Below are 72,089 nucleotides of genomic sequence, written 5' to 3'. Positions count from 1 at the left end.
TAAAGGTAAAAGGCTGGAGTAGAATCTATTATGCTTCAGGTAAAGTTAAAAAAAAAAAAAAAAAAAGGCAGGACTAGCCATCCTAATCTCAGATCAAGCAAAAGCAAAAATTGATCCAATTAAAAGAGATAGGGAAGGAAACTATATTTTGCTAAAGGGTACCATAGATAATGAAGCAATAGCAATACTATATATATATATATATATATATATATATATATATATATATATATATATATATATATATATATACACACCAAGTGGTATAGCATGGAAATTCCTACAGGAGAAGTTAAGAGAGTTGGAAGAAGAAATAGACAGCAAAACTATAATAGTGGGAGATCTCAACCTTGCTCTCTCAGAACTAGATAAATCAAACCATAAAATAAATAAGAAGGAAGTTAAAGAGGTAAATAGAATACTAGAAAAGTTAAGTATGATAGATCTTTGGAGAAAATTGAATGAAGACAGAAAGGAGTGGAATTTCTTCTCAACAATTAATGGAATCAATACAAAAATTGACCATATATTAGGATATAAATCAATTAGGACAAAATCACATACAGAAAGACAGAAATAGTAAACATATTTTTTTCAGACCATGATGCAATAAAAATTACATTCAATAAGAGGCCAGGAGAAAATAGACCAAAAAGTAATTGGAAACTAAACAATCTCATCCTAAAGAATGAATGGTGAAACAGCAAATCATTGATACAATTAATAATTTCATACAAGAGAATGACAATAATGAGACAACATACCAAAATTTGTGGGATGCAGCCAAAGGGGTAATAAGGAGAAATTTTATATCTCTAGATGCTTACTTGCATAAAATAGAGAAAGAGAAGATCAATGAATTGGGCTTGCAACTGAAAAAGCTAGAAAAAGAGCAAATTAAAAACTCCCAATCAATTTCAACCAAACTTGAAATTCTAAAAATGAAAGGAGAGATTTAAAAAATTGAAAGTTAAAAAACCTATTGAATTAATATATAAAACTTAGAATTGGTTTTATGAAAAAACTGACAAAATAGATATACCCTTGGTAAATTTGATTAGAAAAGGGAAGAGGAAAATCAAATTGTTAGTCTTAAAAATGAAAAGAGAGAACTTTCCTCCAATGAAGAGAAAATTAGAGTAATAATTAGAAGTTAATTTGCCCAACTTTATGCCAACAAATTTGATAACCTAAGTAAAATGGAGGAATACCTACAAAAATATAGACCGCCCAGATTAACAGAGGAGGAAATAAATTGCTTAAATAGTCCCATTTTAGAAAAAGAAATAGAACGAGCTATTAATCAACTCCCTAAGAAAAAATCCCCAGGACTAGATGGATTTACATATGAATTCTACCAAGCACTTAAAGAACAATTAACTCCAATAATATTTAAATTATTTGGAAAAAAATAGGGAATGAAGGAGTCCTACCAAATTCCTTTTATGACATAGACATGGTACTGATACCTAAACCAGGTAGGTTGAAAACAGAAAAAGAAAATTATAGACCTATCTCCCTAATGAATATTGATGCAACAATCTTAAATAAACTATTAGCAAAGAGATTACAGAAAATCATCCCCAGGATAATACACCATGACCAAGTAGGATTTATACCAGGAATGCAGGGCTGCTTCAATATTAGGGAAACTATTAGCATAATTGACTGCATCAATAACCAAATTAACAAAAACCATATGATCATCTCAATAGAGGCAGAAAAAGCATTTCATAAAATAAAATACCTATTCCTATTTAAAAAAACACTAGAGAACTTAGGAATAAAGAACTTTTCCTTTAAATGGTCAGTAGCATCTATTTGAAACCATCAGTCAGCATCATATGTAATAGGTATAAACTGGAATTATTCCCAATAAGATCAGGGGGGAACAAGGTTGCCTAGTGTCACCATTATTATTCTATATTGTATTAGAAATGATAGCCTTGGCAATAAGAGAAGAAAAAGAGATTAAAGGAATTAAAGTAGGTAATTAAAAAAACAAATATCACTCTGTAGATGATATGATGATATACTTAAAGAACCCAAGAGAATCAACTAAAAACTATTAGAAATAATCCATAACTTTAGCAAAGTTGTGGTATACAAAATAAATCCACATAAATCATTAATATTTTTATATATCACTAACAAAATCCAACAGGAAGAGATAACAAAGAGAAATTCCATCTAAAATAATTGTCAATAGTATAAAATATTTGGGAATCTATCTGCCAAAGGAAAGTCAGGAACTATATGAGCAAAACTATAAAACACTTTCCACATAAATAAAATCAGATCTAAACAATTGGAAAAATCTCAGGTGCTGTTGGTTAGGTCAAATGAATATAATAAAGATGACATTACTACTTAAACTACTCTATTTATTTAGTGCTATACCAATCAAACTCCCAAGAAACTATTTTACTGACCTAGGAAAAATAATAACAAAATTCATCTGAAAGAACAAAAGGTCAAGAATTTTAAGGGAATTAATGAAAAAAAAAAAGTAAATGAAGATGACCTAGCTATACCAGATTTAAAACTATATTATAATAAATATAGCAGTTATCAAAAACATTTGGTACTGGCTAACAAATAGCCTGGTTGATCAGTGGAATAGGTTAGGATCATAGGACAAAATAGTCAATAACTATAGCAATCTAATGTTTGACAAACACAAAGACCCCAGCTTTGGGGATAAGAATTCACTCTTTGACAAAAATTGCTGGAAAAATTGGAAACTAGTATGGAAGAAACTAGGTATTGAACCACACATAACACCATATACCAATATAAGGTCAAAATGGGTTCCTGATCTAGACATAAAAGAATGATATTATAAACAAATTAGAAAAACATAAGATAGTTTACCTCTCAGACCTGTGGAGGAGAAAGGAATCTCTGACCAAAGAAGAACTAGAGATCATTATTGACCAAAAAATAGATAATTTTGACTATATTGAGTTAAAAAGGTTTTGTACAAACAAAACTAATGCAGACAAGATTAGAAGAGAAATAATAAACTGGGAAAACATTTTTACATTCAAAGGTTCTGATAAAGGCCTCATTTCTAAAATATATGTAGAATTGACTCAAATTTATAAGAAATCAAGCCATTCTTCTATTGATAAATTGATAAATCAAAGGATATGAACAGACAATTTTCAAATGATGAAAGTAAAACTATTTCTACTCATATGAAAGGGTGTTCCAAATCATTATTGATCCGAGAAATGCAAATGAAGACAATTCTGAGATACCACTACATACCCGCCAGATTGCTAAGATGACAGGAAAAGATAATGACAAATGTTGGAGGGGATGAGGGAAAACTGAGACACTGATACATTGTTGATGGAGTTGTGAACGGATCCAACCATTTTGGAGAGCAATTTGGAACTATACTCAAAAAGTTATCAAACTGTGCATACCCTTTAATCCATAAGTGTTACAACTGGGCTTATATCCCAAAGAAATATTAAAGAAGGGAAAGGGACTTATATGTGCAAAAATGTTTGTGGCAGCCCTGTTTGTAGTGGCAAGAAACTGGAAACTGAGTGGATGCCCATCAGTTGGAGAATGGCTGAATAAATTGTGGTATATGAATGTTATGGAATATTATTGCTCTGTAAGAAATGACCAACAGGATGATTTCAGAGAGGCCTGGAGAGACTTACATGAACTAATACTTAGTGAAATGAGCATAACCATATTATACATGGCAAAAACAAGATTGTAAAGGGCTGAAACTCTGAGTCCAACTGAGGTCAGACAACCAAGCACTTAAGGCTAATTACAGATTGGATAATACTCTATTAGCATATGCTTGAAAAATGGCCCTTCCCACTATTCTGTGCTGGTTCAATCTTTTGTATACAGAGAATTTTGGGAAGGATTAGGGGGTGAAAGCCAGAGTCACTTTGGCGGTAGTCGAAGAGAAGGAAGGTCATGGACATCCTGCATCCATCCTGTTCACTTCTACTCCTAAAGACCAAGAATAAAGACCAAGGACTTTTGTTTATTCTGACTCTGGCTGAGTCATCTAAGGCATTCAGGGTGCCAACTCAGTCTTCACACAAGACTATATGATGATCAATTCTGATAGACATGACTCTCTTCAACAATGAGATGATTCAAACCAATTCCATTTGTTCAGTGATAAAGAGAGCCGTTTACAACAAAAGAGAGGAACTGAATGTGGTTCCACAACATAGCATTTTCACTCTTTCTGTTGTTATTTGCTTGCATTTTGTTTTTTTTTCTCAGGTTTTTTTTCCCTTCTTGATCCAATTTTTCTTGTGCAGCAAGATAACTGTATAAATATGTATACATATACTAGATTTAACATATATTTTAACATATTTAACATGTATTGGACTACCTGTCATCTAGAGGAGGGGGTAGGGGGAAAGTGAAGAAAATTTGGAACAGAAGGTTCTGCAAGGATCAATATTGAAAAATTATCCATGCATATGTTTTGTAAATAAAAGCTTTAATGAAAAAAAGGAAAAAATATAACTACCTCCCTTCACTGAATGGATGGGAAGATCATTAGATTGAAATATTGCATGAACTGTTAAATACGGTTAGTATATTGGTTGTTTTTGCTGAACTGCCATTTTGCTCCCTTTTTCAAACCCTTTGTTTGAAATTGATTGACTGCTGAAGAGGGAATGATGAATGGGATGACGATGATGAAAAGGGATGAATAAATTCAGAAGTTACTGTAAGGTAAAAACATAATAATAACAGTTAACCATATATTTTAACATATTTAACATGTATTGGACTACCTGTCAACTAGGGGAGGGGATGTGGGGAAAGAGGGGAAAATTTGGAACAAAAGGTTTTGGAAAGGTCATTGTTGAAAAATTACCCATGCAAATGTTTTATAAGTAAAAGCCGTTGATAAAAATAATAATAACAATAGTTAACTTTATATAGCACATTAAGATTTGCAAAGGGCTTTATTTACAATGTTATCTTTTAAAAGAAATTTCTACAATTCTCCTTCTAAGTATCATGACCAGTGTTTTTTTAGCCAATACAAATTAAAAAATAATTCCCACAAGAAAAATCGCCAAAAATTATACTATGTTGTTACATTTTGGTCTTAAAACTAAAATTAAATATGAAAGTTAAAGAAATAGATGCCTCGACATATTCAAAAATGAAATATCCTTCTGTAAAGCTTATTAGAAAATGTCAATTCCTCCCCTAAGCTACTTCTTTTGAACAGTGAGCAAGTACAAATCAGTTACCTATTCTATTGATGTTACCTATTCTATAATACATCATCTATATTGATGAAGTATTATATATTGTTCTTTAAAATCTAAAACACCTGTTTTATGTCTTACCCGATAACAAAGTTGACAGTTATGAGTTATAAAATAAGGCTTCGATTTTCTTAGCTCCTAAAAGTAATCTAAAATAAATTATTCAAAATTGTTGACTATTATGTTTTTCCTTTTTCATATTCTGATTTGTTAGACAATAGCTGTCAAATATACTAGATCAAAATATTATCAAGAAATATTTAACAAAATAAATAAAAATGCAATAAAACCTGTGATAGCATGATATTTAAATTCAAATCAATATGCAGCTGCTGACTCCTTATAGGATTAGTGGCATCCATTTTTTTGTAAGTTTATTACATCTGGGGGAAAATAAAATTTAGGTTTTGTCTCTTGTCTAGTTTCCCAAATAGGAGAGTAAAAAAGTACTAGACGTATAATATAGGTTTGATATGGAGCAGGTATTAATTTCTTACACATACACACACATTTAAAATTTTTAACTTTAATTTTTTTATTTCCTACACACAAACAATATGTTAAATACAAAATACTCACAAATGTTCATTAACAGAAGTCCTTAAAACAAAATGAATATTTTTAAAATTCAGTAACCTGATTATTGTTATACTCTCCCAGGAGGTAGAGACTTAAATCTTATAAGAACATAAAATAACTTGAAGGACTGGGGAATTAAACTTCTGCCAGGCAGAAACATTCCTTACAACCAGTCAGTTTCCCCAATTAACTCAGAAGATCATCTCCAACCATGGAACATCCAAGTTGAGGTCATTGATCAATCACCTCTATGCAGGAAAGAAGCACAAAAAAGAAGAGGCATCTGGGGCTCTAACATGTACTTTAGATTCCATGTATTCATAGAAAACAGTAGAGAGGGAGAAAAGTAAAATATGATATCATCTCTTGGAAATCTGATTGTGGTAATTGTTACATCATTTATTAATGGCTGAATATGTCATCTATTAAGTGATGTAGGATGTCCTGGGACTTTTATTCTGTATCAGTCAGCCAATAAACATTTAGTAAGTATCTACATTTATTAAGACTGACTGTGTCAATGCACTATATTAGATCCTATTGATACAAAAATATAATACACACACTGCTTTCTAGAAGAGGGAAGAAGTGAGAGATTTAATTGGATCCCTATTCTATTCCCGATCAGTATTAATCAATTTGACAGAATCATATCAAAGTTCTGTATATAAGGCCCCAGACCTGTGAGCTGCAGATTCTAAGTTCATTTGCAAAACTGTTTGTAGAAGCTGTTTTTGTAATGACAAGAAACTGAAAACTGAGAGGAAGCCCATCATTTGGAAAATGGCTGAATAAATTATGGTCTCTGCTTATAATAGAATATTATTGTTCTATAACAAACAATCAGCAGAATGATTTTACAAAGGCCTGGAGAGACTTAAATGAACTGATGCTAAGTGAAATGAACAGAACCAGGAGATCATTGTACACAGCAACAGCAAGATTATGTGATGATTAATTCTGATGGATATGGCTCTTTTCAACATTGAAGTGATTCAGCCACTTCCAATGGACTTGTGATGGAGAGAGTCATCTGCATCCAGAAAAAGAACTGAGGAGACTGAATGTGGATCGCAACATGGGGTTTTCACCATTTTGTTTTTGTTTGCTTGCTTTTTTCCCTTCTAGATCTGATTTTTTCTTGTGCAGCATGATAAATGTGGAAACATATATAGAAGAATAACTCATGTTTAATTTATATTGGATTACTTGCTATCTAGAGAAGGGGGTAGAGGGGAAGAGACAAAAAAATTTGGAATACAAGATTTTTCAATAGTGAATGTTGAAAATTAGCTTTGTATGAATTTTGAAAATAAAAAGCTATTAAGAGTATTTTCTAATGCTATAAGCCCAAGCTCTCTTTCCAGTGTGTACTCCCCATTATCAGTTTTCTATAAGTACTGCCCCAGTATCATTCAACTCATTAATAGCAATTAGCTTTTTCAAAGTTATATTTACTGAAAACACATAATAATAACCAAAGTAACACATCCTCCTAGTTGGGGGACACAATCTCCTTTACCATCCTAGTACCAAATGGACTTAACCTTAAAATTGTTAATACAAAGCATTTACCTCACCAAGTTCACTTCTAATTATAGCATAGCTAATAGGCACTTATTTCTTTTTTTTCTTTTTGACGAGGTGAAAGAAGCCCTTTTTTTTTCTTTAATTGCTACTTAACCTTAATCACTGAATGGCTGTACCTCAGTCAAACTGAAATCCATTAAATATCTAGGTCTTCCAATGCAACCAGGGCCCTCTCCAGTCTTCCTGATATATATCTGGCTACCAAACCTAGATGGCTCTAGAAGAGAAAGTGAGGCAGGTGACCTTGCATAGCTCTTCTTTACTTAAATACAAATCCACTTTACTTAAATATAATCCAAATGTCATGGATATGCCATGGGCAAAGCTAATGGGCAAGTCAAATGACTTAATTGACTTCAATCCACTGATTCAAGCAAGCAGTCCCTTGGTAGTTTGGGCTGCTGGGAGACTGTCTTACTCCATTACTGATCCTTTGGCACTTTCTTGACATTCTGAAACTCATGTCACAAACCAGTCCATTCCATTTCCAAAACTCCTTCACCTGAAAGCAAGTTCATATACCAAAGAGACAGAAGTGACTTACTTGGCTTTGCATCAACTTAGGGTCAGAAGACTAAATCACAGACACTAACTCTCCTTGTGTCTGTATCTCTGTATCTCTTTGTCTCTCTTGCTCTTCATCAAGATGTTTTCAATAGTTCTTATCTCACTCATAACCAAAAAGGAAAAAAAAAAGTGATTTTCCTCCATGGAAACCCTTTGTATGCATATTGAATTCTAACTCACCCTTTTGCTCACTATTCAATAAGTGAATAGCAATCACCCAAACCCCAAACCCCAAATCCATGTGGAATTGCATTAGGCTTAGCATGCTACTCATAATGACAGCCAATTCCTCCTTTTATAAATAAGTTAATATATGAGCATAAGTTTTCTCTGATTAACTTTCATTCTTTGTGTAGGCACTTAGCCTAATGCATAGCATAGCTGGATTGTGTAGTGGATGGACCTCCAGGTTGGGAGTCAGGAAAATGTGAATTTAAATTTGACCAGATACTTACTAGATATGTGACCATGAACAAGTCATTTAATCTCTGTTTGCTTCAGTTTCCTTCTCTGTTAAATGAAGATATAATTATAACTACCTCTTAGGTTTGTTATAAAGATCAAATGAAATAATAATTGTAAAGTGCTTAGCATGGTGCCTAGCACACAGTATACGCTATGTAAATGTTAGCTAGTATTGTTGCTAGCTGTCTTTCCCTGGGCAACTACTTAATTTACCCTTACCTCAATTTCCTATTTTGTAAAATGAAGATAGCAATAAATACCTACTTCCCAGGATTAATGAAAGGATCATATGAGATGATATTTTAAAAGTGCTTAATTAGTATAGTATCTGGAACATAATAAGTGCTATATAAATACTAGATATAATTATCATTACTATTACATAGTAGAAACTTAATAGATGCTTGCAAATGAATTGATCTGCCTCCTATAAATACCTTTAAAGATCTGTCTCCTTTTAAGAACTCTAGCAAGGCTATAAAACTGTGTATAACCTTTGATCCAGCAGTGTCTCTACTGGGTCTATAGCCCAAAGAGATCATAAAAAAGGGGAAAGGACACACGTGTACAAAAATGTTTGTAGCAGCCATTTTTGTATTGGCAAGAAACAGAAAATTGAGTGCATATTCATCATTTGGGGAATGGTTGAATAAGTTATGGCATATAAATGTAATGGAATGTTATTGTTCTATAAGAAATGATGAACAACCTAATTTCAGAAAAGCCTGGAAAGAGTTGCATAAACTGATGCTAAGTGAAGTGAGTAGAACCAAGAGAACATTATACACAGCAATAATAAGATTATGTGATGATCAGCTGTGATGGACTTGGCTCTTTTCAAACAATGTGGTGATTCAAGGCAATTCCAATAAAGTTGTGATAGAAAGATTCATCTGCATCCAGAGAAAGAACTTTGAAGACTGAATGTAAATTAAAGCATAATATTTTCACCTTTTTGGAGTGTTGTTATTGTTTGTTTGCTTGTTGCTTTTTTTCTTTCTTATTTTTTCCCTTTTGATCTGATTTTTCTTGTGCAGCATGACGAATATGGAAAAATGTTTAGAAAAATTGCTCATGTTTAACCTATAGTGGATTGCTTGCTGTCTAGGGAAGGGGAAAGGGGAGAAGGAAGGGAGAAAAAATTTGGAACATAAGATTTTGCAAAAATGAATGATAAAAACTATCTTTACATGTATTTGGAAAAATAAAAAACTCAAATAAAAAAAAGCTTCAGCAAGTTGCCACCATTTCTCTACAATTTTAGATGTGCAGGAAGAATCCAAGAAGCTATCCATACGTAGGTCATGATACTCATTTCATGACTCCAGAGTCCCAGAAAAAGGAGGTGCATGCACCATAATTGTCCTTGAGAATGAATGAAATCCTTTATAATGGATCCTTTACAATTTGCCTGTCAATTAGGTATCTGAGTTGGATGATTCTGATCTGCTGAGTCATGCTGAACTAAAAATGAAGAGACTCTTCTGCCTGAATACCACTAAATAAATTGCTAAGTAAGGCAATCTCAATGCTCCAATTCTTTGCCTGTTTCCGACAAGGAAGTAGAGCCCAAGGGCATATCCAATAGACAAGATATCATACAATTTTATGGCAGCACTTGGAAAGAATCAATCTATGTCTTGGGTGATTTTAGGGACCATTCAACGTTTGTCAGTACAAGTTCTTCATTCAGCATCTGGGAGAATCTGCTACTGTTTGTTTGTGAGATTTTTTTTTTTACTAATGATAATAAAAGCAGTGATTCATAGAAGATGGGGAGGTAGGTTATTTGGTTAGGAATAAGGAGATGACACAGGAGGAGAGAGCAGTGAACAAGAAATCTCTCTCTTTTTAAAAAAAAATGAATGGCTGGATCCAATCAAACATAAGGACCTTTATCTTTAATGCTTATATTTGTTAAGGCAAATATAAGATCTGGAAAGAGGTCAGATTTATAAGATTTTATCCAAAAGACTTTCTCATCTAGAGGCACCTGATTCATAACACACCTTGGAGATATTTCAGGTTTGGTTCTAAGTCACTATAATAAAGCAAATATTGTTTGTTTGTTTGTTTGTTTTTACACAACCATCCATGTTCTTTTATATATCAACACATAGCAGAGCAAAACTAAAAGAAAAATCCAATGTTGCCTCTTTATCATAAGTTGAACCAAGCCAAAAACAACAGAGTAGGAAAATATGAGAGTAGAAAGAGTATAAAATACTCAAGCAATGTTATACAAAGCCAGTCTAAAAATATCATTAGTGCAAATCCATTTGTCATTCATATTCTTCAGAATAAGCAATTAGTGGAATACTGCCACTTAATCTACTTAAAAGTAGATTCTTAACCTAAAGGTAGGTTCTTCATCAACCTTTAACTACCTTCAACTACCTTTCATCATTCACCTTTGCAAAATCTTATGTTCTTTTAAGTTAAAGTTAACCTTTAACTTCATCTACCATCTAACCTTTATCTGGTTATCTGGAGTTGGTTGGTAATATTGAGGTGTGATATTGTGCTGGATTTTTTGGAATGGAAGATTCAGTATCCTGTTCGTAATTGCTGATATTCTTTAGAATTATTCTCCTTCCCATGACAAACAAAAACATATATGTATGTATATAGGTAGTTGTGCCCTGTCAGCATCAAACTAGAAGTAACAGAAATGCACAAAACCAGCTCCAACTTGCTCCCACATAGGACTTTTTAGCCATTTTTCATTCAGAATCCCATCTTCAGCTGCAATGAGAGATTTAGATGAGAGGCTTATCTCTCATAAAGCAAATATTGTAAATAAACAAGTCTCAAATTTTTTTTTGGCTTCCTATTGTATAAAAGTTATTTTGTGCAATTGTATTATGTCTAAAAATGCATATACTTTAAAAATTATTTTACTGCTAAAAATGCTAAATAATATTTGAGCTTTCATAAGATTATAATATTTTTGCTGGTAGAAGGTTTTGCCTTGATGTTGATGGCTGCTAACTTATAATGGAGGCTGCTGAAAGCTTGTGTGGTTGTGATAATTTCTTAAAATAAGAGAACAGTGAAGTTAGTCAGATTGATAGACTCTTACTTGTACACTTAGAGGCTACTGTGTGGTTATTAACTGGCCTAATTTCAATATAGTTATGTATCAGGAATTAGGAAGGCTCAAGAACTGGGGGGGGGGAATGTCTGATCAGTAGGGCAGGCAGAACACATACAACATTTATTAATTAAGTTCACCCTTTTATATGAGCATAGGTTGTGGTGCCTCAAAACAATTACAATAGTAGCATCAAGGATCACTAATCACAGATCACCATAACAAATATAATAGTAATGACAAAGTTTAAGATATTGTGAGAATTATGTGACAGTGAGACACAATGTGACCAAATACTCTATTGGGGAAAATGGCACCCAGTAGACTTGCTTTATATACAGTTGCCACAAAAGTTGACTGGCTTCTTCCCTTTCTGCGACACCCTCACAACAAGATAAGAGGGAGCAGGAGAAGACAGGTCAAAGAGGGAAATAATGCCCATCTAATGGTACTACTGGAAATAGTTCATTTGACACTGATCAGCTTTTTCTTTAGTAGAGGTAGAATATCAAATAGTTCATTAGGCTTTTACGAGGAAACTATTTGCAAATGTCTGAATAGAACTGGAATATTCTCCTTTTAACTGATGGTAGTAATAGTGATAAATTATTAGATCCTATTTTAATCATTTTATGATTCTTTTTGCCTATTATTCTCTTCTCTTTGTGGTAATAACTACCTGTTTCACAACTCATATGTGTTACATATTGGGTAATTTGTTTAATTCTCACTTTGAGGGTTTGGAAAGCCATAGGCTCAAACCAAAGATGGATTTGTTTCTCAGAAATCCAAGGTAAAAGTAGAATGAATCATGAGGGAGCTAAATCTCTTTATTGAGGAGAAAGGAAAAAATAAATCTAGAGCAAAGCAAGAGTACTGGTAAAAGATAGAAGTTAATAGAGGTTATCAACCTCATAACCTTAATTGAGAGATATCTACCTAACTACGATGTTAGACTTAAAATGGCACTATTGTTTCACTTAATTCTAGTTAGCTGATCTTTACAACAGCCCAAGAAAGCAACTACACAGAGACAATTCAACTTCATATTGTTGACTAAATGGGATAAGACCAATGATTACATTAGGGTGCCAATATCATTTCTATTGTCCATTTCTTATTTTTGTTTTTCAATAGCTTATTTAAATAATTCAATGTTAAGTCCTCTTAATCATATGCCATACATTTTTGTTTTTTATATTCATTTTTCTTGCTTATTATGAATTATGATATTAGATCTAATAAAATCTTAGATCTGACTAGGAATAGATAGTTGACTCAGAAATGCTATCTACATCCAAAATATTTTTTCTATCCATTAAAATGTAATAATTCCATTGTTTCTAATGATATTTAATGCTGTCAAATCTAGCATCTTCCCTTTTTAAATTATTTTTTATTAAAGCTTTTTATTTACAAAACATATGCATGGGTAATTTTTCAACACTGATTCTTGCAAAACTTTCTGTTCTAAATTTTTCCCTCCTTCTCCCCACCCCTCCTCTAGATGGCAGATAGTCTAATATATGTTAAATATGTTAAAATCTAATATATGTATACATATTTATACAATTATCTTGCTACACAAGAAAAATCAGATCTAGAAAGAAAAAAATCTGAGAAGGAAAACAAAATGTAAGTAAACATCAACAGAAAGCATGAAAGTGCTATGTTGGTGTTCCACACTCAGTTCCAACAGTCCTCTCTCTGGGGGTAGATGGCTCTGCATCACTGAATAAGTACAACTGGTTTGAATCATCTCATTGATGAAGAGAGCCACGTCCATCAGAATTGATCATCATTTAGTCTTGTTGTTGCCGTGTATAATGATCTCTTGGTTCTGCTCATTTTACTTAGTATCAGTTCAGTTTCTCCAGGCTTCTCTGAAATAATCTGGTTGGTCTTTTCTTACAGAACAATAATATTCCATAACATTCACATACCATAACTTATTCAGCCATTCTCCAATTGATGGGGATCCACTCATTTTCCAGTTTCTTGCCACTACAAAGAGGGCTCCACAAACATTTTTGCACATGTGGGTCCCTTTTCCTCCTTTAAGATCTCTTTGGGAAATACTGCTGGGTCAAAGGTTATGCACAGTTTGATAACTTTTTGAGCATATTTCCAAATTGCTCTCCAGAATGGTTGGGTCTGTTCACAGTTCCACCAACAATGTCAGTGTCCCAGTTTTCTCACATCCCCTCCAATGTTCATCTTTTCCTATAATCTTAACCAATCTGACTTATTATGAATTATGATATTAGATCTTGTTGGAATTCTTACAAACTGCTAACTAATTAGAGTTGATCTAATCTTACAAGAAGATGTTTTGGGCAGAACCTGAAACAAGGTACTAAGTAGAACAAATTAGTACAATGCTTGTGTTTGCACCTTTACTCATTGGAGTTCACAAGTATGCCAGCTTCACAAACTTTGGGAATTCACACCTCCCTTAAAGCTCTTAGGGCCAGAGAGCACTATGGGAGAAAACCCATAATCCCTCTCTCTCATATTCCACAATTCCTCCCTCTTGTATAAAAGAAACAGACAGAGGCTCTTGATCAGATTTCACCGGAATGACATGAAGAGTGGAGCTGGCTGGAGGCTGAAAAAAGCAGAGGCAGAGGCTGAAGGACCAGACCTTTGGATTTGGCGACATTCGGAGGGAGCTCTTGGAACCAAGCAGAGAGATAGACCTCTAAGCTAACCGGGCTATATTGGAGATAATAAAAGATCTGAACTTTTATCACCTGGCTGCGTTTTGAGAACAAGATCACCACAAGATCTGATAAAAATCTTAGATCTGATTAGGGATAGATAGTTGACTCAGAGATGCTATCTACATCCAAAATAATTTTTTCTATCCATTGAAATATAATAATTACATTATTTCTAATGGTATTTAATGCTATCAAACTTAACATTTCTCTGATCAATAATAATTTGGAGTACCTTTTCATATGATTAGAAATAATTTCAATTTCTTCATCTGAAAATTGTCTGTTTATGTCCTTTGACCATTCATCAATTATCTTCCCTTTTTTTGAAGAAAATACTCATGATATGGAGGTTAATGTAAGAATTTTCTATAATCTATAAGTTTTAGGCCACTCTAATTTCTTTTTCCTGAGCCATAATCTCTCATATCTTCCTCTCTAGCCTTACCTTTTCCCACCTATTCATTAAAGTCACCAAATACCAAAGTATATGTTTATTTTATCTTATCAAGGTTTTTACAGAATTCCCCTACTGCTTTATAATCAACAACTAAAATTGGTGCATAAACTATAATTATTTACATGGGGGTCTTTTTGCAAACACTTATCATTAATGCTACAATACATGATTACCAAATTGGGCATATAATAAAACTCATTCTGTCAACTCCTTTCTTTATTTCAATTACCCAGACATCTGTTGGAACTCTCTGTCTGCCAAAAGCAGAGCAGCTAATAACTGCTTGACTTGCCTTACTGATAATTTCATCCATCAAAAAGGAGAGAAACAGACAAGGGAAAATTTTATGCTGGATTTGACTCTCACTAACAAGGAAGAACTGGTTGCCAACATGGATATATAACCACTCCCTTTTAGAATTTATGATAGAGAAAGAGAGGAAATCTGAACATTATCTGACAAGCTTTGGAAAATAGATTTCAAAAGGTTTAGAGTAAAGATGGGTGAGATCAAATGGAATAAAATGATTCAGATCAAGCCATCCCAGGAGTAATATTCAAGAATGAAATTATAAAGACACAAAGGGAAACATTCCCAACAAGGAGGAAAAATAAAAATTGTCTGAAGAGGCCGGCATAGATGTATATTGCCAACAGCATGTGATTTACCCACAAACTTAGATTCTAAACAGACACATGCAGAAGCTAAAAGTAAGCCAAGTAACAGAGGATCAATATAAGAGTATGGCACAGTTCTATGAAATAGTGTCAGGATTGCTTAAGCTCAGAATGAAAGAAGTTAGTGAGGTGAGCTAAGGACAGCAAAAATGGATATCTTTTAGCTGTTTTGGAGGAAAAGGGGAAATCAATGCAAGAACTGTAACTTTGTTGGAATAGATGATGGGATGAGGATAAATGAAAGCAGAGAAAAGTCAGAGTTAAGTTGAAATATTATTTGGCCTTTGTCTTTTCTACCAAAGAGAATGACTTTTTCACTTGAAATACAGAACAAAAATGTCTAATTGGGAATTGATAGGTGAAGATACAGAAAGAGAGCACCTAGCTCTCTTTGATGAATTCAAGTCATCTGACTCAAATGAACACCTGGGCATCCTTGGATCCTTAAAGAGCTAACTAAATATGATTGTTGTCAGGGATACTTAAAAGGTCAAAGGAAAAGGGGGAAGATAGAAAAAGCTCAGAGAAAAGAAAATGTCTTTATTTTGTTTTGTTTTTAAAAAAAAAGAGTGTAAATTATTGGTCTGAAAATCTAAAGTAGATCATTGAAGAGATTGTTAATGAACATTTAGAAAAGCACAATGATTGCAAAGAGCCAACATAATTTCATTAGGAACAAATCAAGCCAGACTAATATAATTTCTTGTTTTTGATAGAATTACTAACATAGTTGAAAGGGCACATGCTATGGACTCTAATCTAGATTTTAGCAAATATTTCAATAAAGTATCACATGCTGTCTTGAGGAAAAGATAGAAATATATGCATTGGATAAAAATGCAATTAGGATTCAGAACTGACTGGACAGCTGGACTCCTGTTGTGCTTTTCTTGACATCAGTTTTGGGGGCTACCACATCATATTGCCAACTCAAATTGATCCCAGGGTCCTCTACAATCAACTACTTCCAAAAAATAATTATTAATGAATCAATGTAGCAGGCTGAGTCCCCTATGACAGTAGCCTTGGATCTGTGTTTGGCTTTGTGCTATTTATTTAGCATTTTTATGAATGACTTAAATAAAGTCACAAATATCATTGATTAAATTTGCAGATAACACAAAACTAGAGAGCTAAGCCATTGGATAACAGCCAGGATTCAAAAAATCTAGAGAGGCAGCTAGGTGGTGCAGTGGATAGAGCACCAGCCCTAAAGTCAGGAGGACTTGAGTTCAAATCTGGTCTCAGACACTTAACACTTCCTAGCTGTGTGACCCTGGGCAAGTCACTTAACCATAATTGCCTCAGCAAAAAAAAAAAAAAAAGATCTAGAGCACTGAGTTGACTATGATGAAATGGGATCACTGTAAGTTAAATTCTTGCACTATAATGCCTAAAATCAATTTCACAAATAAAAGATGGAGGAGATATAGGTAAATAGCAAACGTTTTGAAAAAGAGCTAGAGTTCATAGTTGTCAGTTCATAGAGTCAGACTTAATAGGAGTAAGCAATATGATGGGGCAGCCCAAAAAGCCAATGTGATCTTGAACTGCCATAAGGCATGGCTTCCCAGACTGGAGAAGTGATAGTCCTATTGAATTTTGCTTTTATCAGACCTTTTATAAAGTATCTCATTTAGTTCCAAGTGCCATTATTTAAGCTAGAGAACATTCAGAGAGCTACCAACATAGTGAAAGGCCTTGAAACTATTGTATATGATACATGTTTTGTTTGGACCTGCTCTCTGGAGGATTTTGGTACCAGCCCAAATCCTGATCATAGTTGAAGAGTGAAGGTGCGGAACTCATGTAGATGGTCAAAATAGGAGTTCATTTATTCAAAATTCTCTCAGCTTTATATACCCTAATACTTTTACACAACAATAGCACACTAACTATATGCTAAGCATGCAGGACCACATTAACAACTTGCTATTATGTTCAGATGTCTCCTTGCCACTTAAGTAAATTCTGCTTTAATTATAACATAGGTTGATATGTCCCCTGATTTCTCAGGAAGGCTGAGATGCCTTTAGGGGTATAGGGAGCCAAACTAGATACCCCTTGCTGGGCTAGAGGGTCTTATACCTCTCCCAAAGTTCCCCACCTCTACAATGTTTAGCCTAGAGAAGAAGATTCTGGAGAGAGAGGGAGGAAATAACTGTCTTCAAGTATTTGAAAATTTGAAGACCTGTTATATGTTGGAGAAATTGTATTTCCTCTGTTTGGCCCCAGAGAACACAACCAGGAACAATGGGTAAAAAATTGCAAAGGAGGAAATCTAGACTAGATATTAGGAAATATTTCCTTGTATTTAGAGTTATCTAAAAGTGGAAAGAAAGGACTGCTGCAAGGACTGGTGGGCTCTCCTCCCTCGGATGTCTTCAGGTAGAGATTGGGTGACCTATTTAACAAATATGTTGTGGTGAGGACTCTTTTAGTGTGTGTATAACCTCTATGTGGTTACAAATGGTCCTTCCAACTCTCAAATGTTGTGAGTCTGCAATTTTTAGCTATAATATGAGGATATATGCTTGGGATATATACACTGATAACCAATTGAAAGAAGATAGAACAACTCAGCTATGTTTTTTCTTTTTCATGCAAAAAAATAATATATATATAATGGAATGGAAAGAACAGAGATTATCAAAAGGCAGTTCACAAAGCTAAAGTCTTCCTTAGAGGCATTTAATAGTTAAGGAAACTAAGATATAGTGAGGGTGAGAAATGGAAGAAATAAGTTTCAATGACAGGATTTGAACCCAGGTTCCTGATTCTAAAGCCAGTACTCTTCTTGAAACCCAGGATAAACACCAATAGATAGTGAGAGCATTATATTTAGTAGGTGCAAGTTACCAGATCTTTAAAAAAGTGAAATAACTAATGTTATGTAGGATAGTTGATAGATGGAAAAGACTAGAATTGGCAAGAACTGTTATGAAATTGTTGGGAGTTTTTTTAAGTTTAAGCACTGAAGATTCAAAGTTGGGGTATATGGAAAAACTAAAATGCAGCTATAATTAAATTTGGACTATTGATTGGTTATAGGGAATGAAGGAGATAAAGATCCTGGTTTGAAAATTCAATACTAGTGATACCTATGTTATCTTAAACAATTAACTCAGTTTTCTCATCTGTAAAATAAATCTAGTTTTTATTAGATGACTACTAATGTTCCTTTCAACTGCACATCTATAATCCTAGGATTTAATGTGATTATCATGCCCCTGTAAGATTATGGAAAGTGAAAAAGATGTCATAGGACTGGAAATGAACAAATGTTGTGCTGTCCTGGTTTTCAAGAAAAGAGAACCTGAAAATTACAGACAGTATAATTAAGTTCAATTTCTGACTAAATCCTAGAATATTTTTATAGGGTAGTTCTTAGGTTTGTTCTCTCTCTCTCTCTCTCTCTCTCTCTCTCTCTCTCTCTCTCTCTCTCTCTCTTCTTCTATCTCTCTCCCTCCCATCTTCCCTCTATGCCTTCCTCTTCCTCTCCCTTTCCTCTTCCTCCTCTTTCTTTTTTTCTCTTCTCCCTCTCTTCTTTCTTCCCATCTTCTCTTCTTATTCTTCTTTTTCTTTCTTCTTTCTTCTCCTTTTCCTTCTCCTCCTTCCCTTTCTTCTTTTCCTTCTCTTCCTCCTTTTCCTTCTCTCTCTCTCTCCCTGTCTCCTCAGTTTCTCTCTCTCTCTCTCTCAATGCCCTCCCCCACTTTCACTATCATCCTAGCCATTTATGTTCCCTTATGTGTGCCCTACATGTGCGATTCTTCTGCATGTCATCTGTTTCCACTGATGGTACTTGTGGGAAAATATAATCCAAGTCTATGGTGGGAAAAGGTTCTATTACTTTTCTGACTATACCATTTCACTGAATGTCCTTGCTTTGAATTAGTAGTGTCTTCCAGATGACTAATGAAAGTAAAAATATTTAGTGGAAATTGATAAATAATAGCTTTCATTGACTTTAAGCTGGAATAGCTCTTTTGTGGGACACCCACATTTGAAAGAGGATAATCATTAAGATTACATATTGTGAAAAAGTGAATTAATGAATAGGAAGACAAATAATCTCAGATTATTGAATTTTTAGAATTAAAGAATAATCATTAATAGGTAAATTGACAATGTTTGAAGTAGATATCAAGGATAATGTGCCAGATATCTTTACCTACCCTTTATTATTTACATTTTTATCAATGACTTGGGAAAGACATATGAGCCATGCTTCTTCAGACTGCAAATGACACTTACTAGTTATATGACCTTGGGCAAATCATTTAAGCTCAATTGCCTCTTAAAAAACAAAATCTTTGGTAGTTCCTATTGCCTCTTAAAAAAAAAAAAAAAAAAGGACACCATGCATTCTAGCAATACTAAAATATTGTTCCCTACATTTGAAATACTACTTCCTCCCTTTATGGATTTTTTTTTAGCCCATCCCAAATGCAAATTTCATTTCTTTTTTGCAAAAATCTTTTTCATTTATCAGGTCAACCTCTTCTGATAAGACTTCTCTTATCTTACCTTATTCCCCTAACAAGCCCCAGCTAAAAAATAAACTAAAATAAGTTCTCTCCTTCATCAAAGAGTCCTAGAGCATTGTCATTTCTTTGCCCCATCGCAACTTGCCTTATTTTTCTTGTTATATTTTATTATATTTTAATTTATGGAATAAAATAAGCATTTCCATAGCAGAGCATAATTTTTAATGCTGCATGTGAAATTGCAAATCTATTATGTACAACTTACTATTCCTTTTAAATTATATAATAATCACATAAATTTTTCCTTCCCTCCCCCATACTAGATCTGGCTACCATTAGTCACAAATATATATATTATATGTCTACATATATAATATACATACACACACACACACACACACACACACAGATATATATATATATATTATATATATATATATATATATATATATATATATCATTCTACACAGACTTCTATTTTTCAATACTTTCTGTTGCGTTCTGTATTGGATGCAGTTGGGGCTAAGGGCACCAAGTCATACAATGGATTTTTTGATAATATTATTTATTCTTTTACAAAAAGAATAAAAACTTTATAGCATCTAAGCATGTTATTTTGTTCCCTTGGAGTGTGGAGAGAGAAAGAGTAAGAAGTCCATCATGTCAAGATCACATAACAGAGAAATATTGCAAATTATTGAAGGAGTTGGGTTCTCTGAACAATAATCAATAAATATTTATTAATGTTTTATGTATTAATTTATTATTTATTAATGCTAAACATTGTAGGGAGAATCTCAAAGTTATTCTAATTAAATAAACGCATACTCACAACTCTGCTTAAATTGAGATGAATGTGACCGCTAATACAGAGATAGAGAAAGATGACAGAAAGTCACTTGTTCTCTCATCACACTAGAGAGTTTGGCCCTTGGTTAAATATTTTCCCCTCAGCAGGGTGAAATGTGTAGCCACTATAAAACTGTGCATATCCTTTAATCCAGTAATACCACTACTGGGTCATATCCCAAAAAGATCATTAAAAATGGAAAATGACTCACATGTACAAAAATATTTATAGTTGCTCTCTTTATGGTGGCAAAGAATTGGAAAAACGAGGGGATGCCTATCAATTGGGGGATAGCTGAACAAATTGTGGTATATTAATGTAATAGAATACTATTGTTTTATAAGAAATATTGAATGGGCAAATTTAAGAAAAACCTGGAAAGACTTAAATGAACTGATGCTTAGTGAAATGAGCAGAACCATCCAAACACTGTGCACAGTAACAGCAACATTATACAGATGATCAACTTTGATGGATTTTGCTCTTTTCAGCAATACAATGATCTAAAACAATTCCAAAAGACTCATAATGGAAAATATTATATACATCCAGATAAAAAACAATGGACTCTCAATGGAGAGCGAATGATACTATTTTCACTTTTTTGTTGCTTTTTTTTTTCTTTTCTGTGATTTTTCCCTTTTGATTTGATTCTTCTCTCACAACAAGATTAATGTAGGAAAATGGATATGTTGTATAGATATAACCTATGTTAAGTTGATTGCTCTCTTGGGAAGAGAGGAAAGGAAAGAGAAGAGAAAAATCGAAATATTATAAAAGTAAATGTTGAAAACTAATAAATAAATCTTAAAAGAAATGTATAGCCACAAGGTGGCGACCTAAAGCCATTTGATAACAAAGAATGGGATGAATGGTTTGTATCAAGAAATGTATCAAATGTATGTATCATGTATCAAATCTATGAATGGCTTGTATCAAGTAAATTTAAGTTCTCAGTCTGTTTGCTCATCTGTAAAATCAAGATATTGGATGAGATCGTTTCCAGCTCTGGCCCCATGATCCTTTAACTTCATTTATAACTGTTCTGGACTGTTCTGTCTCAATTGTGACTTCCTAAGGCAAGGTAGTAAGGATTTCTGATTTCCTCTAGGGCTACAACAGACAAATTAAGCTGATCAATTCTTTGGAGCTGTTGATCACTGTCAACAGCCAATTCAAATCATGAAAGGCCTCTTTGCCACTCATATTGATGTTTTGTGCCTGAATTATTCCTTATAACTCATCTGGCAAAATTGTTGTCATTGCATTTATTTAAGGAACTCCCCTTTCTCTCTATTCATCTATTTGTATGAGGCACATTCAGAACTCCAGGGGAAAATAAACATTTTTCCACTCCTACTGTTTAAAACTCACTATAAACAAAATTAGGGTGATTCTGAAAACCAGGCAGCCAGAACAAAGTCTGTGGACCAGTTAGTCCTTCTGGGACCTAAGCAATACCTATAGGTCCAGTAATAGTAAGAATTCCTTAGTGTACTCAAGTCAGATGTCAGAGACTTTTCATTGCTTCTGTCCTCAGGAGACAATGAGGTTGGATGTTGAGTTCAAGCTTTCACTTATAAGATTGCCTTCACACAATCAAATTTTGTTTTCTATTGCTTTTCAAAGTTCTCCGAGGACCCCTAGTGTTCTGTTCAAAACCAGAACTTTGGGGCCTTTAGGAAAAACCAAAGTCTCCAATGAATTTCTTCACATCCTAAAATGAGAAAACAACTGCTTACCAACCTGATAGATCATCTATTTTATTTTTTAAGGTTTTAAAAATATTTACTTTCAAGGTAAAACAAAATAGATAAATAGCTTAAAGCAGTCTAGGTTAGTTTGAGTGTCCAAGAATAATATGCACATTTCCCGGAGAAAGTAGCAACATAGTAATGCCAGATTTCTTACATTATACAGAATTCTGTAACACAGAACATCTCAGTATATTAATATTTACAAACATCCAATACAAAGATATATACATTTAATACAAAAAGTATAAACAAATAAAAATTACATCTATGTAACAAGTGTATAGTACAAAATAAGATATAAAACAAATTTAGGAACAGTTTAGCTTAGTTCTTTCTTATACTATCCTAGGTCCAAGTCCAAAATCCCTCACAACCAGATCATCTAGTTTAAAAGGATTAGTATCCATTAGTATCCATCCACCAGAATGGGTGCCAGTGATTTGATGAGAAGAGAATCTAACCTCCAAGGCTCACATGTGGAAAAGTTTGGCAAAGAAACCTTGCCAGGGACTTACTCTAGTGCTCTGTAAAAGAGAAATCTAATTAAAAATGGCAATTAATACAGGGAGCACACAAAGACTTAGATAGAAACTTGATACTGGCATCCTGAACAGTGAGTGGGCCAAAGAACAAGTCATACAAACAATAAATCTGTGAAAGAGAATATCAATGATGAAATAATAAACTAAAATTTCTGGAAAACAACTAAAGCTGTCCTCAGAGGAAAAAATTTTGCCCTGAGAACACCCGCTAACAAAATAGAAAAAGAGGATTTAATGAACTGAGGATTCAATTTTTTAAAATTAGAAAATAAACAAAAAAGAAATCTATGGAGGTAGGTTCAGAACACAGATGGAATTTCCCTTAGTCTGAGTGGGGCAAAAGGGAGTTTCAGAGTGACACAGAGTCACAACTAGGAGGCTCCATTTTTCAGGCCTATTGCTGAGTGATACAAAAAGTAGAAACCAAGAACTTGATGGGGAAGAAGAACTTGAAGAGGAAGGGAGGGAGTGGGGAGTGGTGAAAATGAGTCCTAAAAATAAGTCATACTATTTTAAAGATGAACTCATATATTCTGAATCTTTAGCACTTCAAATCCTAATGAAAATAAATAATAGAAATAATTTATAGGAAGAAATGAGAGAAGTTGGGACAACTTGTATTTATTGGACAAGTCAAGAGCCTTTCACTAGAGCATTTCACTAGAGACCTTTATCTACCTGTGGGGTTCTTAATCTGGGACACACACACACACATATACACACATACACACACACACAAACCAAGTGTCCATGAATAGATTTCAAGGGACCCATGAAACTGGATGGGGGGGAAATTACATTTTGTTTTCAGTAAACTGTACCTGAAATTTAGCATTAATTTATACAGCCAGGTGGTGCAAAGCATAGAACACTGAGTCTGGAATCAGGAAGGTATGAGCTTAAATCCAACCTCAAATTCTTATTAACTATATGACCATAAGCACATGACTTAATCTATCTGCCTCAAGTTTCCTCCATTGTAAAATGGGTGTAACAATAGTTCTTACCTCACATAATTGTGAAAATCAAACGATGTAACATTTGTAAAACACTTAAAACAGTGCCTGACACATAGTAAGAGTTTAATAAATTCAAACTTTAAATATTTTAATGTTTGTTTTAAATTTAAGTCAAAAATGTTAAACACTAAACATTTCTCTTTCCTTCCATTATAAATGTAAGCAACAAATATTATTCTGAAGAAAAATCCTGAGGTTTCATCAAACTACCAAAGAGAACTATGACAAAAATAAAGAACAAATTAAGAACCTTTGCTTTAATACAGCATTAATACATTGATGACTGTTCTTTGGACTAATTTATTCAACCATTTTAAAATCAGCTTAACTATCCTGTTACCTAGCCTCTTTCTCTCCATCTTATTCACAGTATATGCTATGAGATGTCAAATATTATGCTCAAATATAAGTATACTACATCAAACATATTCTCATTTATTCTTCTAGTTATCCCATCAAAAAGTTAAATCAGCTTAGTTGGGTGCATTCTGTCCTGATATTTCTATTTATTTCTTTTCCAAAAGTGTTTGCATCCCATCCTCTTAGTGATTTGTCTTCGAATTTTGCCAGGAATAGATGTCAGGTTAACTAGCCTGTAGTTCGTATACATTATTCTCTTTCCTTTTTTAAGATTGGGAAAACATTTGCAATTCTCCAACCTTTTGACATCTTTCTCATTCTCCAAATGAGAATTTGGAGAATTTCTCTTAAATTTTATTTAGAGTAGTATAGCAGCAAAATTTATCAGTACTTTTCAACACTTTGAAAATCCATCTAAGCCTGGCAATTTGAATTTAGCTGAAGGCAGCTAGAAGATATCTCATCCTTTTAAATTTATTTGCTCTCTCTACTAGTCACTTTTGTTCTTTTCCTGAAAGTTATTGGTGGTATTTTTATTAGAAAATGCTCTTGTAGTTTCTAAAGTATAATGAAATCTTACTGGGATAAGAATTTATGTTGGTCCATCATGAATGTCATATAGGATAAAGAAGCTCCACTAGAGAATTTAATTGATACGTCCTCATGCATATGGGGTGATTTTACAATATGTCTTCTAACCAATCTCCCAAACTCAAGTATTGATAGAGATGGTGTACTTCTGGCTAATTTGGTTTTACATTATCATGGAATTATATAATCTCCATGTGGAAAGGACCTTGAGGATGAAAATAAATTCCCAAATTTAAATTACTGTATTTCAACAACTGATAATGCTGCTAAAAATGCACTTCATTTATTCTACAAGGATATCAAATGATTTTATTTCTGGCAGAATCAGAGAGACATCTTAGTATAACCTATCTTTGTCCTACACAGAATGTCAGAAGGCAACATGTTTCCTTTTCAGGTTGCTCCTCATTAACAATTAGACAATAGCTTCAATTAGCTGTTAGAAAAAGACAATTTCTTGAATTTGCTATTTTCGACAATACAATGATCCAAATTTCTTGAATTTTCTATTTTCAACAATACAAAGATCCAACAATACAATGAAGGACTTATGATGAAAAATGCTATCCATACCCAAAGAAAGAACTGATTGTGTCTGAATACAGATTGAAGCATACTTTTTTAACTTTATTTTTCTTGAGGGTTTTTTGGGGGATGTCTTTGTTTTCTTTCACAATTTGACTTTTATGGAAGTATTTTTCATAACTTCCCATGTGCATTATCAATTGGAAAAGGGAGAAGGGAACAAGGGAGAAAATCTGAAACTCAAAGTTTTAAAAACATATTTAAAATTGTTTTATATGGAATTGAGAGAAAATAAAATATTAAATAATGAACAAAGAAAAGAAAAAGGTAATTCCTGAGCAGTAATAACAAAAACAAAATATGTCTATCTCCCAAAACCTGGGATGTAGGCCTACACATATACACAATGAACAAGAGAAGAATGATGGAGCAGAGATATTACTTTGACAACAAAAGTCCATATAAAACTTCTGGGCTCTTTTTTTTCAGTAGCAATGTATGACCATGAGAGTTGGACTATTAGGAAAACTAAATGGCACCAAATTGAAGTTTTTAAACTGTGGTGTTGAAGAAGGGTTTTGATTTTTGATTTTTGAGAGTCTTGGACTCTTGGACTTGGACAGCAAGAAAATCAAATCAGTCATTACTTAAAGAAATTAATTCAGACTATAATCTGAAAACTGGCACTAAAATACTTTGGCCACATGAGAAGACAGGACTCTTAGAAAAGACCCTGATCTTAGGAAAGATTGAAGGCAGAATGAAAAGGGGATGGCAGAAGATGAGATGGATAGATAATATCATAGAAACAACAAATATGAACTTAGACAGACTTGAAAAGATAGTGGAGAATAGAAGGACCTGCTATGCTATGAACCATGGCCTTGTGAAAAATTGCACCAGAAAAAAAACAACCAGAAGATTAATATAGTAAATATAATCAAATAACTACATTAAGACAAATATATAAATAACAAACTACATTACAATACACATATAAACCCAGGTCACACTCTCCACATTGCACTCAATAGGTGTAGTGAGGAGTGAACACACAGTAATAGAAAACCTGATATAGAAATACATGAAGGAGAAAACTCATTTGCTTATGATAATTCACAATTCTAAAAGTTTCAATAACATTGGTCCAGTTAGGAACATTCACATCATTCATTGCTTTACTCTTTATCCTCACCACTCTTTAGCTAGGGAAATATTCAATTTTCTATTCATAGACTTTATAAGTTCCTTCAATCAACACACTTCAAGTCATAAAGAAAGTATTTGCTCTTAAGGTGAATAGAGGTTCTCTTAAGCTAAAAAACTGCAAAGCTCATCAAACTGGCTACCTCTGGAATATATAGAACAATCCAGCAAGTTTTCACTCAGATACTTTAGTGCTCAATTAGAATGGAGATCACTGCACAATGACACCTTTTATTTACCAAGGTATGAGCTGTCCATTCCCTTTAGCTTTTCCTTCTTCAGCCAGAGGTGACAGAGGAGAGCAAAAAGTTCTTATAAAAAGATGAAAAGGTTTGCTTTCTTCCAGAGATGGTACAGAAGGGTCATAGCTGTCACTGGATGTCTTGGCCACTGAAATTCAATTCTCTTTGACCAATCAGGAATCACTCAGCTACAACCCTCTTAAAGTTGACAGCCTTCCAAGCATTTTCAGATGTCTTGCCATATCTTCTGCATTGGGTCTCTTCTGTTCAATGAACTATGATAGCTTCCCACCTTTCACTCAAAAAGTCACAACTTGCTGTGAACCATTCTGGAGAACAATTTGGAACTATATCCAAAGGACTATAAAACTATGCATACCCTTTGATCCCACAATACCAATATTAAGCCTGCATCTCCCCTCCCAAAAAAAAAAAAAATCAAAGAAAATGAATAGGGATGAATGTGTACAAAAATATTTATAAAGCTCTTTTTTGGGGTGACAAAGAGTTGAATATTGAGGGAATGCCCATCAATTAGAGAATGATGTGGTTGGACTAGAAGAGCATGATGACAAGCAGGACGATGTCCAAATAGGAAAGACATGTATAAGCTGATGCAAAGTGAAACAAGCAGAACCAGAAAATCATTTTACACAGTGACATTAATGTTGTAAGAATAAGCAACTATGAAAGACTTAACAACTCTGATTAAGATAATGATCTGAGACAATTCCAAAGTACTCATGATGAAAACTACTATCTATTTATATAGAGATAATTGATGAACTCTGAATGTAAAATTGAAGTTTTTTTAAATTATTGTTTTATTATGTTCATGTTTTTTTTTTGCAACATAGCTAATATGGATTTTTTGTATACTATCACCTATATAATCAATAACAAATTGCTTGCTTTCTCAAGGAAGGGGAAAAGATGGGCAGGAGGAAGAGAATGTAAAACTCCTTTTTTAAAATGAATGTTAAAAAAAATTACATGTAATTAGGAAATGTTTAACAAAATAAATAAAAAGAAATTTTAAAAGTGTCAATGCCCCCAAATTTCTCCTGTTGGATCAATAGTACTTTTAAAAATGTTTCTCATCTTCTCAGCTCTACTCTTCTTAGTCATAAAACATGTATCTGCAAATTAGGGAAGGCACCCATCATGCCTTAGTTTTGAAATCTTCAGAAAGATAATGTGGTCCTTTGGTCCCCTTAAAACTATTTCTGTACAATCATATTTCTCTACTTTTTAATAACTAAAAATATTTATTTGACATTAAACCATTTTCATACAAGTAAGGCAATGCTTCCCATTGTTGAAAAGGAGTGTTAAGTCCTCACTTCTAAGCTATAGATTATTTTCTCTCCAAGTATCTAAAATCCCATCTAAAACTGTTTCTTCATTCACATGTGTTAGCAGTGTACATATTAAATCAACTTTTTTGCTACTCAAAGTATGAAAATGTTCATCTAACAAGGATAATATTCCATATTATTTGAGCATGAGAACAAATTTCTTCCTTAATATAAAAATATTTTTTTTCTTTCCTTTTCATTATTAAATGCTTCTCATGAAAGGGACTATTAAAGAAACAGTGTACTTTTCCTATTCATGGCACTGGGATCTCTGAATCAAAGAATAAGGAAGTTTGCTGGTAAAGATTTAACAACCAACTCTGTACAGAAAATAAAGATACCCACAATACATTTTTTAAATTTAATCAACACTATTAATATTTTCTCCATCATTTTCTTAAGTCTAGACCAGGGGTCCTCAAACTTTTTAATAGGGGGCCAGTTCACTGTCTCTCAGACTGCTGGAGGGCCAGACTATAATAAAAACAAAAACTTTGTTTTGTGGGCCTTTAAATAAAGAAACTTCATAGCCCTGGGTGAGGAGGATAATCGTCCTCAGCTGCCGCATCTGGCCCGTGGGCCATAGTTGGAGGACCCTTGGATCAAAACAATAAATCAAATCATGACTGTAATGTTTATCAATTTCCAAAGTACAAATGCTCACAGTGAAAATTTAACTACTATCTCTTGAAAGCCCATACAAGCTAACACATTCCTAGGTTTCAGTCCCTTTTTAAAAATATAATTTCTAATTGCTTTTCAGAGTAGTAGGACCAATGTAGACTTCTACCAGCAATGTAGTTTGTCTTCCTGTCTTTCCAGGAAGGCTCTAACATTGATCATTTCTATCTTTTCTTAACTTTCCCAATTTGTTGTCATTCTGGGCTGGACAAAATTTATTCTTAACTGAACTAACTCCTATTTGTTTTGGTTCAATACTGAAACAAAATGTGTCACTCATAGATCACGCAAAGATTATTTGCTTAGCCATAAATGAGGACATTCAACAAGGATGGGCACTGACAATGCATTGACTTGATTCAGCAGAGTATTGAGCATCTGAGAATTTCCCCACCTCATCGTGTCTGCTTTGTAATCAGGAAATAAGGATGGATGTCAATATTCTGAGCCCTTCATCTTCTGAGCCAACCAAGCTTTGGAAAATATTTCAATATCTTTTAAGGAAAAAACTAGCCTAAGCTGAATGAGGGATGGAGGGGGCAAGATTATTGCCCTTACCACAGATGGATATCATAGAGTTGTTTCAGCTTGCATTTATCTTCCAAAGAAACTTTCATAAGATTATGGTTTATGACTCTTCTTTTGAAAATCATTCACCTCTATCTTTCCACCACTTATCCACTGAGAACTAATGCTTGGTCTTATGTATTTGTGATAGTTTTCTATAGAAAATTTATCAGAGATATTTGATGAAATATTTTTGTCCCAATCAATAGTTTTTTTGGTCCTTGATTTTAGTTATAAGACAAAAAAGTCTTTCAATTTCATGTAATCAATACCATCTAATTTATCTATTCATCTTCTTTTATGTCATGTTTATTTAAGAATTCTGTCTCTAGCAATGATTGTAAAAGATCCCTCCACTTATTTTCTTCTCATTTGTTTGTGCTGTGACTTTTGATATTTAAGACAATTATCTATTTGAAATTTATTGCATTCTAATAGTATATATTGCAAATTGTTTAACTAAACTTATTTTTTGCCATATTGCTCTCCAATTTTCCTAGCAGTTCTTTGGAAACAAGGAATTATCCAAGTAAGTTGTGAGTTTGAGTTTATTGAGCACCGAAATAAAGGGGATATGAGACAATAACGGCCAGACTTTAGAGAATGTTCAAATCTGAACACAGTTCACACAGTTACACAGAACAGGGACAGATATTCCCTACTCTGATTCTAAATAATCATACAATATGAAAGCTTAGTGAGTTGAGAAACTGAAAAGACTGATGACTCATGAGTTGATGAGACAACACTGAGTGTAAAGATCAAAGAAATTATCCACCCTAAGCTATCCTTTTGTTGTACTATTTTTTTCTTCCTGGCCACAATCAAAGTGAATGTCTTGGTACAGGAAAGGGCAAGTGTCATATCTCCTATTCCACTTCCATCTGTCTATAAGCATGCTACGTGTGTGGGGGGGGGGGGGGGTGTGGGTGGGTGTGTGTGTATTCTTTTCTAATCTTTTGCATTTTGAGAGAGGAATATCCAAATCAGAACAACCAGAGAGTCTGCTCATGGTTCCTGGAGTTAATGTCACAATCCATCAGAACAATAGTTCCCAATGATGAAGGAAACACCTACAGGTGACCCCAGGAAGACAAGTCTCTTGAGGATAGTGTCAGCTTCAGATACTTCTTGATGACAAAGAGGAATTCTGATGATGAACTTAGATCTGATCCTCAGAGACCTAAAGAGAAAGAGAGTCCCAGCAGTAATAATGTCTTCAGAACAACATGCTCCCTACACATGTGCCTGGCTATCTTTCTAATTACATTTGATTCTAGTCTGTCCTCCTTTCCATGTGAGAGGAAATAAATATTTTTATTTTTTGCTTTTGGTAATTATAATTCTTGACATATTTTCTCATCTCTTTCCTGACAGCTAATAGAGTTCATTTGACTAACTGACAATGTGAAGCTCATCACTTGACAGTGTGTGAGTGATGATATTAGAAACTTCATGCCCTGAGAGTTATCCCTAGAATTCCATGTAATAGACAGCCAACCTCTGGAAATCCAGCCTGCCCAATACAAGTGGGAATTGAGGAAGGAATAATAGCTATAATTACAGCCAACACTTCTATAGCATTCACTATGTGCCACACACTGGTACTAAGCATTTTATAATTATATCTCATTTGATCTTCACAACGAGCTTGGGAGACAGCTGCTATCATTATCCTTACTTTACAGATAAGAAAATTAAGGCAAAGAGAAGAGATTCACCCAAGGTCATGCGACTGGGATATATCTGAGGATGGATTTCAACCCAGATCTTAGTGACTTCAGACCTTAGATTTATCCACTGTACCACTTAGGTGCTTAAAGGGGATGTTACATTGGGTTCTTCCATTCAACTGTTTTTAATTCTTGTTTAAGTCTGTTCCACGAGCCTATTTTTCTGTTTAACCTATAACCAAAATGTTTCTTATTGCTTTTATGTAATTTAATTTGAGAACTGAAAGTACTATTTCCCTTTAATCTCTGCTTCTCTGTTCCCCATTATTTTGCTTCAGCTTTTAAACCTTTCCTTTAAATAAATTTTTAAATTATTTTATCTATCTCTATAAAGTAACCTTTTAGTAATTTGTTATAGCACTAAATCTTTATATTAATTTAGATAGTGTCAGAATTTTTATTATTTTGGCATGGCCCAACTAAAAGTAATGAATCTTCTTCCAATTATTTGTCATCCCTATTTCATTAAAGAATATTTTAAAATTGATTTTTTTAAAGTCTTGAGTATGTCATGGTAGAATGGTTCCCAGATAATTTATGAATTCTGAAGCTATTTTTAAAAGACTTCTTTTTCTAATATTTCCTCATGATTTTGTTATTGCTATATAGAAATGCAGTTTTAAGTTTATTTTATTCTACTATTTTACAAATCTTTTAATTGTTTAAATATTTTCTAAGTAAGCCATCATATCACCAGAGATATATCACCAGAGTCTTTTCTTTTACAGTGTTTAAACTTTTTATGTCTTTCCCTTATTTTATTTTTAATCACTAGAATTTCTTGAATTAGATCAAATAATAGAGGGGACAAAAAAGCATCCTTGCTTTACCTTTGTATTTACTGGGAAATATTTTAGTGTTTCACCAATGCAAATAATTGTATCTTTTTTTGTTTTATATAATAGTTTTTATCATTTTAAAAATAACTATAGAGTATGTATATGTTGATAATAACTCATGGATAGCAAATGTATATTTGATAGGAAAAACCTTTATTTCATATCTCAGAGAGAGAGAGAGAGAGAGAGTGTAAGAGTATAGAAGCCCATAAACAAACAGAAAAGATACAATACAATCATAGTACACTTTCTAAGGGAATTGACCTTGAGGTTCCCAATGGGATAATATCTCAACATTCTGAAAAATCCCTTTTTACCACAAATCCTACATAGTCCCTCTTAGAAATATGTGACAAAGATAAAAAGGATCCAGGAGTGTATGAAGTAATTTGGTTTATTTATGGTTTTTGCAAGAAACTGGTGATCCACTCAGAGGCAGTCCCTAGACAGATCCATGCTTATAAATGTGAGGATGAGCCTTTTATTTCCTCCCTAAAACACAAGGTCCCTCCCTCAACCCCTCCCCCACAATTGGCTGGGGATGACAAAATTAAGAGACTTCTTTGTCCTTGCATTGCATGTTCTTCCTTCACATGTTCCCCCCGCCCTCATAATATACCCCATGTTCAAAAATGGTGGAAAATTCCTCATTTGGGGGGAAGAAGTTAATATAAATTAATTCATTAAGCACTCAGTGCTTGCAATTACCTTTCAATCACTTCTTGTTTCAGGTTGATTTTTGTCAGTTTATCAGTTCAGTACCTCAATATCTTGTTTTGTACAACTACCTTGGTCAGCTGGCTTGACCTTTCTCTAAGTCTTTCTCTCTATATGGAAATACAACTTTGTAGGTTGCTCACTGCCACCAAAACAGCAACCCTGTTGCAAATCTTACTTTTCACAGAATTTATATTCCCACCTTGTGCTTCAATTCTGTCCTTAAAGCTAACACGTTTTGGGATTAGGTTATATAGAGTTCTGGGTCTGGGATCAAGAAGATTGAGTAATTTCAACCTCAGACATTCACTAGCTGGATAACCCTAATCAGATCACTTAAACTCTATTTGCCTAAATTTTTTCAACAATAAAATGGAAGATATTAAAAGCACCTACCTCCCAGAATTATTGTATCAAATGAGATAATATTTGTAAAGAGCTTAGCACAGGGCCTGGCACACTATAAGTGCTAAATAAATGCTTATTTCTTCCCTATTCCTCCCTCTCTAGTGAACAAGCAACCCTTTTCTCAACAAGGAGAAGGGAAGGCACACTTATTAAGTACCAACTACATGCTAAACACTTACAAATATTATCTCATTTCATTCTCACAATAATAAAACAACTGAAATAGAATGCTTTAAAATTATAATGTTCAAGCTTGACCCCAAAGAACTGATTTGAGTATATATTCCTACATATGACTACAGATATGGAATACTGCATGTTGTCGGTGGTTTTTAATTTGTTAGAACTGTTTTGAAATCTCTTTTTAATTTCCTATTAAAAGGGATGTTTCTCTGAGAGAGAGAATAAGGAAAATACATTAGATTATGAACTCAGAGACATCAGAGACTGTGTTTTGTCTACTATTGTATTCCCAGTGGATTTAGCCCAGTGCCTGGCATATAGTAGGTAATTAATAAATATTGACTGATTAATTCATTAGGAAATATCAGTGATATAAAAACAAAATAAATCAATACATTTAAAAAAAAATAAAATCTCTAAACCCCAGAATACTTCAGCTCTGCCCCAGATGTTGATATCTCTAGGGTCAGAAGGTTCACACTCAGGCCAAATATATGAGAAAACTGTGGGTGAATACATCTCAAGAGCTTCTGGCCAAGCCAGCCATTAATGATTTGTGGAGGCTTCCCCACATCCTACATCCAAAATCAAGGTTTGGTCTAGTGTTATTCAGTCACTCCGAACGGCGAAAAGATAGAAAAAATACCAAGAATGGTCTGTCCTCTTTTCATGGACTAGGAAAGATAATGTATTCAATCAATCCTTCTGAGTCCTAATCAGTCAATCATCTTGGAGTAGCCCCAGTCACTGAAACCCATCCCTCAGGAAAGAATGAGAAGAAGCTCCAAACCAGCCTTGATAACTGAAACCTAATCAGCAATTGCCATTTGTTTTAACAATGTGAAAATGAACATATCCACATTCTAAATTGGGTATCTTAAATTTTCTTGTGCCATGGATCTCTTTGGCATCTGATGGAACGTTTAGAACCTTTCCCAGACTAATGTATCTAAATACATAGGAAACCAATTGTGTTGAAATATAGTTAATAAAACAAAAAAATTTAAATGCAAATTAACATAAACCAGATCTCTTGCTAAAGAGAAAAATATTTTCAAAAGTCTCAAACAAAATATTATCACCTATGACCACATCAACTTCGTTATGAAAATTCCCCTGAACAATCTTTTCCTTCCCCTAATCTATAGAAAAACATCCTAGAAAGAGGATTGAAAATATGGGAATGATTTGTGAATTAGAGACAGGATTTAAAAATTACTCATCTAATAACTTCACCCAAATGCGTCTAACAGAATAGGTTCAGTCTGCCCATTGGGTGAGGAAAGAATCAAGAAAGAAAATAAACATCTAAGTCAGAGAGGAAATAAGTTTTTTTAAATCTGTTACCTTTTTGTCCTTGGCTAAATCTGTGAACATAAGATAAGAATAAGCTTTCCAAATCAATTACTCTTTAAAGTGACTGGGACAATAACTTCTTGCCTGAGCATCTTTGTTTATGAACCCATAAAATGAGGGTGAAAGGATTTTCCAGAGAAAGTATGTACAAGATTATGGGTTTATGGATGATAAACAGTAATTCCTTTGTCACACCCAGTTCTACTACTAAATGCAGGCTTACAGGTTAGGCTCCCCAGAGTGGGTGAGACCTAGGTCTTGGATACTCTATGGGTAGCCTCAACTGCACTTAATACTATAGTTCACAAGTCTCTAGTGGATAAGCTTCTGATTGTCAGCCAGTACAAACAATTAACTCTTTCCCCACACAAACACACACTACTTTATTATTCTTTTATTTTGGATTTTCTTTTCTTTTTCTTTTTATTCTGCAATCAACAAATACATAAAATAGAGTAGGGTGTGTGGGTGTGTGTATAGAGATAGATATTTACATATGTATGTGTGTATATATGTACATATTTATATATGTGTGTACATACATGTGTGTGCATGGGGGTGTTGACATATATTCATATGTATATAGCATGATAGGACAAGAGAATGGAGTATGAAACTGTAAGCCTCTACTATATTCAACTTTCTTTCCTTTTAAATATATAATGAATTCAACATACATCTTTAAAAACTATCTTCCTTGTCTCTGACTTTTTCTGTCATTCAATCTGTGCATTTTTTAAAGCTACTCTATTGATTCATTTTTCTTTTTCTTTTTGCTACCCTCTCCAGTTCCCTAGTCCCTTTCTCCCATGCCACACTCATGTGGGAAAAAAAACAACAAAATTCTTGTAACATAAGGGCATAGTCAAGCTAACCAAATTCCTGTAGTAGCCATATATGAAAATGGATCTCTTATTCTACATCTTGGATTTATCACTTCTCAGTCAGTGGCTAGCTTATTTCAATCATTCATCTTCTGGAATTGGAGTTGTTCATATATAATTCGTCCTTAGTAATGAAAGAATAATAGCTTCCCTACCTCCATCAAACTGGGGAAAAATCCCCCTCAAACATACACAGCATCCTTAGAAAACTGGGATTGGCCTGAACTCTGAGAATATATGAAAGATATTTCTAACTCCTAGTTCCATGTGTATTACAATATAAAGTCATCACGTATCCTGGGTGTAACATATTGACTGCTTATGTTGTATTCAGCTTGACTCCCAGAGTCAACTCCTCTCCAGGTCATAATTCTTAATTACAAGAGCTCGCTTTCTCTCAAGTCCACAGGTGACTCCCTTCTCTGTAGTCAGAAGTCTTGCTCCTAGATGTTGCTTTCTCCTTTAGACTATTGATTCTTTGTACAGAAGCAATATCTCCTACTGGTTGAGTACTTCCATTTCAAAATAATAGGGCCCATGCTGTCCAAAACAAAAATATCCAAGGCCCTTCCTATAGATAGATAAACATGGACATAAATCCAAACTGCCAAATTTCTCCATGGTCTAGTCATTTAAAGTTGGGCAAAGGAAATTTTGTTTGTCTGATAGTTGCTCCCTTTAATCCACTCAATGGATGTGTTTGAACCTCATGAGGGTATCATTATTTATCATGTTTTTACTGTAAGTTTAATACTTAGTGATCATATTATGGGCTTGACAGTTTCTATTTCTCCCATACCTTTACACACTGTCACTTGGGAGCTCACAATTTAAATTTATACCATTTCTATCCTCACTTGTCAGTGAAACTTCTAAAAAGAAAATGTATAGACAAATCACTTTATCTCTGAACCCCAGTTTTCTTATCTGTAAAATGATCAGGTTGGGCCAGAAGAGATCTATCAATTTATCGCTGAATCTCATGATACTATATTGCCTAAGTCTAAATTTGAAGGACAATATAACCTAATACACGTAAGGCAATATTTTTTAAAACTCACATTTAAATATATATATATTATGCTTTCAAAGAGAAAAATGAAATGGCCACAAGATGGCAGTAAATAGTAACAGATAAGAATGAATTAAGCATTTATTAACCTTTACAAGTGTATTTAAAAACATGAAAATTTCTGAGTATCTGATAATAGCTTTATGTTATTTTTTTCAAAACAGATATGAAACCAAAGATTACTTGAAGCCTGGCATTAATTGGTCCACAATTTGTAAAGGTGAAATCTTATCAAATTTTAAGATATTAGTCATGAACACTGGGAAATGTTTAATAATCAGCTCTCCACAAATACATGACACACTTTAAAGATGAATCTGCTTTATTAACATTTTCTCATTATTTTCTTAAATCTAAACAGTCAAAATAAAAAAACAATAAATCAAATTAATTTATAGCTTGTTTTCTGATTTCCAGGTTGTAGATGCACATGCTAAAAATTTTGCAATCCTCTCCAGTGAGCCTGGAATTGTACTGTGTTCTGATATTATTATTGCTAGGTAGATTTCATTTTCTTTATATAAAATACTGTAAAAAGCATACCAACACAGCTCAAAACTACAAAGTTTTGTACCAGAGCTCTATTTCCTTTCACATTTGGGTCTCCAAAAAAATATTCAAAGTATTTTGTCAGTCAAAATCACAGGTTTACTTGTACTAAAGAGGCATCAGACATATTAGCTTTAAAAAAAGTTTTAATTTAATCAAAAATCAGAACAAATAAATTCCTCAATACACACATTGGGTACAACTCTCCCTAAGGCAGCCAAACCCTAGTGAAGAAAAGCACAAAGCAGAAAAACACTTACCCAGGGAGTATACATGCAAGCACATTTGAGAAAATTTATGTGGTCAACCAAAGCTTAAGTGGATTCATACCTCTAATGCTATGAAGTTATCATTGTCCTCTGATAACTTCATGATCTTTTTCTCTGTTACTTTCTGATGATCGTCATATTTCTACTCCTTCTAAACTTTCTTCTGGGTATATCTACTAGGTTTTTGTTCACCAAGCTGTTCTCTCTTACCATCTGCTGAATTTCAGCTTTTTAGGAATCATTACTGTTTTTTTTTTCCCTATCTATTGAAGTTAAATGGCTAAAAAGTCTTTCCCTGACTAACAGAGGCTGACATTCTTTTACAGCATAGAACTGAGTTTGTGAACCACTACGCCACACTAAGCAGATATCTTTTTAAAAATCAACTGAATACCCCAGACTATGAATAAATCCTTTTTAAAAAATCATTCTTTGTCTGTTGTTGATCCAAGGCCCATAGTCCCAGACAACTATCTGATTTAAAGTTAATAAATTAAGTTAGACAGCTATCTGATTTAAGGTAGTAAATTGTTTGCCTATGTTTTTCTCTTCTTCATTTTCCTGTAATCTCTAGTCTCCAAAAAAGGGAGAGGGAGGGGGAAAGAGTGAAAGAGGGAGAAAGAAATGGAGGGAAGGAGGGAGAAAGGAAGGGAAAGAAGGAGAAAAGGAGAGAGAGAGAAGAAGAAAAATGGTAGAAATGGGTGGAGAAGGGGATCAGTTCTCCCTCGGATCATGCGCATTATTTCTAAGGCCTCTGGATAATCTACTCATGACCTAAACATTAAGTTGTCAAAAATAAATAGTTCAAATAGGAAGCTGCCAAATGACACAGTGATGAGCTCCCACTCTTCTCCTCCACCATGCAAAACTCTCAGGCATAATGCCAGTGTCCGCACCTTTTCTGACCCTTCCCCCAAGTGCAAAAAGTTTTGGATATGACTCCATCTTCACATTATTAAACAATATTCATTGGAGAGAACTAATACAATGCTAACTTTTCTTACTTCTTTTTCCTCCACATTTTTCCACCAAAAGAATCCAAAGCTTATCTGTTCTTGTTTATCTTTGTGTTTAATCAATTTGAATGCCACTTGGCTAAAAAATGACTGATCTCATAAAGGAGGGAAAGAGACCCACATGAGCAAAAATGTTTGTGGCAGCCCTTTTTGTAGTGGCAAGAAACTAGAAATTAAGTAGATGCCCAACAATGACTGAATAATTTTCGGTATATGAATGTTATGGAATATTACGGTTCTGTAAGAAACAATCATGAGGTAGCTAGATGGCACAGTGGATAGAGCACCAGCCCTGAAGTCAGGAGGACATGAGTTCAAATTTGATCTCAGATACTTAACACTTCCTAGCTGTGTGACCCTGGACAAGTCACTTAACCCCCATTGCCTCAGGGAAAAAAGAAAAGAAAAGAAACAATCAGCAAGATGATTTCAGCAAGGCTTGGAGAGACTTACATGAACTAATGCTAAGTGAAATGAGCAGAACCAGGAGATCATTACACACAGTAACAAGAAGATTATATGGTGATCAATTCTGATGGACATGGCTCTCTTCAAAAATAAGATGACTCAGACCAGTTCCAATTGTTTAGTGATGAAGAAAGCCATATATACCTAGAAAGAGGATTGTGGGAACTGAGTGTGGATCATAACATAATATCTTCATTTTTTCTGTTGTTGTTTGCTTGCATTTTGTTTTCTTTCTCATTTTTTTCCTTTTAATCTGATTTTTCTTGTGCAGCATGATAATTGTGGAAATAGGCAGAGAAGAACTGCAAATGTTTAACATATATTGGATTATTTTTCACTTAGGGAAGGGGATGGGAGGAAGGGAGAGAAAAAATTTGGAACACAAGGTTTTGCAAGAGTGAATGTTGAAAATTATGTATGCATATATTTTATTTTTTTTTTAATTTTTTATTTAATAATTACATTATATTGACACTCATTTCTGTTCCGATTTTTTTTCCCCTCCCTCCCTCCACCCCCTCCCCTAGATGGCAAGCAGTCCTTTATATGTTGGATATGTTGCAGTATATCCTAGATACAATATATGTTTGCAGAACCGAACAGTTCTCTTGTTGCGTAGGGAGAATTGGATTCAGAAGGTATAAATAATCCGGGAAGAAAAACAAAAATGCAGATAGTTCACATTCGTTTCCCAGTGTTCTTTCTTTGGGTGTAGCTGCTTTTGTCCGTCATTTATCAATTGAAACTCAGGTCTCTTTGTCAAAGAAATCCACTTCCATCAAAATATGTCCTCATACAATATCGTTGTCGAAGTGTATAATGATCTCCTGGTTCTGCTCATTTCACTTAGCATCAGTTCATGAAGGTCTCTCCAAGCCTCTCTGTATTCATCCTGCTGGTCATTTCTTACAGAACAATAATATTCCATAACATTCATATACCACAATTTACCCAGCCATTCTCCAATTGATGGGCATCCATTCATTTTCCAGTTTCTAGCCACTACAAACAGGGCTGCTACAAACATTTTGGCACATACAGGTCCCTTTCCCTTCTTTAGTATTTCTTTGGGATATAAGCCCAATAGAAACACTGCTGGATCAAAGGATATGCACATTTTGATAATTTTTTGGGCATAATTCCAGATTGCTCTCCAGAATGGTTGGATTCGTTCACAACTCCACCAACAATGCATTAGTGTCCCAGTTTTCCCGCATCCCCTCCAACATTCATCATTATTTTTTCCTGTCATCTTAGCCAATCTGACAGGTGTGTAGTGGTATCTCAGAGTTGTCTTAATTTGCATTTCTCTGATCAATAATGATTTGGAACACTCTTTCATATGAGTGGTAATAGTTTCAATCTCATCCTCTGAAAATTGTCTGTTCATATCCTTTGAATATGCATATATTTTAAAAATAAAAAACTTTAATTAAAAACAACAAAAACAAAAGAACTGACTGATCTCAATCATAGGGAATCATGGAAATAAGAACCACTGGAAAGGAAATGATAGAAAATTAAAAGAATACAGGTTAGACCTTCTATTTCTTCAAAAGCATCAAAATTGTATTTTATCCAGAGAATATTGATGTAAATGAGAGAGGATCTTAATGATGATTACTTCTTTTACATTTTGTATCAATGTCCAAAAACAGAATGCAAATTGCATCCAGGTTTGCCATAGGTTTAAGTCAAAAGCAAGCCAGCTGATATTTCTGTTTGATAGGGGACTCATGGATCATACTGCCTCCTCTCTTTTCTCTCCCTACCCTCACCTACTCATGAGAAAAGAAATTTCTTTGTAGGAATGGAGTTAAGGGCTGTTGCTGGAGAATACTTGGTTGAAAGGAAAAGAAATATGACTAGAAAACCTGATGAGACCAACATTCCAAGGGTAGAGACAAAAAATTAGCTTTTCTCTCCCTCTTATACAGCCAATTTTCCTACTGATACCTGGTACCTGATAGATATAGTTAATCCAGGAATGACCAATTTTACTTAAAGGTATCTGGGTACTCTCTAATCATCTTCTTTTCTATCCTGGATTTGTAGTTGTTTTTAAATATTTCTGTTATATTTTTATTAATCCAAAATTTATTTTCCTTGATATATGCATACATAATTTTCAACATTCACTCTTGCAAAACCTGGTGTTCCAAATTTTTTCTTTATGTTATCAGAGTATACCTCTGTGTCAAATCATTATTTCATCTGCAGTAGACATAGCTTCTCTTTAAGCTTCCTCTTGCTAATGAATGCTTCTAGCATTCATCTCTGATTTCTGCTCCTTTTGAATTTTTACATTCTGAACACTATTTTTTCTTTTGAAGCTATTGGGGTTAAATGACCTGCCCAAGGTCACATAGCTTGTAAGTGTCTGAGACCAAATTTGAACTGAGATCTTCCCAAGGCTGGTGTTCTACCCACTAGACCATCTAATTGCTCCCCTTAATGTTATTCTCATACAGTCATGTTATATTTTTATATTCATCCTCAATCACCTTGTTTCTTTCATTATCTTGGACATTTATTGTTGAAACATTAAAAATTGTTAAGAGACATTTTTCCTAATGTTTAAATACTGTTAGGACTAACTTCAAAAAAAATTTTAATTATCTTAAGTATTCCTAGTTTTTCTGCTCTTCACTCTTGATTCAGCCTTCCTGAGAACCTACTTCACACATCTTCCCTAATAATATGCCATGTTACCTCCCTGCTCTCTCCTTCACTCCACCCCCACATCCTCCACCTCCCCCTCCAGTCCTACCATCAAAATCTGCTCTTAGCACTTTTATCTTACTTAGGAAATATATAACTAATAACAGTTTAAAATATTCAACTTCTTTGACATTTTTTAATTTTAATAAATATCAGGACAAAAACCTAACCTGTTTGGATAGCATAGTCCAACTGAACAATTTAGTTTTCTTTTCTAATCCTGTTATTATTGGATACTAGAGTTTTTATTTCAAATGCATCCATTTTATCTCAAGGATTGTCAAGATACATAGTATTTGCTCTTTGTTTTTTTTTTTTTTTACTTGAGGTAAATGCTATAGCACTCCAAGTAAGCATTGTCATGGTGCCAGGCATTTTCCTGTTACAGGGATCAATATTCATGGAGGAGCTAGGAGGCTGCAAGATTTGGCTCCAAACTTCACACTTAACTGGTCAATAATTCTATATTCTGTTGGTATTTATCACTGTTGTTGTTATATATATATATATATATATATATATGAACCAGAGTAAAGGGGGGAAAAAAAACAAATCATTATCTCTCTGTTTCAGGATTTCAAATGGCTCCCAACAATACCATTGGGAGTTCTAGGCCCAGGAGGCCTTCAGGCTCTGATCCTGAGTAGTAAAAAGTTCAAGTGGAATAGCTTAGTCACTATGGTTACAGAGTTCTGTGTGTAGTTCTCATCCCTCACTAGGAACAGCTAAGTGACTAACAGGGAATCCAAACCTCAGCTCAGTCTCCATTTCTGGGCTGATTATAGTAGGTAGTCTCACATGTGACTTGTGCTATCTTAGACCTGGTATTTCTGCTTGAATATCAGATCTGGATGAAAATAATTACTTTTAAACTGTTTTTAAGGCTTTAATTTTATCATCTACATACAAACTGGCTGAAATACAGTGTCAGGATAATTCTAGAATGAAAAAAATAAGGTAATAACAAATTGTACACCATGGGATCAATTCAATTCAGCAAAACTTTTTAAAATGTTTTCTTAATGTCTTTTGCTTTTACTTCACATTTCTAGATACATTCCTATATAGAGAGTGTCATGGAAACAACAAATATGAACCTAGACAGATTTCAAGAGATAGTGGAAGATAAAAGGAGTGCTATGGTCTGTGTAGTCATGAAAAGTCAGATACAACTAAATGACTGAACAACAGCTTCTACTTTCCCCACTTCCAATAAGACTTCCTTTAAGAAAAGAAGGAAAGAAGAAAGGAAAGAAAGAAAGAAGGAAGGAAGGAAGGAAAGAAGGAAGGAAGGAAGGAAGGAAGAAGGAAGGAAGGAAGGAAGGAAGGAAGGAAGGAAGGAAGGAAGGAAGGAAGGAAGAAAAGAAGGAAGGAAGGAAGGAAGGAAGGAAGGAAGGAAGGAAGAAAAGAAGGAAGGAAGGAAGGAAGGAAGAAGAAAGAGGGAAAGAAAGAAAAAAGAAATTTTAAAGCAAAAATAATAGATCCAATGACCTTGTTTAGCAATATTTGCAATATTCTTTACCCACAGTCCTTGCCTCTACCAAAAAGCAGGATTACATTCATCACTTCAGCAAATTTTGCTCATTATTTACCTACTATGTGTAAATCATTGTACTAGAAATTAGGAAGATAAAAAAAATAACACAATTCCTGCTCTTGTTGAGGTAACTTTCAACTGAAGGAAAGTTACAGGAACATAGATAAGCAAATAGTAGACAATTTGAATAGTGACACAGTACTAAAACCTAAGGAGATCAGTAAAAGCTTCCAATGAGATGTGAAATTTGAGGTGACTTTTGAGGGACACTAATTATTCTACAAGATAAAAAATTGCTTGTGAGGTAACAGGTTTAAGCCAAAACACGGAGGCAAGAATTAGATCAATAGGTTTTTTAACGAGTAGGAATGTAAAGGGTATAAAGGAAAGATATGTGAAATAAAATTGGAAAGGTTGGAGAGACCTAGATTGTATAGGACTTTAAATGCAAGCTAAGTAGTTTGAATTTTATCCTAGAAACAACTGAAAGACACTAGAGACTCTTGAACAAAGAAATGAGACCTGCACGTCATATAAATGTTTTTTGGTAAAAATGTAAAACATGATTTGGATAAGGGGAAAAATGGATTCATGGAGACCAATTATAAGACTGTTGAATATTTGTGTGACTTGGAACAATCATGGCACCCTCAAAAGAAATAGGAAAGGTAGAAAGATTCCTGATTTAATGGTTAAGGTTAATGATGAACTGAAAGAGATTTTAATGTCAGAATGGGGAATTTGTATTTTACTAAGTATGCAACAGAATTCCTTCTGGGTTTTCAGATGTGTGCATAAGAAGCATGAATATGGTAATTTTTAGAAGAATGGTGTAAAAGGAAAGTGGAGGTTGAAAGGATAAGGAGCTATAGCAAAATATCCCAGAAAAAAAGCAGGGTTCACTGGAGTGGGGTGATGACATTTAGAATGAAAAGATGAAATGGTTGTAAGAGATGAGTCCAAAGGATTGACAATAATTGGATAATCTCCAGTGGTCTTGCCTATCTAGGGATGAGTCCACTCACTGATTGGTAAGTACTTGCTCACCATTTTTGGAGAAGCTCCTGCCTTGCTGTTCACTTCACTTCTAACACCTCATTTTCCAATCTTATCCAGTTTCTCCCATCAGCTGCCTTTCCCTGGTACAGAAGCTCTGATTACCTTTTTTTTTCTCCAGCTCCTGTTTATATTTTGTCTTCCTTTATTAAACTATTAACTCCATCAAAGTGGCAGTTGCTTTGTTTTCTTATATTTGTATCCCTGGCACTTAGCCCAGTGCCCAACATGTGATAACACTTAACAAATTCTTTCTCTTTCTTTCTGTCATCTATCTATCTATCTATCTGCCATCTACATCTATCATCTGTCTATAATTCATCTATTGATCATCTATGATCCAGCTATCTATCAATCCTCCATCTATTTATCAATCTGTCGTCCATCTTTTTATTTATTCATCTATCATCTATCATTTATCTATCCATCATCTAGCTAACTATCTTCCTGTCGATCTGTCTGTCTATCCATCTGGATGACATAGTTGAGAGAGTGATGACCCTGGAATCAGAAAAAAAAAAAAAAAACTTGAGTTCAAATCTGGTTTCAAATATTAGCTCCTTGGGTAAATTACTTAGTTTCTGTTTGCCTCAGTTTCCTCATCTTATAAAATGGGGATAGCACCTGTCTCTCAAGATTGTTGCGAGATAGTAATTGTAAAGTGCTTATCACATTGTCTGGCACATAACAATGCTGTTGAGGTTGTTTTTATTTTTACTGTGGCACATTGTCCTAGAGTCAGGAAGATCTGTGTTCCAATTCAGCCTCATACACTTAATTAGTTGTGTGACATATAACCCCTCTGTATTGCAGTTTCTTCTTTTGTAAAATGGAGATAATAATAGCACCCACTAAATTGTTGTGAGTCAAATGAGATGACATATAGTACTTTGCAAACTTTAAAGTACTATATAAATGCTAGCTATTATTGTTATCTAAGGGATGTGACTCTGGATATTTTCAAAAAATCAATTCTACCTTCAAAAAAGAAATTTCTGCAGCTGCTGAGGATATACAGAATAAAAATCTCTGAAGTCAATTTTTTTAAAAGTCAGAAAGAAAATAAAAACAAGTAACAGAAAATGAGAGGGAGGAGAGAGAGAAATAGAGAGAGAGAGAGAGAGAGAGAGAGAGAGAGAGAGAGAGAGAGAGAGAGAGAGAGATCTAAATATGTGATTTTTTAGAACAATAATACTTGGAAACTTTGAATGGAAAAACATTCATTTGGCATTATGCTTTCTAAAACACTTGTTTTTTAAAATCAATCCTATTATAAATTATTAGTCATGTCACTATCTATTATCTGTTTGCTTTTAAACAAGGCCACATTGCTATTCATCTGTAATAAAGTACATCCCTTAAATCCTTAATGATGTCTTTGGCATGGTATTCTTCATTGGGCATGAATGAGAAATCTTTCTTTCTGGTCTCTCCCCCATCTCATAAAGTCTGAATAAAGGCAGAAACATAGGAAAGTAGTCATTAGTGTGTAGTCTCTGTTCATAAAGCAGGCAAACCATCAGTGCTATGCATTTAAGGAGTGATTTCGATTATACCCTGGACTTTGAAAAGAAAAAAAAAAAAAAAAAACCTCAGACCTACTACTATATTCAACTTGTATCCTTTCATGTAATCAATTGAAACTAAAACTTTAAAGAGCCAATGAGCATAGAAACTATTGGTATAAATAACAAACCCTATATTAGTAAGGTTATTGGTGTGAGCAATTTGCACCATGAAACATCAATGAAGTCAACCCCACCATCACCACCCCAAAATCTTCAATAAATGATTGTAATGTAGTTTCAGATAATCTTAGCTTGAATCAGTACTCTATACGCATCTTTTATTTAGCTATCCACAATTCATGATCAATCCCAAAATATACCAGATTAGTCCCTACAAATTTGACATGGCTCCCATACTCTGACTCTGGGGCCCCTAATTACCTACAGATTCAGTGTGAGGTACCTTACATGGCATTTTCTTAAATCATGAATTCCAACACCATATAGGGTCTTTTAACTGAATGTGGGGGTCATGAAATTGTGATTTATTATCTGTAAATATTTGGCTTGTGTATCTATTTTATATACCTATGTCTCTGAAGTCACATAAAAATTTCTTGGGCAAAAAAGGATTACAAATGAAAAAAGTTTAAGAAGTCCTGCTCTACATTTACTGCAAATCACAACCTGGTTTCCCATCTACTTCAATACTCTATTCACAGATCATGCAAGAATAGTAAATTAAGTGGCAAAGTACTTAATTAGGGCATAATTGCAAGATAACTTATACCAAAAAAAATGGATATCAGAATAATTCTTAGTAACTCCATATATAGCTTCTAGGTAGCTCAGTGAATAGAGTGCTAGTCCTGGAGCTAGGAAGGCCTGAATTCAAATTCATATTCAAGCTAAGCTGTGGAGGTCCTTGGCAAGTCACTTAACTTTGGTTTGTCTTAATCTACCGTATGAAAAAAAAAAATGACAAAATTCTCCAGTATTTTTGAAAAAAAAAAAAAAAAAGGACAGGGGGAAGCCATGGACAGATGGAGAGTATGAGTCACAGGATTGTGAAGATTTGGATATGACTGAAGAATAGCTCCATAAACAAATAGGAGGAACTCTGCGCAATCTCAAGTAATAATTAATCACTTCCCTGGGACTTGGATTTTTATATTAGCATAGGGTATCGACTTTACTCACTTAGAACTGGATTCCTTCAAATGGAAGAAGCGGCTCTATGGCTCTTTTAGCCTAAAAGAAAAAGACTTAAGCTAGACATCTTTTAGAAAAGGAGAAATCCTTATACATTTAGTCATTCAACTAATGAAAAATTTTAACATGTCCTTGTTTGTTAGGATTCTTACAAGGTGCTAAGACAGTGTAATTGATAGAGACAATAATTATCTAATTTAGCATGGTTCAGTATGATTGATCTGATCCTACAAGGAGAAGTTATGGACCAGAACTTGAAACAAGGGGCTGAGTGGAATTGAGGAGACAATGCTTAAATCTAGTTTAGCATTGATTTAATCCTACAACAAATAATGGTTTCCTAGTGATACAATGATTGATGTGTACTCATTATACAGCAGATAAGCAAGAAGTTCTCAGGGCCAGATACAGAAGTCAACTAGAAGCTCATTTGGAGGAAGCTAGAGGCAGAAGCTGGCAGAGGCAAAGAACTAGTATCAGGAGTTCTCGGAACCAAGATTACAGAAGGCCTCCAGAAAACTAGCCAGACAGGAAAAGAGACAAAACTTTGAAGCAAACAATAAAGGATTTGGACTTTAACTCCTGGCTGCATTCGGGGTGATTATACTGAACTGAAAAGAAGGCTGCCTCCAGAAGCCCCCCCCAAGAAACCTGCTCCCAGAGAACATTACATTTTAAAGAAGAATATTACACTTGTTCTCTATCAGGGGAGTCTTTCAGTCTTCTGAACATAGGCTCTAAGAATCTTTTCTGTTCAAAAGGATTATTCTTACCTAAGCACCAAGAATTTGGAACACAGAATGCTTACAAATAGAAAGATTCTTTCTTTCTATTTTTTTTAATGACTTCTGACTCACCACTGTCAATGTCTCTGTCCAAAAGCCCTGTCTGACCTTGGTTTTTAAAGTCCTTGTAATTCCTATTTAATGTCCAATTGTCAGACCACAGACTAAGATGATGCCATTTTCAGCATTATCTTAAAGCCTGCCTTCCTTCAAACAACCAAGATCTGTCTGGGTCTGAGGCGCCTTCACTTTTCTTAAACTTTAGATATTTTAAAAATAAAAAAAAATTAGGGTTTTATTTTTTTGTAAGATACCTTCCAACTCTTAAATCTATGATCATCTATTAATTGTATCCTTGACTTTCATTGGAAATTTCATGTTCACATTGTCATCACTAAAGCAAGGTAACTCTTCTCATTTAGTTACAGTAATCTAGCCACTAGGATAAAAAAAAAAAAAAGTATGTACTACAATTTACACTATAAGAAATGAGGAAGAGTATGATTTCAGAGAAACCTGGGAAGACTTATATAAGAATTCACAATGAAGTGAATTGAACCAGCAGAATAATGTATATATAAAACAATTATGACAATTTAAAAAATACAACTTTGAAAAACTTGAGAACTCTGATCAAAATTCTATATTTGACAGAGAGGTTATAGATTCAAGATGAAAAAGGAAACATACGTTTTTGGATATGGTCAATGCAAGAACTTGTTTCATTTGACTATGCATATTTGTACAAAAGCTTTGTTTTTATTTGATTTTTACAATAAAGTAAGGAGGGAAAAAGGAAATGGGGAGGGGAAAAAACAAAGATGAAGAAAATTTAAAGAAATAAAAGAGTTACTGGAGCATCTTTTTTTTAATGCACAGGAGAGAACTGGACAAAAAAAAAACAGACAAGTGGGATGCTTATAGGCTAAATTTATTTTAAAATTTAAAAGAAAACTATATATTAAAAAAACTATATATTATATTCTGGAAATATCTTTCATCAAAATGATTGTTATCCAATTATTACATAGGATCAACTGCCCAGAACAACAGGATACATGATAGCTTCAATCCTACTATTACTACTGTATAGGATCTTAGAATCTAGGACTCAGGGAATGTTAGTTCAGCAGGCATTAATTAGCTTGAGGGATCATGCAGTAAGAGGAGATAGCTATAGGGAGCTTCTTCCCTCTCTGAAACCACATGATCCTAAGAAATGAGCCTTGGCCCTTGACCTTTTTGTTTGTTCTTTTTATGTTTTAAGCAAAGGGAGTGAAGTCTCCAGTTTTAGGAGCTTCAAAGGCTGAAAAAGGAAATTATGGGAATCCAGGAGTCAGAATCCAGACCAGGTTTGTAGCCAATGAATACAAAAGCACCAATGCTTTAAAAATCAAGGAGTGACCTTAGGAAGTGACTTTCAAGATCTATTCCAGCAAAAGCTGAAATGAACCAAATAGTCTAATAGGACCAATTACATTATATGGGACTAATGGGACCAATATTACATGGAGACTGAGCCAAATTGTGAGCCTATTCCCCCTAGAAACTGAAATGATTTAGGGAAAGGTAGGGGAAGAGTGGAGAATGGAGGGAGTATGTGCGTGGTTGTTCTTAGTATATCTTTGAGCTAAATTTATTGGTGGTGGTCAGTCATTTCAGTGATGTCCAACTCTTGGTGATTTCATTTGTTGTTTTAAAATAATATTTCCCAATTACATGTAAAAATATTTTGGTAAGCAATTTTCTTTAGACTATCCATATGCAATTATGCAAAATATATTTCCATATTACTCATGTGGTAAAAGAAAACACAGACTAAAAAAGTTTTTAAGTGAAAATTCTATTTTTTGAGCTGCATTCAGATTCCATTAGTTCTTTCTATGGAGGTGGATAGCATTTTTCATCACTAGTCCTTTGGAATTGTCTTAGATCATTATATTAATCAGAATAGCTAAGCCATTCACAGATGATCATCATATATTATCATTGTGACTGTGTACAGTGGTCTCTTGATTCTTCTCACTTCACTTTGTCACTGTTCATTAAATCTTTCCAGGTTTTTCTGAAATCATCCTGCTTATCCTTCTTTATAGCACCATAGTTGTTATATGTTGCAATCATGTACCACAACTTCTTCAATTGATGTACATTTCAATTTACAATTCTAGCCACCACAAAAAGCTGCTATAAATATGTTTTTATAAAAAGGTCCTTTTCTCTTTTTAAAAAGATTTCTTTGGGGTGTAGACCCAGTACTGATAATGCTGGCATATTTCCAAATTGCTTTGCAAAATAGCTGGATTAATTCCACTTGAGGTTTTCTTAACAAAGATACTGGAGCACTTTGCCATTTCCTTCTCTTGTAATGCTAGTCTTAAGCACTTAATAGTGCAGTTAATGAAGACTAAACCCATGGTACTAGAGAAAAAGGCACCCACAAACCAGGTTGTCTCTCTGTCTCAGAATGCCCTGGAATCCTAAAAAGCACCAGACCGAATCTCATTACATGGAATAAGATAAATCCAAGTTTACCTCTTTTCAACCTCTTTTCTTGAACACTAATTTCATTTCCAAATTTTTCAGCAGGAGAATCAATTAGACATTGCCAAAATTCTATCTTTAATCATTCCACCATCGATGTGTACAACTCAAGAAATTTTCACATATTAGTTTTCTCCCTACTTGGTTAGTCTGGCTTCATCTATTTGGGGAAGAGACAGTGCTTCTTTGACTACTAATCTGTGGAGGATCCATTCGAAACCTGTCATGAAATAAAGAACTTTTTCCTTCTTGTGTTGATGGAAGGTATATGCTAGTAAATGTTAAATGACCAACCTTTGACATACTTTCAAATTTAATCTGTTTTGTTTACATTTTTTCCATAACCTTCTTAGGTCTAGACAATTAACAAGACAATAAACCAATCCCTGATTTGTTGTATTCTAATTTCTAAGATAAAAATATTCACCCTGAAAATTTAACAATCAGTTCTGTTAATAGGCGTTAATGAACTAGATATAGACATTCTCCATACCTAAAGCACCACAAATCATCCATCTAGCTTCTGTAAAAACACGAGAACTTACCGTGACATTAAGTTTTAAAAGACAAGACCAGTCAAAAACAAGTCCCCAGAGATTGCTCATTAGCCATCTCCATGCTCCCTAATCCATTCAACTATTTTTCCTGCATTAGGAAGTGAGCTGATTAGGCAGCAAGAGGTCACAGTGGATGGAATCCAGAACTGGAATCAGGAAAGTCTGAGTTCAAAACGAGGCACTGACACTTACTAGTTGTGTGATCCTGGGCAAGTCACCTAATCTTGTTTGCTTCCGTTTTCTCATGTGCAAAATGAGCTGGAGCAGGAAATGGCAATCCACACCAATATCTTTGCCAAGAAAACTCCAAATGGGACACAACAGCAAGTACTCAAGAACAATAAATTTTCTGGTCACTAATTCTATGTTTCTATCAGTAATTTTATCTAGCTCAAGGCAGAATTTAGTTATGGTTCTTTGTTTAATTTAACTGGTAAAAGCAATCTGCATTTGAGTTCACAGTTTGTTAATCCATTCTTCCATGAAAAATAGAACAATGTTCAGGAGGCAAGGCCTCTGTGAAAAAAAGATTCATATGACCCTTACCTTATCCAATCAGTATTAATCAGTTTAATATTTTGCAGAAATAATATAGGGATAATTAGATAAGATAGATAGACCTTTATAGGGGGTATCAAAATTTAATCCAATGTTCACCTTTGTTTATGAGTTATGAAGCTCATTTGTACAACTACAAAATGCTGACAGATATCTCCATTAGCATGGGTGACATGATACAGAAAGCCCCCCATTTTATTTTTGTACTTCCATTATACCCTCTCGTCCAAGATGAGCTAGTGACCATTTTATAACCACTCAACTAATAGAAATGACCCTTGTTATTCCCACCTTTTTAAATTATTATTTCTTTTTATTTACAAAAAATATGCATGGGTAATTTTTTCAGCATGGACCCTTACAAAACCCTCTGTTCCAAATTTTCCCCTCTTTCTCCCTACCCCCTCCTCTACATGACAGATAGTTCAATACATGTTAAATATGTTAAATTATATGTTAAATCCAATATATGTATACATATTTATACAGTTATCTTGCTGAACAAGAAAAATCAGATCTACAAAGAAAAAAAACCTGAGAAGGAAAACAAAACTGCAAGCAAACAATAACAGAAAATGTAAAAATGCTATGTTGTGGTCCACCCTCAGTTCCCATAGTCCTCTCTCTAGATGTAGATGGCTTTCTTCATTACTGTACAATTGGAACTGGTTTGAATCAACTCATTGTTGAAGAAAACCACAACCATCAGAATCGATCATTGTATAGTCTTGTTGTTGCCATGTATAATGATCTCCTGGTTCTGCTTATTTCACTTAGCATCAGTTCATGTAAGTCTCTCTCGGCCTCTCTGAAAACATCCTGTTGGTCATTTCTTACAGAACAATAATATTCCATAACATTCATATATCATAATTTATTCAGTCATTCTCTAATTAATGGACATCCATTCAGTTTCCAGTTTCTAGCCACTACAAAAAGGGCTGCAACAAACATTTTTGTACATATGAATCTCTTTCTCTCCTTTAAGATTTCTTTGGGATATAAGCTCAGTAGTAACACTGCTGAGTCAAAAGGTATGCACAGTTTGATAACTTTTTGAGCATAGTTCCAAATTGCTCTCCAGAATGGTTGGATTCATTCACAGTTCCACCAACAATGTATCAGTGTCCCAGTTTTCCAACATTCCCTCAAACATTCATCATTATCTGTTCCTGTCATCTTTTTGTCTCCATTCAATTTTCTCCAAAGATCTATCATAACTAACTTTTCTAGTATTCTATTTTTCTCTTTAACTTCTTTCTTATTTATTTTATGGTTTGATTTATTTAGTTCTGAGAGAGCAAAGTTGAGGTCTCCCACTATTATAGTTTTGCTGTCTATTTCTTTTTGCAACTCTAACTTCTCCTTTAGGAATTTCGATGCTACACCGCTTGGTGCATATATGTTTAATATTGATATTGCTTTATTATCTATGGTACTGTTTAGCAAGCTATAGTTTCTTTCCTTAGCTCTTTTAATTAGATCAATTTTTGCTTTTGCTTGATCTGAGATCAGGATGGCTACCCCTGCTTTTTTACTTCACCTGAAGCATAATAGATTCTGCTCCAGCCTTTTACCTTTATTCTGTATATATCACTCTGCTTTAAATGTGTTCTTGTAAACAACATATTGTAGGATTTTGGCTTTTAATCCAGTCTGCTATCTGCTTACACTTTATAGGAGAGTTCACCCCATTCACATTTATAGTTTAAACTATTAATTCTGTATTTCCAGCCATCTTATTATCTGCAGATTATACTTTTCTCTTTCCTTTTCCCCTTTCTCTTTTCCTCAGTATTTAACTTATGAGCACCACTTGCTTCTAGCAGCCCTCTGCCTTTAGAGTCCTTCTCCCTTTCTTATACCTTTCTCCTACTATTTCTCTTTTCCTTCCTATTTAGCCTACCCCTTCATTTTTCACCTTTCTCCTCCCACTTTTCAATAAGTGAGAGAAGTTTCTCTATAAACCAAATATGTCTAATATTTTCTCTTTGAGCCAAATCTGATGAGAGTAAGATTCACACAATGTTCATCCCTCTCCCTTTTTTCCCTTAAATGTTATAGGTTTCCTTTGCCTCTTTGTGAGATGTGATTTCTTTCTTTTTACCTCCACTTTTCCTTTTTTCTGGTACAATCCCCTTTCCACCTCTAGTTCCTTTTTTATATTATAATAGTAAAAATCAAATTGTACATGCACTCTCTATGTACACCTATAAGAAAAAATACAGTTCTCAAGAGTTCTTTTTTACCTTTTTATGCTTCTCTTGAGTCCTATATTTAGAGGTTAATTTTTTTTGGTTAGCTCTGGTCTTTTCATCAGAAACAAATGGAATTCACCTGTTTCATTGAATGCCTATCTTCTTTCCTGGAAGAAAATGCTCAGCTTAGCTGGGTAGTTTATTCTTGGCTGCATTTCAACTTCCTTTGCCTTTCGGAATATCAGATTCTAGGCCTTTTAATCCTTTAAGGTGGAAGCTGCTAGATCCTGGGTGATACTTACTGTGGCTCCTCAGTATTTGAATTGTTTTTTTCTGGCTGCTTATAATATTTTTCCTTGGTGTGATAGTTTTGAAATTTAGCCACACCATTCCTTGGAGTTTGAATTTTGGAGTCTCTTGCAGCAGGTGTTTGATGAATTCTTTCAATGACTATTTTACTTTCTGATTCTATGACATAAGGGCAGTTCTCTTTGATGATTTCCTGAAAAAATAGTGTCTAGGCTCTTTTTTTTCATCATAGTTTTCAGGGAGTCCAATAATCCTTAGTTTGTCTCCCCTACATCTATTTTCCAGGTCAGTTGTTTTTCCAAGTAGGTATTTTACATTTTTTTCTATTTTTTTCATTTTTTTGGTTTTGCTTGACTGATTCTTGATGTCTCATCGAGTCATTCATTTCGATTTGTTCAATTCTGATTTTTAGTGAATTATTTTTTTTTCATTTACTTTATTTTTGTATTTTCTTTTGTATTTGTCCAATTGAGTTTTTAAATGAGTTGTTTTGTTCCATGGAACTTTTTTTCATTTCACAAATTCTGTTTTTTAAGGAGTTATTTTCCTTTTCCATTTCACAAATTCTGTTTTGCTGAGAGTTATTTGCCTTTTCCAATTCACAAATTCTGCTTTCCTGGGAGTTCTTTACTTTTTGCATTTCACAAATTCTGTTTTTCAGGGAGTTGTTTTCTTTTTTCACTTTATCAAATCTATCTTTTAATGAGTTATATACCTTTTCCAAAACCTCTTTCAAAGTTTTCCTTTCCTTTCCCCATTTTTCTTCTAGCTCTCTTTTAAGATCCTTTTTAATTTCTTCTAGGGAAGCCTTGTGTGATGGGAACCAGGTTATATCACCTTTGGGGACTTCATCAAGAGATAATCTGCTTTTAGTATCCTCAGGATTTGAAATCTATTCTTCTCTTTCATCACAGAAAATATCTATAGTTAGAGACCTCTTTGCCTTTTTACTCATTAAAAAAAATGTTAGGATCTGCTTTAAGGCAAGAGAAGTTTACCAAGCTTTTTCTGGAGGCATCAGTGAAGCCGCAGGGAAGCGGTAGCAGCTGGGCTGGATCAGTGCCGACTCACTCCCTTTGCTAGGTAAGCATGGCCAGGTCCCGTGAGACTTCTGTGCTTTGGGATTCACTAGTGACATTTTATGTTTGTGTTGGATGTTTTATAACTTCTCTACTGATCTACTGGCTTGTAATCATGGCAGAGTAGCCCCATAGATTCTCCATGGCACAAAGTCTGCACCACCCTGTGGAGACCACACCCCTTCCCAGGTCTACACAGCACAGTGCTGGCATCCTGTGCCTGCCATCTCCCTGTGCCCAACCAAAACAGACTTTTTCTGGCAATCTTCAAAATTATTTTCTGCTGGTAATTTGTTGCACTCCCAATATTCATGATTTCTGCTGGTCTAGAACTAATTCAAAGGCTGAATTTGGTAATTAGTTAAAGATCCTGGGAGGAGATCAGAAAGAAGCATGTGTCCTCTCCATCATCCTTGCCATTCCCATCTTGTAAACCACCCATGCTGATTCATCACTTCTGGCCCTTCTAGAGGATCAAAATCACTGTCAGCCAATGAGATTCTGTATTTTACTATGCTTCTTTTGCATATTTGGGTATCAAACCTCATGAAGGTAATGCCCTAGGGAAAGGAAGCATCTCAGATCTGAGGTCCACTTCATTAGAGGGGACTGTAGACCCTTTAATGAAGTGCTATTGACTTGGAGCTCTGCCTCAATGTTTTTCCTTATAGAGTGAATAATTTTGGACTCTACTCTAGCATCTTTTATAAGTCCCAGCAAAGTCTTTTTAAGCTTTGAGACTATGCTTTGCTAGAGATAAGGAAAACAAGGTTCAGCGATGTCATGTGATTTGCCAATGGTCACACAGCTAGTGTTTGTGAGATTTGAACCCAAGTCCTGATTTTTGAGCCCTGTATTTTTTTATTATATTAACTGGCTAGTACTTATGTATCTTTTTAAGATCTGCAAAGTGTTTTACATATCTTTTCTCATTAGATTTTCACAATAACTCTGAGGGGTGAGTGATAATATTATCTCCATTTTATAAATGGGGACACTAAAGCTTATTGACGTTAAGGTACTTGCCCAATGTCACATAGAAAGTAAATATTTGAAGAAGAATTTCAACTCAGATCTTCCTGGCTCCAAGTCAGACATTCTATTTCTTGTGTCTCCTGGCTTCTGTTAATACCATACTGCCTCTTATGGGAATGAAAGGTCTTAAGAGGTTATGAGCAGAGAAGGAAATTTCAAAAAAATCCAAAAATAATTTAATGAGATCAACACTGCCAATTCATTTATTCATCTTTCTAAGAAACCCATGAGCATTATTTAAAGAAGCTGCAATTGCTGACTTCAAGCAGAATGAAATTTTATATATAGAAGGAGTTCACTTCCTTCATAGTCCATCAGTTCATCAATGACTGAACTAAAGTTGAACATTTAAAAGCACCAGTGGTTTAATTAGTGTTTGTAAATAATCTCAGAATTTTGTGACTCTTAGCACCTTCTGTTCCCTTCCTATTGCTATCATTATGGAAGTAGAATGGGTAAAAAAGGATCATTTTGCATTTTTAACAGTTTCCTCGGACACAATAGTATTTAAAAAAAAAAAAACACCATTATTTAGTCGTCAACTTTCTACCATGGAGTCCCTCTTTGTCTCTGTCTCTGTCTCTCTTTACGTCTCTCTCTGTCCCTCTGTGTCTTTGTTGGTCTGCTCTCTTGGTCTCTCCTTGGCTCTAAGTCTCTGTCTATTTGTTCCACACACACACATATATATAGTAAGATATAGATAACTAAATAAAATAAAATACACAGGATAATATGAATCTGCATATACCCACCTATACATATGCTTATTACTAAATTAATATAGATACCTTATGATAAGACAAATAATGCTAGGAATACAGTTAGTTTGTTTTTTGCTTTTTTAATTCTCGCATCAGTTATCTTCTCTCTGAGACAGTATCTTTTCCTAAGAATAAAGAAGTCCTCACACAATCATACAAACCAGAAATGCATAAAGAATTATAAGGAATTATGTTTATTGAGAAAAGAGAAATAGCATACTACAGAAGGGAGAGGGAGAGAAATGTTAAGAGATAACAAAAGGAAAACAAACAAGTCTAAATGGGGGCTGTTGGTGATGTTCCCTGGGTAACAGCAACTATTTCTTACCTTCCTCCTCCTCAACCACCACCAAATAATATGACTAGTCATGAGTACTGTGAAGTAACCTGAATTGTAATTGTTCAACATGTATCATCTATTGCCAATGCTCCTGAAAAATGGTGGTACTTCTAAAGAAGGAAAAGGGACCCAGAAATCATAGTAATGGAATCATCAAATGGCCCTCCATCAATTGTCCTCCAGGATAATTTCATAATCAAAAAATAAAAAAAAATAATGAGAAAGTCTATGCTAGATTGGATTTATACCAATAAAAGAAAACTATTTGCTGGGGTAGAAATGATGGGAAATCTTGGAGATGGAGGACCACAAGCATTTGGAAGGCCAAATCATCCATTTGAATTCTGTGATCGTTTGGCTCAATGAAGGTAGCAAATACCTTTAACAAATAAAAGTCTTCTTGTTTTATGCCTTGTTTAATAATAACAAAAAGTAAGTTATCTATGTTGTTACATCTTTCAAAGAGCCCTTTGTTATTCTGATACTGAGAGGAGGAAACTTGTTGAAAGAGAATTTTAACGGGGGAGAGGGGTATTTCATTCTTGTAAGCTGTATGTTCAAAGCTTGAAAAGGTTTGAAGCAGGCCACACGTAGATATTAAACAAAGGAATTTGGCTAGTCTGGGAAAAGACCAGGAACTTGGCCACTGGACTTAATTTTGTTTTGTTGAACTTTGCTTATTCTGTTTATTTTATTGAAGAAAAATATTAATGCTAGATTATGTTTTAGGCACAAATCTGTCAGAAACATTTTTAATTAATTTAATGATATTCTAAATATGAATATTTCTAGTTTAGAGAAAAGACCAAACTGACAAAGTTCCCTTCATTCCCTCCCCCCCAATATCCCACCTCCAGACATTTCTACTCCTCAAGACATTAACCTTTATAAGAATCTTGGGAAAAGGGCAAATATGTTATAATCCACTTTGGGAATACCATTCTATTTCACTCAATAAAACTATAGTGTGTTAATAACTAGTCAGTTCTTTCCCTGACCACTCTTTTCAATGTTCTCCTAGAGAAATCAAAGGAGACCTCTGTAGAATCAATACTCCTAAGATCCTCAAAACCAGGAAAGACAATGATTTTAAATAGATTAGAAATCATTTTCATTCTGCTCAGTTTCTATTCTTAATACATTTTCTACATCTCCATTGAAGGCTTTAGATTTTTGTTCTTGATCTCCTACATATTTTCCTGAATGGGAAAATTCAGAAAGGATCTTAAGCTAGAGAAATATTTATTTTTTTAATGTTTACAACCAACCTAAAAGAGGAAGTTTGTGATATCCTCCCACAATTTTCAAGACAGAACAAAAGCAAAAACTGGAAGGCTCCTTAAGTATATTGACTCTTTCCCCTGACAATAAATGTATCTATGGGGGACGATGCCTCAGGTTTATTGTTGGCATGTTTTAGTGTTACTTTTCTTACTATTCAATTTCATTCAGTGACTTTGCTTTGAATAAATTGTGTTTTCTGACTCTCTAGTAAAAGTAAACACATTGGTGGGGATTCATGGGAGTAGGTTTGAATGACTGTGGACTTGACAGAGAGCCCTGAATCTAGGGTAATCACCCTGTATGGAAGACCCTTATGAAAGTTGAAGGATTCCTCCAGGTGCTACATTCAAATGTATATTCCCTAAACAATGACACAAAGGGATGTTGCATTCTCTATACATTTCAGTCAACTATATACTCAGTATCCTTCTATGGCTGCACCGATGTGTTTCATTGGATTGTTGTTTCTGAAAACCCACCTTTTCAAATCTTCATCAATAATATTCTCAGTACATTTGCACATTAAACTTTTTTTAAAGTCTCTATGACTAATGAAAGAATTCTTTCAAGGGATAAAAATAATTGTAGAAGATGAAATAATTTTGTTCTCATAAAATTGAAAAAAATTTTGAGCAAAATCAAATCAATGATAACTGTAAAAGAAGCAGTTAGTTGGGGAAAATACTTGCAACAAATATTTCTGAGAAAGTCTGATATTAAAGATTGTGAATAAAAGAATAAAAGCCATTCCCAAATAAATAAGTGGTCAGTAAAATTATACAGACAATTTTTAAAGAAGAAATTCAAACTATTAATAACTATATTAAAGATAATTCCAAATCACTAATAAAATGTATATTTAAATTTCCCCTGAGGCTCTAAGTTGAAACCCATTAAGTTCTATTCTAGCCTTGGGCCAGTATTTGCTGGCTTTTCTCAGAGATACAAGACATCCCAATGTATGACATATCAAACAAAAACCTAATGAATATGAACTTCTTCACCTAGGTATGCTTAAGAGCATGAGAAGTAGTTTGAGGTAAATCAGAAATTTAGATTTTGAACAGACTTTGGCTCTTTTGTTCTTTGTAGGAGTTCATTATTGACTCTGTATGCAGGAAAATTCCTCCCAAATCCAAGGCAAGCTCCTTCTCAAATATCTTTTAGAGTGCCTAATAGTGACACTCATTAGCTGTATGTCCCTGGACAAGTCACTTAACCCTATTTACCTCAGTTTCTCATCTGAAAAATAAATAAATGAATGAATGAATTTTTTTTTAAAGGGCTGAAGAAGGAAATGACAAACTACTCTGATATCTGCCAAGAAAGCTCCAAATGGGGACACAGAATTAAATATGACTGAAACGTCTGAGCTATAACTTCTAGGAATAAGGTATTGATTATCTCAGTGTAGTTCTCTAGTCAAATCACTTCTGCAAAATTGAGTTCAGTTCTGAGCCCTACCATTTAGGTAAGGTGTTGAAAAGTTAGAGAGTATCCATGAGAAGGCAAGCAAAATAGGAAAGGCCTTAAGACCATGCCACAGGATGATCACTTGAAGGAGCTTAAGACATATTTGAAGGACTTGATATATTTAGTCTGGAAAAAGAAAACTCAAGCTGTGCTTAAAAGCATCTGAAGGTCTGTCATGTGAAAGAAAAAAAAATGGATCTTTTTCTGGTTGGCCACTAAAGAAAGAGCCAGGAATAGTAACTTAAAGTTTCAGAGGCATATTTAAAAAAACATTTTAGCAATTGGAGGTACTACAAAGTGGAATGGGCTTCCTTGGAAAGTGATGACTTCCCTTTCATCAGGAGTCATCAAGCAGATGGCCCACTTGTTAAGTATGTTGGTTAAGTAGATTTTTTTTTTGTTTGTTTTTTGGTTTTTTGGTTTTTATTACAATGGTAAGAGAGCTACTGAAGAATTAGAGGCAAGCCTCCAACTTTCACTGGCTATTAAGTCTGTTACACTTCTAAGTCTATTGGGATGCTAGACTTCTAGGATCTTTTGCCTTTATCCTTAAAAAGTCAGCAAAATTCAATCCACAATATATATACAAAGTTTTGCTTGAGAGCAGGGCTTCTTAAATGTATTTATATCATAGAATCTTTGGCACAGTCTGAAGTTAGCTGTGAACCCTGTTAGAACAATGTTTTTAAATGCATAAAATAAAATATTTAAGATTAGAAGTGAAACAAATTATTCAGAAATAGTTATCTCCCCCTCAAAAAAAAGTTTTTTAACTTCATGAACTCCAAGGGGGCAGCAAGGTGGCATATAGACAGAGTAAAGGGCCTAGAGTCAGGAAGAATCATCTTTGGTAGTTCAAATCTGACCTCAGACACTAACTAGCTATGTGACCCTTAACAAGTTATTTAATCCTGTGTGTCTCAATTTCCTCAACTGTAAAATGAGTTAGAAAAGGAAATAGCAAACTCCTCCAGTATCTTTACCGAGAATACTAATCTGGAATAATGCCTCACTGTGATTTCTTGGATTTCCCATTCAACACTAAGTCTGGGCCATGTTCTCCATCTGTTTTTAGAAGATGTGGGTGTTAGAGCAGCTGGGTGGCACAGTGGATAGAGCACCAGCTCGGAAATCAGGAGGACCTGAGTTTGAATATGGCCTCAGACACTTAACACTTCCTAGCTGTGTGACCCTAGGCAAGTCACTTAATCCCAATTGCCTCAGCAAAAAAAAAAAAAAAAAAAAAAAAAAAAGTACAAGATGTGAGAGAACCAAGCTGGTGGTTCTCTTTCCTCCTCCTCCATCTTTCTTCTAAAGGGTTTTAATTAGTGACTTTTAAGATCAGATACAATCTCCATTTTGAGTGCAATGTAACAGAAGATGGAAGCTATGGGAACCTAAACCTGATTTCAACCAAAGTGCTTTCTAGTTTTCTCTATCATGCTTGCCAAAAGAGGGGATTCTTTCCTTTCCCATTTATGTTCTTGAGTTTATCAAATACTGGGACATTGTATTCAATTATTTTGTTTTTTTCTTATATAGTTTATACCATTTCATCTTGTATGAACTGATGCAGAGAGAAATGAGTAGATTCAGGAACTATATATAGTGTATCTTATGTACTACAATAATGTAAATGGAAAGACTAAAGCAAGTAGGCCTCTGAGCAGCTGTACAAATCAGTGGATATCTATGAGATCAAAGAGTGAAAGATATCACTTTCACCAAGAGATCCAAGACTCATTACTAGAGTGGAAGATTATCTCTACTACCAAATGTGCCATGAGTTTGAATTCCCTGACTCAGTTATTTTTCTTTGTCACCAGAGAAAATTCAGTCTAGAGGGAGAAAGGGTTTTCCCCTCTTCTGATACAAAGACAAAATGCACCAATAAAACATCAAAAGGAAGGAAAATAGGGAGACCCAGAACACAAACATTACTTTCCCAATAAATTTAATTCATGTGGGAAAGTGTTTAATCGACACTTTGTTTTTGTTTTCAACATCAAACAAGTCTTAGTAGAGAAGAGCATTGTAATTCCTGCGGAAAGGCTTTAACTTTGGGTCTCTTTCTGATACTTGGAAAGCCCCCACTTTAGATTTGTCTCATTTCTGGGATACGAGGAAAAATACAAACTATGAAGCTGGGGAGAATGCTACTGAGCCACCTTGACTCGGGGAGGATGCTTCGGGGGACATTTTCTCCTTGAAACATATTTAGAACCTGTGGGAAAGCGTGATTGTCTTTCTTGACTCTAGACCTCTGAAGTTCACAAACTAAACGTTTTTGCTGCTGTAAGAACAGATTTGTTGCTCAATTGGAATGTGTAAATTATTGTTGACTGCAGACCTTTTAGGAAGTTCAGAGATTGAGGCAACCCTCTTTTAGCTTTTGTCTCTGCCAGAGAACTTATCGAATTTCTTTCTAAAAATCTAGTGCTTCAAAAATAGATGTGGAAATTATATATATAATATATATACATACATATATACATGCATGTATTTGTGTGTGTATATGCAGATGCATACATACATGTGTGTTTGAATGTCTAATTGTTTTGCTAATTCTCTCCTATTTTCTTTTTCCATTTTTGCCAGATTATATGTGTTTCCTGAGGCACTAGATGCTTAATCAATGCTTGTTGACTTGGTGATGGACTTAATCCATTAGAAGATAAACTTGTAGAGGGAAGGGTTTGTTTAATCTTTCTTTATATTCTTAGCACTTAGCCTACTGCTTGGCACATAGTAGGTGCTTAATAAATGTTTATTGATTGGTTGATTTAAAAAAAAAAACTTCAAGAGTACCCATTATTCCATTCCATTCTCCATATCTTTTCACCCCCCTTCTATAATGACTAAAATGCTCTCTCACCTTATCTTTACATATTAGATTCCCTGGTTTCCATCAACATTCAGTTGAAATGTCATCTTCATAAGGCTTTTCCTGACCTAAGCTGTCAATTCCCTCTCCCACAAGATTAACTTGTATTGGCTTTGCAGGTGTTTTATATATATTTGTATGTAGTGTCCCTTGAGGGAATGTAAGCCTCTAAAGGACAGAAATAGTTTTGCTTTTGTCTTCATATCCCTATCTCCTAGCCCAGTGCCTGGCCAAGTACTGATCAGTACTTAATATTTTTTGATTGATCAATCAGAACTGTCCTTAGTTCAACATATGAATCTACCTATAATGACTTCTAGACAATAAAACCCTTAGTAGTAATCCAAGGAATTTAAGGCACACAATAATTCCTAACGAGAATGTCATTATATCATCTCTTCTAAGGCCAGATAGATCCTCTTGGACTGCATCCATATGGTTCTGAAAAAGGAGGAGGAGGAGAAAGAGAGAGACAGAGGGAAAGAGAAGGAGAGGGTGAGAGAAGGAAGGGGAGAAAGAGAGAGGGAGGGAGGGAGGGGGAAGTTTAAGGGATTTAAGAGCAAACTAGATCCTATGTACAGTTTCTCAGTCACATCTCCTTGGGGGTGATGCAATAGCCAGTTACATTGATAGATGTGCCAGTAGAAATAGGTTTGGAAGGGAGGCTGATTCCTAGTAATCAAACAGAAATTCATTTTGCTCCTCAAAATTCAGTCAATCAACAAACATTTATTAAGTACTTACTATGTGCCAGCAAAGTTCCTGCTTTCAAGAAGCTTACAGTCTAAAGAGGGATAATGTATAAAAGGCCTTATATGCACAGAATATAAATATACATATGTGTGTGTATATATACATGTATATATAATATAAATATACTGAAAGTGAGCATCTTAGAATGAAGGCACTGAGATTAAGGAGAATAGGGAAGGGGTTATTGTAAGTGAGACTTTAGCTAAAATTTAAAGGAAATCAGACATTAAGAGGGTTTTAAGTCAGAAGCCAGGTAGGGGAAAAGCAGGCTCTGTCACTGTTTGCTCATTATTCAAATGAAGGGAATGTATTAGGAGTTAACTATGAGACAACAGGGGGGCAGTGGAACTGGGAACAATTCATAACACTCAGACCAGATGGCCACAAGAAGTAGTTCCAACTGTATTTGGACCAGGATAAAATCAGTAGCTTTTGTTGTTGTTGCTATCCATCAAAACCATGGAAAAAATCCCCAAGAATGGAAATTCTTGAGATAAAATACAAAAGAAGGAGGGTGAAAAAAACATTTTTTTAAAAGTAGGATATAACACTCTAAATTCTGGACCAATAATGAATTCACCTTGCCTAGTGTGAGTACAAAAATAACATACAAAAAGGAAAATCATTAGCTGTAGCACTTTGCATTCCTTTCCCCTCTCCCCCATTCTTGCGACTAGATTTGTAACTGTTATTATAAGGAATTCCCAAATAAAGAAAATCCCTCTATCTATATATGTCAGAGCCTTCTCTGCATCTTATGTTCTTAAAGATTAGAAGCCTGGAGTTAAGTGATTTATCCATGATCACCCAGTTCTCCATATGTATCAGAGGCAAGGCTTAATCCCAAATCTTCCTAAATATAAAGCTGGCTCTGTATTCGTTACATCATCTTGCCTCTCCCTCCCTCACTACCTCCACTCTATAAAAAGTACATTATTTTCAGACCCACCCACCCCTAGGTTCATGTAGAATTGAATCCAAATATATCTAGAATGATTAACACGAGTTCCAGAAAACTTTGTAGTCTTGAAGTTGGGATGGATCTTCAAAATATTTGATCAGCTCTTCTCAGACATAGAGAACTTTACTTGATGTCATAGCAATCAATACTTATTATCAATCAATAAACATTTATTAAGTGCCTACTATGTGTTAAGCACTGAGGACACCAAAAGAGAGAAAAGACAATTCTTGCCCTCAAAGAGCTTACAATCTAAAGTAGATGAGCTTTGATTTAAACATTGGACACTAAATTCCAAATCCAGAACTTTTACTACCTATACTCTAAAATCACTTTTCATGATAGTTTCTAGTCATTTGTGAAAGCCAACAGAAAAAGAATATTAATGCAATTGCAGCTAAAAACCAACTTTTCTTAGACATTTCACAAAGCATTATAAGTCCACTATAGGAAAATGAAAGCTTCATCTTTCTAGTTAGAGTATTTAGGACTTAGGCTATGGTTTGTGCGAACTCCCAGTACTCTCTAGGAGTGATGTTTATTTTTCCCTTGAATAAGGTTCTCCAATAGTTCCTGGGCCTCTGGAAGTCCCTGATCAGCAGCCATACCAAGAAGCATCTCTACTTCCCTTGGAGGAAAAAAAAAAAGTGTCAATGAGATGTTCAGAGAAACAGGGGAAAAATCATCCCATTATCCTTTTCAGTTTGAAATAAAAGTGTAAGCATGCACTTCATTAATGTAATGGGAAGACTAGACAATGAGCATAGTCCTAATAAGTAGGAATCAGCAGAATTTGCTGATGCAATTCCGCTGGGGTGGAAGATGTCTCATTCAACTTTTGGATGTGAAATTCACAGGGTCAGTGTTATGTAGGAATTGCATTAAAGCTGAACTATTTTTCCCAGGGTTGGAAGGATACACACACACACACACACACACACACACACACACACACATATATATATATATATATATATATATATATATATATGTATGTATGTATGTATAGGGTAAAGAACATGTCCCCAAGACATTTCAGGAAAATGTACTTTTCATTTTGCAATATCTATAAAGTAAATATTCCTTTGTACATTGAATTCTTTTTGTAATTGATAAAAAAAAATTTTAAACCTAATTGATGTTAAATGGCTAACCATTATTTGAGTGCGTATTATTACCACACACACAAAAAAAATTATGCTATATTTTGAAAGATCATAAAACTAAGCCACTAGCCACAGGGTGACAATAACAGAATGGTAGAATTTTTCAAATGCTCTGAATGCCTGCACTAAGATGGAAGGGGACAGTCATGTGTGTCTGAAGGGATTTGGCTACTAAACAGTCCTGCCCACAAGAAGGAAGGGGAACATGTTCAGGAGGTCTGATGGCTAAGCCAGATGACTGACAGCTCAGGCTACCTTATTCCCTGCTGGGGGTTATATGTAAAAACAGGACAGGCACCTGGTTGTGGTAGTGGTAATATATCCTGATCCAACAAACACTCCTGAAATGGTCTTAGGGATTCCAAGGTGTCATGGTGCCAAATCTTTGAAAACTGATTTATATTATTTGACTCCAACTATTTTGCTATAGTGGGAATTATTTCCCAGCCAAAATATTTAACAAAAGGATATAGATCCACTCCCCACAATAGTCATGAGTGACCACAGATGCTTTCTTTGTGACCCCCAGTTAGAAAGGGACAACTAAAAATGTGAAGACTTTTTCCCTAGTAGAATGGGAGGATGAGAATACCAAAGTATTCCAATGGTCTTGAAGGCAGCTGAAGCAAGCACTATAAAACTCTTAAAGCTTGGTCAGACATTAAAGATACAGATGCCATCTCCTGAATCCTGGGTCATCACCAGCCCTCTCCAATTTTTTTCTGCCACTGGACTTCAATAACTTAGGAACAGAGAATGAGGGTGATGACTGAGCAGCTATGCTTTACTTAAATCCAAATCACAAGCAAGTTAAAACATTAGTCATAACATGATTACACCAGTCGTCTCCGAAAAATGAAGGATGAACAACAATAAAAAGTCCCCCTTAATAGACAGCTATTTATTATCGCTACTTAGTCATGCAAGAAATGGCTAAGAAAAAAAGTTGGAGTCCAAAAATCAGCTCAAAAATCCTGCTCGGAAGAGCAGAAAAAGAAAAAGAATTAAAGAAAGCAGAATCCAAGGTGAGGATGAATGGCACCATATATTATTTTAAGATAAGGAAGGAACACATCCTCTGAGAGATAGAGTTGGAGGAGAGAGGGAAGGGCAAAGGAGAACACTTACTATCTTCTTCTGACCTATAAAATTCCATTTGTACAAGATTATGTTGAAATGTGATCTCTTCAAAGAAACCTACCCAACCCCAACTCCTTAAAGAAAAGTTACAAATACAGGTAAAAGGTACAGCATCCTGTTTTACCCTTGTGTGAGCTGAGGTTCACAGACTCTCACTGCTTCATTCTTCCCTTCCTCTCTCCCAACCATGAAGTTAATTTTCAAGAACTGTAGACCAGAACTTATCCCAATGAAAAAGAAGATGGGATAGGGACTGTTACATCTTACATGTGTATTGCCTTACTTCCCATCAATCACCAATAACAAGTGAGGGCAAGTTCAGAAGAAATGAAATTTCAATTGAACAGAACAGGATGAGTAATTTGATTACCCTTCTTCAAGCACCAGGGTTCTGTTTTTTAGCTTCCAAACTGCCAGGTTAAAGGAAGAATGAGGGTGACCCTGCTGGGAAGCTTGTCTGAAAGAGAAAGGGAACAGATAAAAGAGCTAGTAATTAGAAAAAAATGAAGAAAAAACAAAATTACCAAAGGCAATAACGGGAAGGAAAGCAATTGATTAACAGTTAGTTGATTGATTGGTTAAATCAAAGCAGAATTATTCAAAGTAAGGAGGGAACCAATAAGTTATGCTATCTTTATTAGAAATAAATCAGTCAAGAATCCATAGGCTAGTTTTATCAAGGCACCAAACTTGTACATTTTAGTCTTTTAAAATGTTAAACATACACTCATGCCCATCAATATTTTAAATGAGTTGGGGAAGGGGGTATTTGAGAAAAAAGTTTCTTATACTATGCTGTGGAAAATACTTGTTTCATTTCATAAATTAAAAATAAAATAATTTTTTAAATCCTAAAAAGAAGAAGAAAATTTCTAAATCTACTAATTTAGAATGAATATAAATCTAGGCAAATATTTTAACTCCTAAAAGAAGCGGCCTATAATTCTTGCCTCTACTTTCTCATTGTCCTTTATTTCTCAGTCCCTTACAATCTGAATCTCTCTTCACCACCACTCAACTGAAACCACTATCTCCAAGACTATTAATAATTTTTACTGATACATCCAATGCACTTTTCTCAGTCATCAGTCTTTTGCCTGATCTTTTTGCAGGGTCTGCCACAGTTGACTACCCTCACCTCCTGGATTCTCATCCCCTTCTAGGTATTAGTGACATTACACTCTCCCAATTCTCTATATTGTGGGATTGATTATTTCCTTTCCTTGTAGGTTCATCATCTCTATCTTGCCCTGTTTGTGCAATCAAAGATTTGACTCTCTTCCTCCCTCTCTCCTTCCCTCCCCACTCCACCCCTCTCTCTTTCTCTCTCCCTTCCTCCTTCCTTTCCTCCCTCCCTTCTTTTCTCTCCCTCCCTCCTTCTCTCTGTGTGTCTCTGTCTCTCTTTTTCTCTCTCTCTCTGTCTCTCTCTCTCTGTTTCTTTCTCTCTCTCTCTCTCTCTCTCTGTCTCTCTCTCTCTTTCTGTGTGTGTGTGTCTCTCTCTCTGTCTCTGTCTCTGTGTGTGTGTGTCTGTCTCTGTCTGTCTCTGTCTCCGTGTCTCTGTCTGTCTCTGTCTCTCTGTGTCTGTCTCTGCTTCTCTCTCTCTCTCTCTCTCTCTATCTCTATCTTTCTCTGTCTCTCTCTCTATTTCTCTCTGTCTCTCTCTCTCTGTCTCTCTCTGTCTCTCTCTCTATTTCTCTCTCTCTCTCTCTCTCTCTCTCTCTCTCTCTCTCTCTCTCTCTCTCTCTCTCTCTCTCTCTCTCTCTCTGTCTCTCTCTCTTTCTCTCGCTCTCTTTCTCTCTCTGATCTCAACAGTTCCCATAGGTTTACCTCATTAATCTCCAGGTTTAGAACTTTCATGACAAAAGGATGATGCTATCCTTGATAGAAATGATAAAGTTGGAAAGAGGAATGGGTTTGGAGGAATACTATATACTAAATACTGATATAGGTATTTGGTGTCTATCAATAGAATTTAAGTTCCTTGAGAATAGGGATTGTCTCTTTTTTCTTTCTCTCTCTTTCTTTCTTTTTTCTAAATATTTGTAACTCTAATATTTAGCACAGTATTTGACACATAAGAAGCATTTGATTAGCAGTTAGTTGATTGATTGGTTAAAAATGTCCAAGAGAAAATTGGTGCTACTAGGCTGCATCTCAGGAGAGAGACTAAGGTAGACCTGTGAATCATCTCCATCAGAGGTATAAAACCCTCAGCCCACAATACTTCAAGTGTAACCTGAATTAGATTAAAATGTAACTGAAAAATATTTAACAAAATAAATAAAAATAAAATAGAACATAGGTAATGTTAATATATGTAGTTTTTCTATGTCAATATATGACCCTCCACACCCAGGATCCAGTTATTTGAATTAATGGCCTCTTCTGATATCACAAATCCACACAGAGATGATTATTGGAATCTATGGATGCTGCTGAGGTCACCAAAAGAGAGATTATAGAGAAAAAAAAGAGGGTCCAGGATAGATCCTTGGGAGACACCTACACTGAAAAAGGTGATAATACAACTACTGAGACAGGAATAAGATAATGTAAGTAAATACCAGCTATTTTCAAAGGAAGGAAACCACTTTAAATGATAATATAGCCCCAGCATTGTCTTTTGGGTTTGCACCCAAGTTCCTTGCCTTTTACTGCTGTCCTCATTTCCTCCAGTGTAATCACTGTGTGTATTGTTCAAAAGACTTAAAAGCAGATCCTCAGTCCAGGTTTTTCTGCTTCCCAGTTCAGCTATCTAGCCCATCTCTGACAAAGGATTTCATGATACATAAAAACCAATTTTTGTTCTATCAGTCCCCAGTTACTGGGGCTGCATTTTGATTCAAGTATTTTTAATCAGTAATTCATAATGCTGCTATGAATATTTTTGTACATATAAGTCTGAGGTATAATCTGAGGAAGTGTATCTATGGGTCAAAGAATATAAAAAGCATAGCCTTTCTTGTATATTCCTTAATTGTTTTCCAGAAAAGATGAATAAATTCATAGCTTCAACAGCAGTGACTTCATGTTCTTGTCTATTGGTTTTATTCTACCACACCTCCCCTCCCCAAAAAATCACCTATTTGTTCCTAAAATAGGGAAATTATTCTTTAAATCCCAAATCACCAGCTTCTTTAAACAGGAGTCTAAATACTCTCTGCTTTGTAGAGGCAGCTAGGTGATATAGTGACAATAGCTCCAGCCTGAAATCAAGAAGAATTGAGTTCAGTTTGGGATACTTACTAGCTGTGTGACCATGGGTAAGTCACTTCATCTCAATTTCTCCTAACTATAAAATATAGTTATTATACTTACTTCCAGGGTTGTTGCAAAGATCATAAAATGATATTTGTAATGTACCTAACACATAGAGGTGCTTAAAAAATTCTTATTCCCTTCCAAATGACTATAGACTTCGGGATAGATGGAGCCTTAAAGGTCACTTAGTTCCACTCCCCTTCATCCCCAAACCTCTACCATTTTCAAAGCCTGTGCCATTTTGGCACACTCCTGCCCAAAGTGAACTTGAGCAACTCCTTAAAGGACAATCTTATGACTCTGATACTCTGTGTGCACAAACTTGCTCACAAGTGCATAGGGAGAAGTAACCTTTTATTCCATAAATTAAAAATATTTTTTAAAAAGAGAGAAATAACTTGAGGAGAACTATACAAGCCCAAAATCAGAATATTAAAGCCCAGACAGTTCAAATAATGTGATTTAGAACACACAAGTAGTAGAACACAATAAAAGTTGCTCTTTCATGTTATAAAACTATATAAAATCTGCAGCCATCTGAGTGCATGTATTTAAATAGAATTCTAATTCACAAAACCACAAATGTTACATCTATGATAAACTTACTCTTATGTAGTTTTCCCCCTTGTAACTACAATAGAAAATAGAACAGGAATTACATAAGGAAGTATAAACCCTGTGCTAAAGTCCATTAGTATAAAACTCTTTATTGGTGAAGATGAATTTCCTGCCCAATGTAAGGAATTAAGGGGAATTGGTGAGAGACAGGAAAACTCCAGACTTCACCTAGATCCTTTGGGTCTCTCCAAACAAAATTCTTCTTCAAGCTTCTAGTCAACTTTTAGCTTCAAAAGGGAAGGTAGAAGAGACCAATCCCACTTGGGATTTGTGAAGGAAAAGATTCTGGAAAAACATGAGAGGAGCTAGCATTCTCCTTCACATCCTTATTTCCAGTTTGCTAATCTTGAGACTGTGAAATCCTTCACATTGAGTGAGATCCAGAATCTTTTAGCTTAGTATCTCACTAATTCCTTTTCTCTGTATTGTCTGGTATATTTTCTCCTATGTATACCTTTTCAAATTTCCATTTCACTATGATTTGGATAAATAGATTTCTTTGCTATATCTCTTTTCATTGTAGAACTGGTATTAGGTAGGAAAAAACTCAAGTCTTAGATATAGAGCTTGGGGTCCCCCTCGAAGTAACTAAAAAATTAAAGTTATATGCCCTTGGATCTCTCTCTTTCTCTAGATATAGATAGATAGATAGACAGACAGACAGACAGATAGACAGATAGATAGATAAGTAGATAGATAGATAGAGATATATGGATATATGTGGTCTCAATCTCCAACTTTCTGCTTTCCCTACTAGCAGGAATGAAAATATTCCTTGAAAAAGTATGGTGCAGAAAACAGCCTAGAGATATCTAGGTCTCTTCTGCCTTTCTTCAAGATACACAAAGACAAGACCTTGCTGTACTTGATCCCCTAGCCACTGGGGAGGACCCCGACAAATGGGGCTCATTCTCTCTATTAGTACAGAGATAACCATGCAGAGAATTTTTGACAAAAGACAATTTTAACTCCTTTTAAAGTTTTTTTTAATTGATATTTATTTTGGCATCGCCTTAATTTCCTCATATTTCCCTCCCTTTTCCCAGTGGACAAGACATCCCTTACAACAAAGATTCTTAAAATAAAAGAGGATTAAATCAGCTTAATAAAACCAATAAACAAGTTAACTTGGTCTGATGGTACATGTGGCATGTTGTATTCATAGACACTTTAGTTCTGCCAAGAAAGGAAGCAGGTATTTTTCTCAATTCTTCTCCAAAGCCCATAGCTCTCTTC

This window comes from Antechinus flavipes, chromosome 6, assembly GCF_016432865.1.
Source record: "Antechinus flavipes isolate AdamAnt ecotype Samford, QLD, Australia chromosome 6, AdamAnt_v2, whole genome shotgun sequence".
Lineage (NCBI taxonomy): Eukaryota > Metazoa > Chordata > Mammalia > Dasyuromorphia > Dasyuridae > Antechinus > Antechinus flavipes.
This window is presented reverse-complemented; position numbering follows the sequence as displayed.